Here is a 72,089-nt window from a genome sequence, read left to right as displayed (position 1 = left end):
TCATTCCAATGGGCCTCAGATCATGTATTGCTGGCTTAGGAGACTTAAAGCTGGCGAAGAATTGCAATGATTCTGGATGTGCGGTGAACGTCGTTCAACCATCCTCAGATTTCCAGCTGTGGGCGACACTGCGATCCAGCCAGTAATTAGAAGGTTCTTCTGTCTTCGAGACTTTCAGCCTAGCAGGAAGCTGAAAACTATTTTGGCACTTATTCCTATGAACCATAAGTTCATCCTAACCACTTACATTTGGTAGGTGTCAGGGATATCCGTTTCTACGAGTGTCAGAACACACATGAAAGAAGGTGACGCAAGTTACCATCTGTTTACCTACAAGCACTTGGAAATACATCAAAACTCTTTAGTGTAAAACCTTCTGAAATTGATGATTCCCATTCCAACAAGAGCTCATGTTTTGTTATATCATTGGGATCCTCAAATATCTTCCCCACTCCTTCTGATGCGTTTACGCTGCATACTAATTTTATTTTCTTGTAGCTCAGAAATGTAAGTAAATTCGCTGTCCTCGATTGTGTCTTGTACTTCACACCACGTGCTTTCTGTTCATCACGTACTTTCGTTTCTGCAAGCTCCCAGTAGGTTGACTGAAGAAACATGTTTAGCGCAGCGTTAGCGTGGTTTTAAGAAATAGGGGTAATTTTTGTACTTTTGGACTGCATTGACTATAAAAACTGCTTCCCGCGAAACCCACATTCTCAACGTATTGTCCCGCACTACATTCGTAGTGCCTCCGCCCATTATACTCATTACTCGCGGCGCGTTGGCGATTCCCGTAAGAGTTCGGGAACTGTTTGTGCATTCGCACAGAAGAAGATGGTCAAGTGTCCGAAAGAACAGATACCATCTTAGTATTTACACAGCTGTTCTACAATGGCTGCGTGGCCAGGAACGGGTTTCTATAGTCGAGAAAGTGAGCGACTGTTAAAACATTTCGAGTCTTGCTTACAGAGCTTTGATGACTGTGTTGCAAAACATTGTCATGTATCTGTGTTTGTTTGAATTTTAATGCAGCAATCAATATAATATACTTGGCGTGACATAACAACGTGCAACGTTCTTTCTGAAGGCTCTGGAGTGACCAATTTTCTGATAGTATTTTATGACATAATAATTAACTAACATTTTGCAGTACTTACGTAAAAATGTTTATATATTTCAGTTGTCAGATTACAAATAAAACATCTAAAGATAATCAGTGAAAATATGTCATTTTTAGGATGTAAAACGAGTTTGATGAATGATGTAGCATATATGAGTCTACTTGCCCTAATACTTTTATGATCATAAGAATTTTTTTAAAATTTGTTATTTTAGACTTATTTGGTCCCAGAACATTTAATTGACAACCAATACAAAATTTTCGGTCGCAAAACCCAAGCTCAGAACCGAGGAGAATAAATAAAGCTCCAGTTTAGAATTTTAGTCTTTCCTGGAGTAATCAGAATCGAAAGTCTCCTCAGATGCCTGTATATTACGAAGACCTGCAACCTTGGCATCAGTTTTCAACAGGTCTCAGCAGCAGGGGTTCTGATAAGGATGGGGAACAGCTGGATCGCCGAAATACTGAATGAAATTGATTTTATAATGCGGCAGCCAACCTTAGGTGCCATTCAAGAAAGCCCTTATTTGATTTACACGAAATAATAGTGTGGTTGTACGAAATATGGTTTGTTATCTATAAGTGAATGCTCTTGTTAATATCTGTGTGTATGCATTTCATTCTCTCTTGAATAGCACTTCGTGTTTTCTGACTACGTTTGATATGTGAAGATTCCTTAGCTCTAAGTATTGAACATATGTGAAACAGCAAATTAATTTAAAACCATTGTATACATTATTTGTACTATATTTTCTCTGCATATATGAGTTGACATTTGGACCACGCAGTTTGCAGTATGGCTCAGTAAACCTAAGCGAAATAATGTAGTAATAATAAAATTAATAAAAATGCAACAAAGTAAAGGCTGTGTGTGTGTGTGTGTGTGTGTGTGTGTGTGTGTGTGTTCGCTGTCCTACCTATGCCTTCTTCATATAACTCCATACTTTACTTCCTCTGCTCCCCAGTTGATTAAAGTCAAGTTGAGAGTTAATATGAGAGGACTAACAGGATTGTCGTTAGATTAACGACCCCAAGAGGGAATGGAAAGCGGCGCATCAAATGTATCTAATGCCTAGCAGCGCCTAGCAGCCTACATCTGATGTCTTAATGAGATACAAAGTATTCTTTGAGTTATGGCTAAGAAAGAAGTTTCATACATCTCGAGGTGCTGAGATCCTCATTCAACGTTTTCGCCTGAATTTCTTTCATTTTCTCAGTCCACTTCGAGCAGGTGCCGGAATGGTTCACCTGAAAAGGTTATGATCCGTTCATTGGTACACCTTTGTCCGATCCGAACGTCGACGAGACGTCAAAAGCAAATTTTCGTTTCTACTTATCTAGTAAATCACAAAGTAGGATAAAATTTGAGCGCGGTTCTAAAAATTCCTTTAATCAGTTGGCAACTTTTTGGATCCTTAATCGATAGCTTGGATATAGAATCAAGTTTGCATCATCTTAATTCCTCCGTTCAGCCTACCAAAAACATTCACTGTTTTATTTAGAGTTGAAAAGCAAAGAATAAAGGTAATGCCTCATAGGGTAAAACTGGTTATCATCGATATCCATCCAACTTTCCTGAGTTCATGTTGTCTCCCTGAGGTACTAGACGTACCCTAGCAGCAGTAACCCTAATCAGTTTCTTTCACCGAATAATTCAATTATGAATCCATCATCATCAAATATTTGAGACTCAAAAAATAAGTTCTAGCTGCGTTTACTGTATGTCCTTATCCGTGTTACACCAGTTCTCAATTTGCTCCCGTCGCAGAATGAGGAAATTCTGTGGTCTTTCAGCTCTTTTTGTGTGGGCATAGATCCTGTAATTTATATGCACATCACACTTAAGCACGTTTACATAACTATATTTCAGTTGCGCCTTTCTTGTTATTGATATATCACGGCATCCATAATAGCACACTGAAGATTGTAAACTCGGCAACACGCAAATACAAGTTAGAAAATCTAAATTGTGTCGTTATTGCTCATACTTACTCCCAAACCTCCGATATCAGACACTCAGATCGGTACCAAACGTTGTGTGTCAATAGAGTACCAACCAAAACACCGATTTAGGTCGTGCTGGGTAATGTCGTCCAATAGGACATTCATAAACGATAATCAAAAGGAACACCGGCACAATCGAGTATAGGAGAAGCGTATATGTGATAAAACGGCACAGAGAGCTGTTGTATGTGAGTGGGCAAGGCGTTAGCTTCTCGTGTTGAACTTCCCGAGTTCGAAGTCAGTTTGGAATATATGAGGGCGATTTTTTTTTAAAAAACGGTTTACACGTGAAATTGTTATAAGGGATAACATATTCCTGACATGTAAAAGGACGTTTCGGTGTTTGTAGCAATGTTATTTTTGCTGGCCACCATATACCGTTATCCAGGAACCAAGGAGAGCGTAGGGGGTGCAACGAACATAGTTTATTTATTTTCCTTTTCTCTCATTAATACCACAGAGAATAGCAGGTTGATACTCGATCGACACACAACGTTTGGTATTGATCAGTTTCACATCTGGAAGTTTGGGTGTTAGTGCTAAAATGCTATGAAAGGGGGGAGGATCATCTCATAGAGCCGACGACGATGTAGTTCGGCTACGCATGTTGCAAGGTATTGACTTCCAACGCCTAAAAAAACATATGTGACATATTTTCCTGAACCTGTAAACCACTATAACACGTTCCGAAATACTTCACGTTAATGATAATGCTAAGCCGAGAATCACAACCAGTATGAACGTTCTTACTGCGGACTATTTCACTTCTATCTCCCACTACGTATCGTCGTAAGTAGTGGAAAAGAAACTACTGATACTGTCAGCGAATAGTGATGATGTTGCAACAACTGTGTTTTTTTTATTTACTTATTCTTAACGTTCTTCTCACATGCATCTGACAACGTATTTGCATTCTTTTCCATCTTCTTGTGGAATGAACCCAATCACTTACGGTAATAAGGCAAGTTGGTTCGTAGATCCAGAGGAAACTGTTTATTTAACTACATAAGGCGATCTATTTGGATAGACGTAAGGCGAAGAACTTATCTACGATGGCGTTAGGTGGGAGAGTTCCGGATGAGACATTTAACTGACTTATTTGCTTGGTATGTATGTCTAATGCTGTTTGCAGAAACGTGCACACACATGAGATGGAGTTAAAATTTAGCAACGTGCATTCTCGATTACTGTATCTGCCCTGTGGACTTGTGGAAACAGTTTTACATGAACTAGCACAAACAGTACACATTGCTCGCATTGGCAGTTTGGTGGAACTCAACGGGCTCATACTGTGACTACTGCAAGCTGTACTCCATTGAAGATGCGTAAGTTGATTGCAAATCCGCTTAAATAATCGGAATATCAGTCACTTCGTTCGCCATACTGGCACAGAAATGCAAGACGATAAGAGAAGACCATATTACTGAATTCGATTTTCCGAAAATCACAAAAGATCGTAATTCGGATGCTACTTTCAGTCAACGCACAAACGTGGAAGTGTTAATTTTGAGACAAGTATTCAGGATATAGGAAATCAACTGAAATCCCTGGCCAGAGGAAACGCATCAAGGTCGAATGAGAAGGCTGGGACATTCTACAGAGTCACTCAAAGAAGTTGCACCCCTTCGATTACCAGTTTATTATAGGTCGCTGGGTAACTAGGTAGCTGGAGCAACTGACGGTACCAAGTGATGGAAAATGAAGCATAGGTCAATCCAGATTTTAGAAGAAGTCGTCGGGCAGATTCACATGATAATACGGCGCTACTGACAACGTCCGTCTGTTGTAGATCTGTGGAACAAGTTTTATGCTCACTCATTTGGAATTTTCAGCACAAAGAAAATCTGTAAAAGAGTCTTCTGCAGACAGAGATCTTTACCGACTTAACAAATAGTTCGGAAGCTGACTCAACCTGTAATTATATACCATCGGGATTTTTCTCATTACGTAGGCGTTAACTGATGCATGCTATTTTAAAAAGTTTCAGATATTCTTGCAGGATGTAGTATTATTCAAAACTGAAAGAAGAAAATAATGACGTGTTCGGAAACAAGAACATATTTAGATATGGATCGTTAAATATCCCCAGTTCACAGTCTCCGTATATTTACAAATAAGGCCGCATTCTTACGTGATAGCACAGTAAATTACGGCGGTACGGTCGTGAGGGCTGATGCCATTCCTGCTGCAAACGTGGCTTTGTGGGGTCATGATTGCTTCAGCATCAGTTAATGCACAGCAGTTGCAGGCGACAGACTCACTGAGCGAGACACTTATCCAAACAGGTGAACAAGTGCTTTGTATTACCGATTACCAGTCCTATTGCAGAACTGTGCACAGCGGGGCACCATACCGCACCGTTTCTTAGGCGATATCCTCGCCGAGTAGGTACGGTATCATGTCCCCATCATTCACCGGAGACGAATGTGCCGGATTTCTGGCTGCGGAGGCATTTAAGGTCATCGGTGTATGCCCAGTCCATCGACAAAGTGCGAACGTAACAGGAGCGTGTGACCAACGCATGTAACGCAATCGGGACAGAGGCAGGTGTATTTGAAAGAGAGTGTGCTTAACAGAGAAGGATGTCATGATCCGATAAAATCACATGCCGCCCTACTTATAGAGTCTAGCTCCATGTGTGACTACGGAAAATTTCCTTGCTGATTTGGACAATACTGCGTCAGTTTGGAATATATGACACTTGCTTTCGAACACCTGTTTTTATCCACAGGTAGTGTAGGTGATGATCGTATGTCGCAAAGACTGACCACAAAGAATAAAGATAATTAATGCCGTTAAATGAATGAAAAGTTATGAGGTGCTTTGATCACGAGATTGGTTATCCGTCACTGGAATCAGTCACAGTCTTCGAAAATCAGGAGCTTAAGTTCGGACCGGTTTAAGGTTGAACTATCCAACAAACCTGGCTCTTGTTATGGCGCAACGGACGCAAGTAGCCAAGAGGTCCACAATGTTCCACCTATTACGTACGACTGAAGTACATACGTATATGAAAGAAATGCTACTATAGTATGATGCAGGACTCTCGCATAGTCAGCTTAACAGCTGATGCATCCACATTGGTGATAAGAATAATACAGAGAAGAATGAGAGAGAATGATCTGGATCTGCTTCTGGATTTGCCTTTGATGCAGATGGACACGAGCAAGCAGTCCTGACATAGTGATTGATAATTGAAGCAAGATTTATGCAAAATTAAGACAAAAGACAACAGACTAACTGTTCGGCAATGTAAAATGGTACCACATGTTCAAAATTTACAGGAAATGTGTAGCCTGTAGGAAAATACGGATAATATAAAATATGTACAAGAAGCAAGAGGGAACGAAGCAAATAAGAACCAAATTCGGAGAGCTCTAATTAGACAGGACCCTATGGTTCAGCCTGTACGTCTTAGAAACTATCAGGGGTGTACAAGAGAAATTCATGAGTTGGATTTGAATTTAAAGTGGAAGATATCAATGAGAGGATTTTTTGATGACATTACTACCCTCATTGAAAGTTAGGTAGAATTGCAAGACCTGTTGAATGGAATCAATAGTCTAAAGAGCACACACAGTAGTTACAGAGTAAACCAGAGAGATTAGAAAGCAATTAGGAGTAGGAGAAAGGAGAGCACCGATAAGCTCAAAATAAAAATTGGGTCATGAATTAGAAGAATGAAGGCCTTCCTGGTCAAAAGAAGCCCAGTAGTATCGCACATTGGCCTTAACAACTAATGAAGAAATTTCTTTGAGTATGTGTCTGGCATACAGCATTGTATGGAAGTAGTCAAGGATTGTGGGGAATCCGCATAACATGATTATCGAAGCGTTTGCCATGTGCTGTTACAAAATGGCGCTGAGAATTACCTGGACTGTTGAGATAAGTAATAAAGAGTTGAAACGTCCTGGCGGATCATACCTGTGTGCCGGACCGAGACTCTAACTCAGACCTTTGCATTTCACGGGTAAGTGCTCTACAGTCTGAGCTACCCAAGTATGACCGAAGTTTGGAAGGTAGGAGACGAGATACTGGCGGAATTAAAGCTGTGATGACGGGTCGTGTGTCATGCTTGGGTACCTCAGATGGGTTTACTCCCACGTCTAGCAGTCGCCTCGATCGCTTTTACCTGTTCGACTCCTTGTGTGGGCAGCTTCTGGGTGTTACTGTGATACCAGCCTGTTTTACTGATCACTGAGCCGTAGCCGTCACGTTTAATTACGAGCGGCAACCGGTTAAATTGTTTCGTCCTCACTGGCTGCTCAGTATAACCTATTTGCAGGATACCTCTCTTGGTGTAGTCCTGGAGGACGTAGGGGTTCGTTGTTCTCGTACTATGGACCGGTACTCGTCTATTGGGGCATGGTGGAGACTGCATGTTAAACCACTACTCCGCAGGGCTCTCATGCGTTTTGGAGCTGCGAAGGTGGCAGACGATCGACGAACGCAAGAGTTTTACTACTCAGTCTTACGTCAACTGTACGATAGCGCTACGCATGCTCCTCTACGGGTTACTGATATACAGTGCATCAAGGCCAAATTTCTGCAGCTCAAACGCATTCACATGGAGAGACTGCGGATGAGGTCTCAACCACGTCCCCTTTTACAAGACGAATTGACGCGACTATACCTTCTAGTGCGTTTACTGGCGCGCCGGAAACGTGTATGCCTTGCCTCCCTCACGACCGCTGACGTCCGCATGTTCACCTCTCAACGTGACATTTCCGACTTTATTTACACCTATTTTACTGATCTGTACCAGACCCGTGTCCCGGCTGAAAACTTTCTCGACGACTTTACATCCTTGCTGCATCGCGTCGTCACTCCTCAATTAAATGACGCCTTTCTGCGTCCCTTTGACAAGGACCATATATATGATGTTGTTACCGGAACTCAGTCCGGCAAGTCGCCTGGATTAGGCGGTATTCCTAAGGAGTTTTATGTTCAGTTTTGGCCACTCATTGGTGACACCTTAACGTCAATGGCAAATGAAGTGTTACCGGGAATCTCACTTCCTGCTCCTTTTCAGAAAGGTAAGTTCTAGGCGCGCAGTCCGGAACCGTGACACTGCTACGGTTGCAGGTTCGAATCCTGCCTCGGGCATAGATGTGTGTGATGTCCTTCGGTTGGTTAGGTTTAAGTAGTTCTACGTTCTAGGGGACTGATGACCACAGCAGTTGAGTCCCATAGTGCTCAGAGCCATTTTATCAGAAAGGTAAACTGGTCCTCCTCCGAAAACCACAGGTTTTGATTCCCTCCGTCCTATTACTCTCCTGAACTCCATTTATAAAATCGTCACTCGAGCAATTAATATCCGTCTCTCTAAGCTGCTCGATACTATTATTGCCACCCACCAAAGCTATGTGCCTGGACGCACGATACTGACTTCTGTTCTCGAATGTCGCGATTTAATTTCGGTGGCCGCTCTCGCTAATATCCCATGAGCTTTGTTTTGTCTTAATTTCTAAAAAGCGCTTGATCGTGTCAGCCATGCTTTTCTAACGATAGTGCTCACCACTGTCGGCTTTAATAATGATCCTCGACATGTCTTAACTCGCCTTTTTACCGGTATCAGGGTCTCGGTGATTGTGAATGGTCATCCTACCCCCACGAATATCGATCAGACGGGCTTTACCCCAGGGAAGCCCCTTATCCATGTCCCTTTTTGTCTTGTTCTTACAGCCCTTACTTCGCCGCCTCGCCATGAAATTACGTGGCTGGACTATATTGGGGGAACTTTTTTCGGTCCGTGCATACGCCGATGACGTCATGGTTTTAGTACGACATGTCGAGGACACACCGAGGCTTAAAGATATCTTGGATTCATTTTGTCGTCTTGCTGGTGCTCGCAATAATGATCGTAAATGAGCGTTCCTACTGTTGAGAGGCTTCAATAATGTCGTCATTCCTTGGGCGAAAGTCGTCAATCGCCAAGACCTTAGGGATCTTAGTGGATCGCAATCCGATCAAAATGACGACACTAAATCGGCGTGAGGTTGCGAGTCGTGTTCATGGGGCGATCGCTGAACGTGAATGCCGTTCGCTTAGCCTCCTTCACAAGGTACGGGTTTTAGAAACCTATGTCTTCAGTAAACTGTATTAAGTTGCGCAGATCTTCCCGCTTCCCGCGATGATGGTCCGCAGACTGAAACAGGTGTCTGGTCGATTCCTGTGGCGCCGCCATATCTTTCGTGTCCGGTACGAAGTAGTGGCCAGGCCTCGAAAGCTTGGAGGATTCGCTCTTTCCGATATCAAAATGAAGACATCCCTCTTATTTGCCTGCCGCAATGTTCTAACCTGTACGCGGGGGGCTCTGCATTCTGTTACCTCTCGTTTACTTTTCCGCCTCCGGCCAGTCTGTCTGACCCCTCCTGTTGATGTTGGACGGATTAATACTAAATTACGGAACATTCGTGAATATTTTCTAATTATCGGTGCTGACATACTTTCTATGACGCATATTAATACGAGCATGCTGTCACTTTGTTGGGGTGCACCATTTTCCCTTTCTTTTGTTCTACTTGCTTCCCTATTAACGTGTTGGAAAACCATCTGCTCTCATCTTAGTCTTCCTGTATTTCGGATGGAGATGGCTTCAACGTGGTATAAGGCCATTCACAGTCTCATACCTACTGGTGATCGTCTTTTTGGTATTGGCCTTCGTCCGACTGATCAGTGCGAGGAATGTCATCAGACTGACGCCTTACTTCACAGGCTTGTTGCTTGCAGACGGGATCATTGGCTCTGCTTCCGCCGTCAATTAGCTTTCCCTTACTCGAGGGCCTGAAACTGCTTTCCCAGACGACATTCTCCTACATCCGGACATTTCCTTTTTTCCTTTCCTTCAGACGAAAACAAACATGATTGTCTGGCTCTTGGATTACTATGTTCACAATGTCGTTGAAGGTGGGAATGACCCAGATCCCCGCGTTTTTCACCATTGTCTGACAACAGCAGTTGCCGCGATTCCGAACGCTTTTTGCGAATATGCTTTTTCTCGCGATTAACCGTCCGGGTGTTGGTTAAGCTCCCCTGTGATCTCTGTTTCTCCCCTGAGCTTGAGTCCCCTCCCTTGTAGCTTTGTTTTGTCACTTTTTCTCTTCCACGTGTATATAAAAATCTGACAAGAAGGGTGTGATAATGGGCTAGTCTTCCCCTTTAGAATTTAATAATTGTTTGAGCTTGAACTAATTTGTTGATTTGCTTTTTGCAGCTGATATTAAATCATGATTAGACTATGGTTGTCTCATTTTCATGAAAATACCAAGTCAATCCGAAATTAAAAAAAAGATCGTAAGAACTTCCCGCGAAAGGCAAAGGTTCCGAGTTCGAATCTCGATCCGGCACACTGTTTTAATCTGACAGGAAGTTTCATATCAGCGCACACTCCGCTGAAAAGTGAAATTTTCGTTCTGGGATGAAGAGTTTCTCTGCAGAAGGCGTCCGGACAGGAATATGTGGAAAACAGAGGCCATAAGAAGAGACACATTGATAGAACGTGTGTTGAGGCACCAGGAAATAGTTTTCTTGACACTAGACGGATCTATAGAGGTTCAAAACTGTAGGGGAAGACAGAGCAAGGAATATTTACGACCGATAATTGAAGACGTTTCGTGGAAGTACCCCTCTGCTATGAAGAGCTTCGCAAAGAGAGAGGTAACTGGCGTTCCGCATAAACTCAAGCAGCAGACAAATGGCATAAAATAATAAAAACTAAAATTAATATTGCGTGCATATACAACAGTTTTGAAGAATCAGTTTCAAAATTCAACCAACCAAAAAATACCATCCGAAACAACAATCGCCAACCAAGGTGTAGTAGCAATAGATGTATTTGGGTATAACAATAAAGAGAGAGAATAATAAGCACACATTTGACTTCTTCAGAAAGCCAACAGCCACAGACATTTATACCTCCATCATACAACAACCCGCTGAATCAAAAATTAGCAGCCCTACGACACATGTTATACAGACTAAATAACAACCCACACAGCAAATAAAACTATGAAAAAGAATTACAAACAGTACAACTCATAGCCACAAACAATGATTACAGCACCCATATAACACAATAACGCTATCAAAAAATTAAAACACAGCTAAAGAGAAATCAAGACACGCAGGGAGCACAGAGACCCATGTACACTACATTACACACAGAGACACAAAACAATGACACCCATGACATTAATAACAAAAATCATGGTACACTCTTACATACAATCACAAAAGCAACACACAAGATACCAAATATACTACGGAAACAGGGATTACGAAGAGCTTACAGAACAAGAAACACACTCCAGTAACATTTACAAACAACAGACAAACCAGATAAATACCAAGGATCAGGTATATACCAGCTATAGTGCCAAGAATGTAAATCAATACATCTGGGGATGACAAGCAGGAACTTCAAAGCTAGATATAAAGAACACATAAGAAATTTAAAACATGAAGATAGCCATTCTACCTTCGCTAAATACCTTATAAAACATGGACAACAACCATCCAACGTAGAATGTGACATGACAGTTATCAGAGTGAATATCTACAACGCAAAGCTCCTGACATTGCAAGAAAACTATCACATAAAATGAGCCATTCCAATAGAAGAGACTGTACTTAGCGACCAAATCCATATAAACCATAACTCTCTCATCATGGTAGCCACCAAAACTATAACAAACAGAGATGTAACCAGGGTACATAATTAATGAATATCCTTCCCTCACCTCTCTCTCTCTCTCTTTCTCTCTCTCTCTCTCTCTCTCTCTCTCTCTCTCTCTCTCTCTCTCTCCCCCACACCCCACCCCACGCACACACACACACACACACACACACACACACACACACACACACACATACAGAAACATGTACTCATATTTATTAAGAATAATAATAATACATTTACACAACATGGACTGTGACATGACAGATATCAGAGTGAATAATCACAACAGAAAGCTACTGACATTGCAAGAAAACTATCACATACAATGAGCCATTGCAATGGAAGAGAAGGTATTCAACGACCAAATCCATATAAACCATAACACTATGATCATACTAGCCACCAAAACAATAACAAACCTAAATGTATTCAGGATAAATAATTAATGAATATCCTTCCCCTCACCTCACCTCCCCTCCCCCCCCCCCCCCAACCCACACACACATACAGAAACATGAACTCATACTTATTAAAAATAATAATAATACATTCACACACAGCAAACCACACACACACACATATATTTACTATAAAAAATTACAGTACACACAGAAAAGTACATACACACACGTAATCTCGTATCTATTTTAAAAAATTACATTTTCACACAGCAGAATACACACACACGCCCCCCATCCCCCGGGCGCGCACACACACACACACACACACACACACACACACACACACACAGAGAGAGAGAGAGAGAGAGAGAGAGAGAGAGAGAGAGAGAGAGACAGAGAGAGAGTGAGAGAGAGAGAGAGAACAAATGAAAACATGAAACCAAAGACAGACAAACACACAACAACAGTTGGCAACGCTACATAGTCGTACCATAAACCGCACATATGTTGATCTACAAATGCAAATTGAAAGTGAAACATGCGATGTGACAAATGTGGAACGCCAGAAATCGGCCAGCTGGAGTACGGAAACTAACAAATACATCTCCAGGGCCACACATATGTGTTAACACAGCTGGAAATCGTAAGTAACACCGAACGATACATTCACAATACGCATCTTATGCTACAGAAGTTATTTCTAGCCTAAAAAGCAAGAGAAAAACACGACAAAATGTAATATAGCAGCATATTATATCCATCATATAATATGTTTATTGTATGTGTACAAAAAATGTATTTCCTGCCACTGATGATGCTTCCCAAATAATAGGAGCGAAATGCGTGTGGCAATAAACAAACTGCCTTCATTTAGTTGCATATACCATACATACCTCCACGACCGTAGAGGTAAAATTAAAATAAGTAAGAGTAATTAAATCAGCAGCATGATTGTCTACAAATGTCTTTGAATAATACAATGATAAAATTCACTATTGCATCATCAAAACTAAGCACCTAGTATGGGTACATGAAGAACAAGCAAATTTTGATATATAGGAGAATGTATTAGGACCAATGGAAGAGAAAGAATGCTACCAGAATACGATTAACGAAGATGGACTAGGTAATCCACTTAACAAAACTCGTACATAGCAAAACATTGTCTACAAACCAAATGTTCAAAAACCCCCCACTACCAAAGATTGAGTTGGCCATAGTGCCGATATGCAACAGAAACACTGAGCTAAGAATCAATAAAGGAAAATAAAGAAATGAGGGAAATGGAAAGAAAGGGTGTTACAAAAAGTAAAAACATTTAAAGTAACATGTAATACAAAAGTATACAATTATGCAGAAATAATTATGGACTAAATTAGGAAAAGAAGACTAACGTTCTGTGGGTGCGTATAGAGAGTAAGCTTATAAGAACAACTGAACAGCTTCTTTCATTTTCTTATTTCCCCAGCATTTATTGCCATCTACTACGGAGTCCCCTATTCGACGACTTTTATTTTTTTAAATTATTTAACACTGTGGACGACTGCTCTTCCTGATGCCACAGTTGTCACAGTAACGTAAGGGAGGAAAGCAATGTGCGCCATTTGTCTGTGAATCGCGTAAACTTTGTTCTGTATGTTAGCGTATTTGAACAGCTTATGTGTTACGTCATGTGATACGGAATTTGGGTACCAGCATATCATTCGTCTAAACGAGCGTGGAAACCACCTAAAACACACCGTCAGGCTGATCCGTGTACCAGCCCAAGGTCGTTACTTTGCCGCGCGAATTCGATTAGAGTCTGGATCGGCTTCTTGTGGAGGAAGCTAGTGTGCTGCTTCTTATTCAATTTCTTTAGAGTACCTGTGATGTTTCAGATTTCAAATCTGTACTGTTCTGAGCATCATCTGTTTCTACGTCCGTCATCTTCAAATGTCATCTGCCACTCCTGTTCTCTTGCTACATCTTCCTCTAATTCCTTCCACTTTTCCCTGTGTAATTCTTTGTTGCAGGCAACTGCTATGCATTCTTTTCAGATTCCTTCAATAAATTTTCTTTCATCACCTATTTTCTGCAAAACTTCTTCATTCCAAAGTCGGTTTCACAATTCTTCTCCATAGCTACATTTCGAAAATTTCTAATATTTTTTCTTTCTTTTTAACCATCCATGCATGACTGCTGTATACACTACAATCCAGACACAAAATTGAGCAAATCCTTTCCTCAACTGCGTTGGAAGTCCTCTAGATGTTACTAACTGCTTCACTTTTCCTAACGCTCTCTTTCCTATAGATATTTTCCTCCTCATTTCGTCCGTGCAACATCAGTTCCGTGATAAATAAACTTTCACGTGTAGAAAGACTCTTACTCGTTCTCTCTTTTTTCTCTCTGAGAATACGTTTACTGGAGCTTCCTTCATGCCCGTTCTCTTTCCAGTATTTATCTTCATCCTATACTCTTTGCTCCTTCCTGCAATACTCTTCAACATTTTCTGTAGCTTCTCTTTTCATTCCGCCAGCACTGCTGGCCCATCCGCTTATTTTATAGTCATTCTCCTTTCTCTTCTAATTACAATGCCTTTTGTATCCTCTATGGCCCTATCTAACAGTTTTTCTCCACATATGTTAAATAGCTTCGGTGACAGTGAGCATCTTTGCCTTACAACTTTTTCAGTGCTCATTGAAAGGTGGCTACACTGAGCCACAGCGCCAGAGATTGCGCCAAAGAGTATTATTCAGCCGCTTCCACTGGCAGCTCTTATCGAGAAGTAGTGGTGGAGAGTGCTTGTTGAGATGTAGCATGGTGAGTCGTTGTTGAGAAGTTCCCATGGAGAGTGTTTGTTCAGAAACTGTAGTATTGTTTTAATGGGCTAGACACCAGATGTTGTTGGATTAAGGATGCTGTAATGTGCTTTTCGTCAATATATATGAAGGTAAAAAAAATCCTTTTTATTTTTTTTTCAAATGTCTTAAACAATAATGCCTCTTGGTCACAGGTTCAGTCAACAAAGCATCTGGCTCGTATTCTTGTATTAGACTGTATTTCTGGTTTCTATGTGCAATTATAGTATTTCTGTTTTTTTTTAAATTACTTCAGTATAAATGGTGTTTAAAATAGCTGGTCTTATTGAGGAAGAACCGTGCCAGATGTGTACGTTGAATCACACTTACACACACAGAACAGCTACACTTGTGTTTTGTTGCTTCGTAGGTTTTATAGTTACTGGGGACTTAATTAACTAATTGTGTTAACGGAAGTTTTCTTTCATTCGTTGTTGTTGTTCTATGCAGTCGGATTACGTACTATACCAGACAGGGCCAACCGGTTACAAGACTTCGTAATCGGACAGACAGCGACTAAAAAATTAAAAAGTATTTGCATGCATTATATTTAATTAAGCCCCCATGCACGTGGCGACCGCTGCTTCGGATCGTCCCTTGAAATTTTTCTGATTGTAAAAATAGCAGACAGTAGTATTGTTGTAGTAATTTGTAGTTTAGTAATTGTAGTCTATATTGCATGTGTAGATTTGGTAATTGTCATTCTTCTAATGGTATTTTTTTTTGCAGAATTTAATTTTTGTTGTCTTGTATACGGGTTTGACAATTTTGTGCAATTATGAAGATTTCAATTGTTCGTTAATCGTGTTTGAGGGAAGCATTTCGTATGAATGGTATTGTTGGTGATAAAGTGTCATTGTGTGTAATTTTCGTATAGTGATAAGTTTTGTATGTTTTGTAAATGACTACGCGATCGATGAAAAAGGCAAAAATGATGAATAGTGAGAATGACGAAGTTGTTAACATGGTGAACTCGCCGACACAGGAGAACAGTATGATGAATAATGAAGTGGAAAACAATTTAATAAGTCGGGAAAATAGTCCGGAACCATTTCAAAATTTTTCTCAATCAGAAAATTAACAGAATACGAGATTAACGATAGATTCTGAAATAGTATCGAACACAGATAGCTTTACAGCTATGACGAAAGAAGTTGGTTTTGCGGGAAATGTTAGGGGTGAAAAGACTTTCGAACCAATTAACATGGAGCAGTTGATGGGTGCTATATTAAATTTGGGATCACATATGGGAACAATGGGATCACGGTTAGACTCACTGGGATCACAAATAGGAACAATTAAAACAGAGATAGGAACAATTACAACTGGAATGGGAACAATGGAAACACGGTTAGACTCAGTGGGATCACAAATAGGAACAATTACAACTGGTATGGGAACAATGGAAACACGGTTAGACTGAGTGGGGTCACAAATAGGAACAATTAGAACCGAGATGGGAACAATGGGAACACTGTTAGACTCACGAATAGGGACATGTTTCAAAAACATGAAAGATGAAATAAAGAAAGAAATTAGAGAAGAAGTACAACCGATTTTGAATTCTCACAATAATAGATTATTTGCAGTAGAGATTAGACAAAAGGAACAGGATAGAGAGCAGGAAGAAAGAGATCACGTGACAGTACCAAAATTTTCAGAGTTAAATTTACAACGTGCACACGATAAGGAAGAAATATTTGAGAGAATCGAGGAATCCGTACCAAATGACAGAATAAATAACCTAACACAACAATATGAACAGTTAACTACTAAATGTGTCAATACTGAAACCCGAGTCGCGACACTTATGAAAGACGTAAATAAACAGAAAGAACAAATAGGTGACTTATCGGAAAGAGTTGAGGATATTGCAGATAAATTGACAAGTCTTAGTTTAAATGGAGACAGATATTCAGATGATACAGCTCCATTGCCATTTGCAGAAACCGAAGAGTACCAGAACATGAATAAGCATGTTGAAAATCAGGGAAAATTTAATGAACGAGTCAAAAGGGAATTTGAGGCATTACAAAAGCAAGTCAAACAAATTGAAGGCGAAATCATAGGAAAAGACAGCAGAAGAAATTTACAATCACAGATAGCAGAGCGGTTTGAAGAAAGTAATTTATTTCATTTACGAGAAGCAACAAGAGAGCGCTAGGCGCGCGAACTTGACAATAATCGACATTCGGACTGGGACAGATGCGGTAGGTCTTTGTCGCCACAAGGAGAAAACTTTGACTATAAACACTTCTTAACTGCTCGGAAATTTAAGATCTTTCGCAATTCTAAGAACGACATACATCCATGTTCATGGTTAGATCAATTTATGTACGCACTTCCACCAAATTGGCCACTAAGTCACAAACTGGAATTTATGTGTGGATATTTAGAAAACGAACCGGCGACGCAGATGCGCGCACTTATTAGAGATTGTAATAATCTAAATGATTTTTATCATGCATTTCTATCGGCATATTGGTCCGAAAACACGCAAGACAGAGTCAAACACAGTCTTATTATGCAGCGTAATTTTAAACAGTCTGATTTCCGCACGCCAGCAGAATTCTTTGAAGACATGATTCGAAAGAATCAGTTCCTTTCCAGCCCTTATAGCCCGACTGAATTAATTCGCATTTGTTTAACTAAGCTGCTACAATCCGTATAACAAATTGCTTTAGCCGGAAGATGTAAAGACGACATTGATACTTTTAAGACTTTGTTACAAGAACTTGAGTATGACAACGACGACGGGACTTCTTGTAATTTTCTCAGTAACGGTAATCACAATAGATTTTCAGAGAAAAGGGATAGTGATCGGAACGGACGTTATATGGGTAATTTTGAGAATGACAGACGAAACAGACAGGACAATAGATACCAGCCTTATGACAATAACAGGCGTTCTAACAGAAATTACACAGACAATTATAATAACGGTAATTCTTACTGGAATGATCAATCATATGGAAACAGTAATCGGTATCATCAAGACAGAAATTATTCATACAATACAGGGTAGTAGATACAACAATAATTGCAAAAGTGACAGTCGAAATTACACAAGAAGTAGTCGTGTAGATAGCCAGGAAAACAGAAATTTTAATAACAGACACAACCAAGAATTTACATGTAACAGACAGGAGGGACCTAATTGGTATCCTCCACGTGACAGAACTTCAGAGAGACAAGTGCAAATCGTAGAAATTGATCCGCGAAATGACGCGAATAATCTGTCCTCAGGGGATTCGCTACACTAAGTGAATATGTGCCGTAGCGTGCACAGGGCCCTGAGCTGTAGTAGTGCTATTTCCCATTTAGCTTTCTGCACTGCTGCCCACTCTTTTACTATTCTTTGTTTCTATCAAAATAACTCTTCAACTGTCAATCTATCTAGAGAGTAGGTAAAGAATAACCCGATATGACTATTTTACCCAAAAGTGATTTCAGAAACTACCATTTGGACTTACTGTATCTCTAGCAGCATTCATTCGTAGTTTAAACGAAATTTTACCTGTTTATCTTCGTGTCGATATTACTTCATATGTGGACGATATTCTAATTGCTGAACGTTCTTGGAGTGAGCACAACAAAATTTTGTATTCGTTATTACGTATTTTTTCAAGAGTTGGCATTACAGTGAACTTGGAAAAATCTGAATTTGGTCGTTCTCAGGTGAAATTTCTTGTTCATATTATTTCTACAGAAGGTACTCTTCTTGATCCAGAGAAGCCAGACGCTATTCGTAATTATGCTGTTCCTACTACAAAACGTGATGTTCGTAGTTTCCTTGGTGTCTGTAATTTCCTTAGATGCTTTGTTAGATTGGACAATTTGGCCACACCTCGTTTTTGCGAACTGTCTGGAAAGTTCTTTTTAAACGGAAATCGGTTGACAACTCTGTTTGGTTAGTTTGCATTCCTGATGAGTGGGTTAATAAATTGATTTGGTACACACATTTCAGTTATGCACACGTTAGTCCCAGAAAATGCTTTCATAAATTACGAGAAAATTGCTACTTCAGTAATACGGAAAAACGTATTCGATCTGTTCTTGCCAAATGCAAATTATGTCAAAAGGCTAAGCCGCCAACTATTTCTCACAGAGCACCGTTGTTTCCTATCATTCCAGCGAAATTAAAGGAGACAGCTGCAGTCGATTTGTTCGGTCCAGTGGTTCGTTCAACTAATGGTTTTGCGTACATTTTGGTAGCAGTGGAATTGACATCAAAATATGTGTGTTTTACACCTTTACGCAAAGCGACAGCTCGTTCAATATCTAATGCTTTCATCAAATATTTTCTTAAAGACGTGGGTCATGTTGATAAGGTTATATCAGATAATGGAGCACAGTTTCGCTCTAAAATTTGGCTTCGTACTCTACGGCGTCGTAAGATTAAACCAATTTTCATTTCACTCTTTCACCCTCAATCTAACGCTTCAGAGCGATGGATGAAGGAAATCAATAAATTGTGTCAACATTATTGTCATCAGAATCACAGAACTTGGGATCAGTATCTTCATATTTTTCAAAACATTCTGAATGAACTCCCTAATGATTCAACTTCTTTACCGCCTATATTGATATTAAAAAATAAAGCACCGACAAATCGCATTTCTGAAATCGTTCCTTTTCCACCTACACGGAAACTGTGGCATTCTGAAGTTGTCAACCTGGCTCTACGAAATATTGCGTCTGCGGCTGCTAGAAGAGGGAAATCAGCTAAGCATCCTGGTCGTTTGAAAACCTTGTCAGTTGGTCAAAAGGTGTTAATTAAATCTCATCGTTTGTCTCACAAAGGAAAAGGCTTGTGTCGCAAATTTTTTCTGCTTTATAACGGTCCATATAGAGTTCGCAAAATTATTCATGATAACACTGTCGAAGTAGAAACTCTTAAATGTCGACGCTCTAAAGGAATACATCATATATCAAACGTTAAAGTTTTTGTGGAATGACATACTTTCGAAAAACTAACAGTTATACGTAAACACACGGAGAGTACAAGCATAGCGCGTCGTGTTCTGGCGGCGGCACATACTCAAAGCAACAGTCAAGTCTGCGCGCCGCACAAGGCAGTCGTTGACCGTAAACAATTACTTCCTACGTCACGCTTACCTACAGCTGATCGAGCGCTCAGTCGAATGCACTGACAGCCGTAAAGAAATACGCAGTCTAATTTCTCTGATTAAATTCAGTATAAAGCTACAGTGACTTGATAAATTATGTTATTAACATTCAGTATTTTTCGGGATACGGTTGTATAAAATATTTAAGACCTTCAGGTAAATTCTGTGTGTGTCCGACGTTAAGAGGACTTGCTACCGAGAAAATTTTCAGGAAGAATATAATTTCGAAGAAGAAACTAATAAACTAAATAGGTAACTATTAATTGAGTTTATTTTTCAGGTAACATATTTCCACTTAGGTACGTACTTTAGACGTAATTTCCTGCTCCCGATTACGTGATTCATACTTTGTGCTAAATTTTTTAGTTCTATGAATTTACTTGTGAAGCGACGTGCTTGCGTACATTTGCTGATTTTGACAACTTTTTTATTAATGAACAGGGTTGTTACTTGTGTATATTATGCATCGCCTGGCTGCTCTGCTTTTTCACTGATGTTATATTTTTTTATTATGTGCCTGCGGTGCTTATTTATTTAAATTATAGTTGTCACCTGATTAATTGTGCTGATATGGTTATGTATGTAGGTTATACTTTGTGATTTATCTGTTTGCGCCTTCATGTTTACTTATTAAGATTAAATATGAACATTTATTTGCTTATGCTGATATGACGCTAATGACCTGTTTATTATGTAAGATATATATTACCTGCTTTGCGTATTGATTGCATATTTATACATTTCTGTTTGTTGTCATAACTACTCTTTAATTTGGTATATAGAAATGCTGATATACTGTGTACGAACATAGAGTTTAGGTCACACAATGGTATTAATTATAGATTGTTTGCTTGGCAGAACCTCGTTGTAGGAATTGTGCTGCATCCACTTGTTGACATTCTGTTCTCTACTGGTATATTTACTCGCAATTGCATGTTTTACTTACGCTCAGTGCCTTATATTTTTAAGATAAGAAAATGAACTGCTATAATTCGACGAACGACATTAGTACAAGAAACTTCATAGAAGTCACATGAGCTGGAGGTTTTATGGAAGCTGTATAAATTTATGCTAATAGGAAGGAAGCTAACGACATGACATAATAACACTAAGTTTAGACCATTGACAGTTATTACACTGCATTCTTCGTGAGCAATTGAAATAGCAAGTGACACTTGACACAAGAAATACTCCACATGTTGGCTTCTGTTTTGCCATGATTCTTAAAGTGGTGTACACACTGTGAAATATTATTATCATTCACACTCCGTAATCGTACTTACTTGCTGAAAGTTCTTCGAACTAAAGGCTGTTAGAGGTCATGTATGCATTTCTTCTATTTAATGATGGACAAGGTAACCAAAATGTATTTTATAATTCATAATGAGTAGAAGATTTGGGTCAGATGGATTACACAGAGGTTTTGTGTGGACGTTGCGTCTTCGGATTGTATGGGATGATGAATTGAAGTCTGCACTAGGATTTTGTCTGTACTTGTTCGCGGAGACTGACTAGAGGAAAGAGTTGTTATGGAAGTGGAATGATAGTGGCGGTAAGGTTTATATGTGTCGACGTATTGAAGAGGTATTATTAAGGTATTGAGAGCGTGTGAAGTTGATGATTATTGGAGATTTTGTGGACAAGAGGTAAGGTAAATGATATTGATGATAAGGTTTATATGTATCTACGAAAGAGGTATTATTGAAGTATTAAGATTATGTGATGATAATGATTATTGGAGTTTTGATGGATAAGAGGTAAAGTAAGTGAGGAGCATAGTTTTTTGTTGGTTTATATGCAACAAGGAGGATGAAGATGGCAGACTAGAACACTCAAGTGGAGAGAAGATTGTCTACACACACACTTTGTTAAATCACTAAGCAGTATATATATATATTTTTTTTTTTTTTTTTTTTTTTTTTGGAGAGAGGAAGTAATTGCATATCTTGGCACACTGACAGTTGCTCAGCAATCGTACGTTTGGCTTGGCAAACATTGGTCTTGACATGATGACTATGACGTTGACTAACTAATATTGACTGTTATACACTGCTGCCTGTACTACTTGATACACATGTCGAACATCAAATCTTTGACAGAATTGCATTTACACAGTTAACACTATTCAATTACACAGTAGCACTTAATGTGGATGAAAGATGAGTGAGTGTGTTTTGTGTGTTTTCCTTTCCTAATCCCAAATAATTCGTACCGACCTATCTCCTAAATATTATTTTACTTGTTTGTTGTGGATTGCACTGGCACCCATAAATATTATAGGTTTACTGATATTTGAGTATTTGTAATATTTAATATGACAATTATCTGATATCATTTGTGTGTTTATTATAATTTGTATGTTTAGTGTAAGAGCATTGATAATACTTTTGTAAAAGCAATTGTGTGTGCCTTCAAACTGTTGTTCGTGCTTGCACCTATTCAACATTGCTGGGTGCCACTGGTGGAACTGTTTCTACTCAAATGATGTCACTTGTTGGTGTCTGCACCTGTTCAACATTACTGGGTGCCACTGATGGACTGCTTCTACTGAGATAATATCACTTGTTGGTGTCTGCACCTCCTCAACATTACTGGGTGCCACTGATGGACTGCTTCTACTGAGATAATGTCACTTGTTGGTGTATGCACCTGCTCAACGTTACTGGGTGCCACTAATGGAATGCTTCTGCTGTAATGATGTCACTTGTTGGTGTCTGCACCTGTTCTACATTGCTGGGTGCTACTGTTGGAACTGCTTCTACTGAGATAATGTCACTTGTTGGTGTCTGCACCTGTTCAACAATGCTGGGTGCCACTGATGGAGTGCTTCTACTAAAATGGTGTCACTTGTTGGTGTCTGCACCTGCTCAACATTACTGGGTGCCACTGGTGGAACTTCTTCTACTGAGATAATATCACTTGTTGGTGTCTGCACCTGCTCAACATTACTGGGTGCCACTGATGGACTGCTTCTACTGAGATAATGTCACTTGTTGGAGTCTGCACCTGCTCAACGTTACTGGGTGCCACTGATGGACTGCTTCTGCTGAAATGATGTCACTTGTTGGTGTCTGCACCTGCTCAACATTACTGGGCACCACTAATGGACTGCTTCTACTGATATAATGTCACTTGTTGGTGTCTGCGCCTGCTCGCCATTTTTGGGTGCCACTGTTGAAGCTGTTTAAATACTGCTGATGAAATGTTATGAGACTGCTATTTGCACCTGTTGATCATTGCTGGGTGCTACTGCTGGAACTGTCAACTATTTGTTTATTGATACATTGACAAGATTTTATGTGAATATTTGTAAAAACTGATTTTTTGTGTGTTTACTGTTTATGATATGTTATGAGATTCTTATCTGCACCAGTTCATCATTTCTGGTGCCATTGACTGAATAATACTTATGTAAACTATTATGTAAAATTACATGTATGCAAGCATTTGTATTCCTTACTGTATTTTATATATTAGGTTATTGAAGGGTCAGTGCAAAGCCAAAATTTATTTAATTATGTGATATTTATTTATTAATATTACCTTTTAATTTTTGTCTGTATTTTTTGGACGAATTTGGTGGCATTTTCACCACCAATGCTGGCAAAAATACCATCAAATTCTGGCCCGTGGAGGAGGGGCATATGAAAGGTGGCTACACTGAGCCACAGCGCCAGAGATTGCGCCAAAGAGTATTATTCAGCCGCTTCCACTGGCAGTTCTTATCGAGAAGTCGTGGTGGAGAGTGCTTGTTGAGATGTAGCAGTGGTGAGTCGTTGTTGAGAAGTTCCCATGGAGAGTGCTTGTTCAGAACTTGTAGTATTGTTTTGATGGGCTAGACACCAGATGTTGTTGGATTAGGGATGCTGTAATGTGCTTTTCGTCAATATATATGAGGGTAGAAAAACTCCTTTTTTTATTTTTATTTCAAATGTCTTAAACAATAATGCCTCTTGGTCACAGGTTCAGTCAACAAAGCATCTGGCTCGTAATCTTGTATTAGACTGTATTTCTGGCTTCTATGTGCAATTATAGTATTTCTGGTTTTTTTTAAATACTTCAGTATAAATGGTGTTTAAAATAGCTGGTCTTATTGAGGAAGAACCGCGCCAGATGTGTACGTTGAATCACACTTCCATACACAGAACAGCTACACTTGTGCTTTGTTGCTTCGTAGGTTTTATAGTTGCTGGGGACTCAATTAATTAATTGTGTTAACGGAGGTTTTCTTTCATTCGTTATTGTTGTTCTATGCAGTCAGATTGCGTACTATACCAGACAGGGCCAACCGGTTACGAGACTTCGTAATCGGACAGACAGCGACTAAAATATTAAAAAGTATTTGCATGCATTATATTTAATTAAGCCCCCATGCAACATCTATTCCGACACCAGATTGCCTATACTATCACCTTTTGCTCTGTACACGTCTCCTATATTAACCTTCCATCCTTCCACCTTCCACTTCTTTCAAAAATATCAGCCGTGTACTCCAGCTGACAATACCGGAAGTCTTCTTCCTGTCGACAATGCAAATATACACCACCTTGTTCATTTCTGTCATTCTTTATCTTATCATCCTCATACAACCTATAGCACCTCTTGTTCTTTTACACTTGTTGAACCTAACCTGGTTGTCCCCATTATTTTCCTCAATTTTCCTTTCGATTCTCTGTAGGATGACTCTCGTTATAGCCTTTGTTACTGGACAGATAAAACTAATTGTCTTATGTTCTTTGTATTCTTTTGTATAGTACTTTTTTGGTAAATGTAGTAGAATAGACTTAAGTAAATCTTGATACTAAATTACGATGTCATAAATTCTGTTTACTACCACAGTCAATGTGGCTATCGAATTTACACCTAAGATTTTTAGTGTCTCAGATGGTATTTTGCTAGAGCCCAATGGTTTCTTTTCCCGGAGCTCCTGTTTCACTTTCTCCGAAACACATTTCAATATGTTAGGACTTCGTTTTCTTTTCGTTTTCTTCCCCTTCATCTTCCAAATTCAATCTGATGTTATCAGCTTGTACACCATACACCTCTTCCTCATAATCCACCTAAACGTCTATACACATCATACTCACGCGAAACTGAAAGTTGGCAAGATTTCTAAGACAAAACTGTTCGAAAAAGACAGGAGAGAAGAAAGAAAGCGTAACGCAGATTTAATTTGCTAAACATGGTCCTCAGCTCGTCTCTAACGAAAGAAGAGTGTGAAATTTAATATGCTCGAGTGAGCTTCATGTACGACATCTGAATATGGAAATAACTATGAAAGGTATGGCTAGCACATCGGAAATTCACTACGGGCTTCGTGTCTTTCCGTTTAGACAGCCATCATATGGCGAACAGGCGGTCAAACATGTCTGTGTGGAAGTTAACGGAAAGACATCAGGTGGTAAGTAATGCCGTAAATGACGGAAGAAACGTTGAGCTGGAAGTGTGAAGAGGATCATCTAGCAGAAACTGAGCACTGCTGAAAAGTTGCTTTTATTGGGACTCCTTTCTTACCGTGAGTTCGTATAAGCAATGAAATGACCAGAGATGTGTGCACGTGTCGTTCAATGGCAGAATTCACACAGTTCTCTCTGAGCTGACCAGTGGCTGGGCTACACAAAACTTTTTCAGGGTTTTTGGTGTGGTGGCAAACCAGGCCTTGGCAGAAACGTGATTTAAATATGCAGTTTCTGCTTTCTAACTCTTGTGGTGAAATTTAGGAGCTGACAGGACGAACGTCTAGGCAAGTCCACATGCTGCTTTAATCGAAGGGGTCGCATTGTGCCCTTGCAAGTATGGAACACAGTACTATTAAAATTTTCTGCGTAAACTTCAGTCTGCTTCCGACGTTTCTTTCACACGTGTTGAATTCAGTCACTTTATTGACGGCTCATATGAACCAGGATGCAGTTCCTTCGACGTGACATTCGGGTGGCGCCACGCAAGAAAGAACTTACGTACACTCACCAAAGCTCAGCTGCCTCAAGACCCAACGAAAAAAGATGATGATTTAAACTACCGTCCCAAATTTGATCGAAGATAAATGGCAATAGGACGGGTTAATGGAGATGTGTTTACGCTTTGACGAAGTGGGGTTTCCTCTAAACTGTTGGTGCCGAATGCGGAGCAAAGGTGGAAATTATGAAACTGTAGTTCATGAGTGAGCACTTGCGGTATTCCATGGTGATCTGATGACTCGGCACCAGGTGACTCCGAGTGTTCTGAGCTGGTTGTCAAGTTTAGACATTTGCATTTTAGAGTAGACACTTTTCGGAGCAAGGAAACCCACACACACACACACACACACACACACACACACACGTACACACACTTATGGGCATGCAGATGTGTGTGTGTGTGTGTGTGTGTGTGTGTGTGTGTGTGTGTGTGCTATCCATATGACAGTAATTTAATGATAATTTCTGTCCAGAAGTCATTCATTAGTTGCTGTGAAGCTAAGTAATTTAATCACATGTAATTTTTAAATTCTCAGTGTAATTAGACGAGCAGCGCACCTAGTGACCACATACAGTACATTTCCTTGGTACAGAATGAAATAACCTGTCCTTTTGGGCAGAGTTACTCCATATACACTCCTGGAAATTGAAATAAGAACACCGTGAATTCATTGTCCCAGGAAGGGGAAACTTTATTGACACATTCCTGGGGTCAGATACATCACATGATCACACTGACAGAACCACAGGCACATAGACACAGGCAACAGAGCATGCACAATGTCGGCACTAGTACAGTGTATATCCACCTTTCGCAGCAATGCAGGCTGCTATTCTCCCATGGAGACGATCGTAGAGATGCTGGATGTAGTCCTGTCGAACGGCTTGCCATGCCATTTCCACCTGGCGCCTCAGTTGGACCAGCGTTCGTGCTGGACGTGCAGACCGCGTGAGACGACGCTTCATCCAGTCCCAAACATGCTCAATGGGGGACAGATCCGGAGATCTTGCTGGCCAGGGTAGTTGACTTACACCTCCTAGAGCACGTTGGGTGGCATGGGATACATGCGGACGTGCATTGTCTTGTTGGAACAGCAAGTTCCCTTGCCGGTCTAGGAATGGTAGAACGATGGGTTCGATGACGGTTTGGATGTACCGTGCACTATTCAGTGTCCCCTCGACGATCACCAGTGGTGTACGGCCAGTGTAGGAGATCGCTCCCCACACCATGATGCCGGGTGTTGGCCCTGTGTGCCTCGGTCGTATGCAGTCCTGGTTGTGGCGCTCACCTGCACGGCGCCAAACACGCATACGACCATCATTGGCACCAAGGCAGAAGCGACACTCAACGCTGAAGACGACACGTCTCCATTCGTCCCTCCATTCACGCCTGTCGCGACACCACTGGAGGCGGGCTGCACGATGTTGGGGCGTGAGCGGAAGACGGCCTAACGGTGTGCGGGACCGTAGCCCAGCTTCATGGAGACGGTTGCGAATGGTCCTCGCCGATACCCCAGGAGCAACAGTGTCCCTAATTTGCTGGGAAGTGGCGGTGCGGTCCCCTACGGCACTGCGTAGGATCCTACGGTCTTGGCGTGCATCCGTGCGTCGCTGCGGTCCGGTCCCAGGTCGACGGGCACGTGCACCTTCCGCCGACCACTGGCGACAACATCGATGTACTGTGGAGACCTCACGCCCCACGTGTTGAGCAATTCGGCGGTACGTCCACCCGGCCTCCCGCATGCCCACTATACGCCCTCGCTCAAAGTCCGTCAACTGCACATACGGTTCACGTCCACGCTGTCGCGGCATGCTACCAGTGTTAAAGACTGCGATGGAGCTCCGTATGCCACGGCAAACTGGCTGACACTGACGGCGGCGGTGCACAAATGCTGCGCAGCTAGCGCCATTCGACGGCCAACACCGCGGTTCCTGGTGTGTCCGCTGTGCCGTGCGTGTGATCATTGCTTGTACAGCCCTCTCGCAGTGTCCGGAGCAAGTATGGTGGGTCTGACACACCGGTGTCAATGTGTTCTTTTTTCCATTTCCAGGAGTGTATTTTATAAAAACGGATAACTGTATCGTTGCCTATATTCCACATCCGCTATTAAACCACTGGATCGATTTGATTCAAACTTCGCACTGTCTGAAAAGAAGCGCTGTGGTGTGTAAGAACCACCTACCAATCAGAGAGGTGGGGGTGCAGGTGAAAAAGTAGCGTAGCCCACGACTGACAAATATCTGGAATTTATTCATTCAACATTTCAGAGTGAGAGCACTTAATCAGTTGGAACAAACTCTATACGTAATTTCAATGTTTATTCCTTACTGGATTTTCACGTAGTGCAGTAAAACAGCTGCATCGAGAATTACATTTCAATTTATGGCTTTTTTGATAGCAACTCCATTCGTGACACATATCACGTACAGTATTCACATACCACCGACTGCACTTGCAAAATATACCACTGTACGGCACATAGTTTGGAAATATGACGTCATATACACTGACGTGCGTGAAAAGCATGACGTTTTAGTTTATTGCTACTATAGAACCAACTCTACTCCCAACACACTTTGCGGACAGTGCGCACAAATACCGTTGAATGAATCTGGAACATTATATCATAGTACGACTCATTGTTCAGAAGATAAGACGTCAAAACATTGAACTTCGTGAAAAGGAAACTGCGGGGTAAAATTCAGTAGGGGTACAAGTCAAATACGGGTACCAATTTGTATCAAATATGTTAAATATTTTTGAAATGTATGTGACACAAGCTGCAAGTAAAAACTGCTCCTAAATCCAATGTCAACCAAACTTGGTACACATGTTACTTATGTATTATCTCGAAAAAATATTGTGGACCTAGGAATCACCTACTATTTTTAAGGGGTGCTCACGGAGAGAGAAGGATGGAGAAAGAGGAGATGGAGAAACAGTCAGGGGTAAGGAGTAAAAGGACATAGTTAGAGGACGAGAAGGGCAGACAAACGGAGAGGATGAGATTGAGGGCGTGGGAGATGGGTGAAAAGGGAAGCGGGAGGAAACGGAGAGAGTGAGGGGGTGAATAATGTGAGGAGTAAGAGGGGGAAGGAGGAGATGCGTAGAAAAAGGGGGGAGAGGAGGAATCTGAGATGTACGGAGATAGGTGCAGAGAAAGTGGACGCAGAAGTGGAGGAGGAGTGGTCTAACAGAACACTAGAATAAATACATAGCCAGGCATTTCGAAGTGTTCAGTTTGTATGATTAAAATTCGCTATCATTGGCGTATCTTGTTTTGTTTGATCTTCAGTATATTAATATTGGACTGATTGCTAAACAGACTACAGACACATATGCACTGCACATGTGATTCCTATAAGGACCATTATTCACAGATGCAACGTTGTTCTTTTCCATGTCAGTGACCTTTCAGTTGGCCTATCCTGCTAACATTAATCGTATCACGTAACATAATATCTAATGCTGCCTTACAGTTGGCTGACCATGCCCGGATATTTTAACTAGCAATTCAGTACAAGTGAATAATAATCTCACTGTGTGTACTAGAAGAAAAGTGATATTTATAAATAAATAAGCTCCATTCACTACATGTATGCCTCATACTGCATAGGAGCTATCAAAGCTGGATGAACTGCTTGAATGAACATGGGCCGGTAGAATGTCGCGGGTAAAATGAGAAGACCTGACAGTTTATAGATTTAGCTGTAACGACAAAGGGGATCTGGTATCTAGAAGTGGTTAACATGTAATGGTTAACATGTAAAGGACATTGGAATATTGAAGGGAGAGCGAGTACAAGTTACTTTCAGGTAGTTTACAGGTTGAGTGCGTTGTGAGACGTGGATAGAACGGTCTAAGAAGTTCCGCAGAGGAAATCGCCACTGCCGACCCTTGAAACAGCACAGTGGCTCCTGGCAGCCACCTGTTGCTAGCTAATACCACACGTCAGGAATAGATCGCTTCTGCTGATCGTTTGACTCACCACACAGCTCATTAATTTACAAAACTCGTGTGCCTTTTGTGTAGCCAGCTAGAAAAATGAGTCGACACGTGTAATGTCTCAATGTCGTACTTTCACAGGCATTCTTTGAAGCAGGGAATTAAATGCTTTACTCCGTGCGATCCATTAATGGTTTCTGAACTGAAGAAAAACCGGCAGTAACGCATTGTACGTAAGTTGAGACACGGACTCATTGTGCCTAGCTCATCTGACGCAATCGCGACTAGTAACGTAACTTCGCTGGCCATTAGAATTGCAACAGCAAGATGATTAGCAATTATCGAGACCTTACTACTTGTGCGGAATGATTAATTAATTAATTGGAGTGTTTCTGTTGATCTTGTAAGTCAGCATTATTCAAGAAAAGGATAACAAGGGTTCACACACTCGTCCGACCACCCTCGTTATGCTCCTCTGTTTGGTACCTTACAACGACTGAGGTCAATGCCTGGCGGGGCCCACTGAAGAGGTTCACAGTTCACTCCGTTAACCAACATTGTTCAATTCGTGCTTGTGATATTTCTCCGAAGATATGGTCATCTACTCGACGTTTTAACCTGGTCTTTAATTTTTCTATGAGGAAATGTTGCAGAAATACTGATAGATGTGTACGTATATTACGAGACAAGTGTATTACGAGAAATTAAATGCTCATTGATAAGCGTTCCTCTGACATTAGAAGATACAGTCTTAAGAACACATAACACGAATGATAAAACCAACACTTTTCATCTAGAGGTTACAGAGTTTAGAGCTATCTTTCTAATTCCTGCTATAGTGTATCCTTTTAATGGTAAGTCAACCACCCAGAAAAGGTGTACTTCTGGCCATTAAAATCGTAACACTAGGAAGATTAATCAGTAACGAAGCTGTACTCATTGCGTGTATATGCAAGAGCAACATGAATACACGTTTAAATTTGCATGTGATCTGGGGGTGTACAGAGTGTGACATACACACAACTGCCTCCTCACTCAGGGATATTAATTTTAATTCGGACGTCCATCGTGCCGAACTGAGCCTAGAGGGGAGATACGGACACATCATCCAGAGCTGCTTCAACTCACTGCCACAGTCCAACCACGGTAGTGACTGGCAAGTGCTAGCGTGCTAGCCGTTCGACAAAGCACTACCAGACGTTTTCAATCTCGAGAACGCGTTGGCCAAGGCAACAATCTAACACCCTCAATCACATATCATGTATTAATTGAGAGGACACAACATGTCGTATCTACTGCTTTATTTTCGTCTCCTTTCAAACATATAAGTATTACAGAGATGAATAGCAAATACAGAATTTATTTAATCCTCAACAGTCTCACCACCTGGTCATTATCAAGTGGGATGACCCGTTGCACCAGCCGACTAATATTTCTTCCTTCTGGGGTATGAAGCTTTAAGGTCCTGCGCGTCGAATACGTAACATACGGATACAACACAAACAAAGCAACTGGGGCAGTGTTCCTGGACATCGAAAAGGCCTTTGACCGTCTGTGGAACAACGGCCTCATACGCAAACTCAGCGACGGAGGGTTCCCCGACCGGCTCGTACTTCTCATACACTCATATCTCGCGTACAGGAATTTCAACACCGACGTGCAGGGCAAACAATCAACACGACACGGTATCCAGGCTGGAGTACCCCAAGGAAGCATCCTAGAGCCCATACTGCCTAACCTATACGGTAATGACCTTCCAGCTACACGCAACACGATGGTGGCAATCTACGCGGATGACACTGCCATCCTCGAGCAAGACTGGAAACCGTCCAACATTAACTCACGACTACAGACTGCACTTGGTTGGTAAAATGGGGTGTTAGAATAAACGTCGACAAGTGCGAAGCCGTTCTGTTGACTAGAAGATCGAAACTACTGCGAAAACATCAACGCTGCAATCCAGTAACACTAAATGTAATCCCAAAACGTTCCTGTGAGACTGGTCAAATACCTTGGTGGCTAGCTGGACCGGAAACTACTCTGGGGGGACCAACAAAGCAAACCCGAGGCTCAAACTATCCTGTGCTTAACAGGCGTAGCACTCTGAATAGGAGGGTGTCCAGGTCCATGTACATCACACTTATTAGACCTCTGATGACGTATGCTGCTCCCATCTGGGGATACGCTCCGCCCACATACCTGCGCCGTCTGCAGCTCATACAAAACAAAGTACTCAGAATCATAAGCAATGCACCGCGTTACACACGCGCCGCGGATCTTCACCGGGAATATCGGCTAGATACAGTCTTGCAGGTATTCCAAAAACTCTCCACACGACTTTACAGAAACCCGAGACACTCGCGTAACCCGTTTATTCTTTCCCTGGGGAACTACGACCGCAACAATAGATGGAAACATATTAGACCAAAGACACTATTGGCAAGGAATAAAACATCTATGGGCAATAGCACGCTAACGCAACAGTACTGGCGAGCCCCTGCAACATAGCTACTACTGGCCACCCCAGATGCTCGACCCGCCGAAAAACAGGCAATCGTAGGGAAGCCGTACTGTACACAACACGCAAACCAGCCACACACACACACACACCCTACACTGTGAGCTGATCTATGGCCGATCGCCCACTAATGTGCGACGACCTCGAACTGTTACAGGGACGCAGCCGCTGCAGCAGGCCCTACAACGAGCACCCGCAACGACAAAGGTAACAATGCACGATACCTCGCACTAACATAACCTCACCTTGCATGCACTCTCGCAGATAGCAAGCCGCTACTGGCCTTACTACCAGTCCTACTGTCGCAGAGGCTTTTTTCTCTTGGTGCTTGCCTTGGCACTTTCTTCCCCTCTGCCCTTACAAACCGCTACCCTCCGATCGCTTTCGTCCTTTCTGTCTCCTGATGGACCATGTCAGTGAGAAGCATTGACAACATCACAGCCCGCATCCTGTGACTCCTGATTCGAAAACTAACATGTATATGGTGCTGTCAGTAGAACTTTTTGGTTGGTCATCACGTCGGTGTGGGCGGGGAGGGGCACCATCCTATAGGAAAAAAAGGCGGAGAAACTGACTGAAAGGGAAGGAAATATTGATGTCAGCTGCATCCGGGAATTTATACTGAGTCAGCGATGACGAGTGAAGATGTGTGCCGGACAGGTATTCGAGACCGGGATCTCCTGCTTGCTAGGCAGTTACGTTAACGACTTGCGCTGACAATCTTGGCGCTCTTCCCAGCAGGGTGTCGTGCGGTTTCCTACCGTGGGGTTTCCTACCGTGGGGTTTCCTACCGTGGGGTTTCCTACTGTGGGTTTTCCTACCAGGTGGTTTCCTACGAGCAGTGGCACACTAAACCTGTCAGAGGCCCGGGCCAGCAAAACAAATCGAGGCTCCCCTTGCTGCCCTCTCCCATCCTCCTCACAGGATTTCTCCGAGAGTTTCAAACGCAAACGGAAGGAAGTCCCACATTGCTTATCACCTTCATTTTGTGTCGTGATAATTTACAAGGTATAACGTTATTTTACGTAACACTGAAAGCATAGAGCGAGCGGTGTGTATAAAAATGAATTCCTATTTCCCAAACCAAGAGGAAGGTCACTGTCTACATAAAACTTCGTTCAGTGCATGGTGGAGGGTGCTTTGCTTATGGATTTCAACAAAAGCCACAGTGTCGCTCCAATCTTGATGGAATTTTGTACATTTTATCTTCAAAACAAGAGGAACCTCACTGTCTACGTGAAATTTCATACGGTGTTTGGCGGAGGGTACCTTACAACAGAATTACACACCATTTGACTGATCAGTTTGGGAATTGGCTCATGTATGTATGTTTTCGTGGTGAAGGCATTTACACAAACCAACGTATGGCGGATGGTTGGTCTAGCTTTAAATAAATTCAAGATCGTCTCGTCAGTCAGCATGAAAGTTGGCAGATATACGTATTTTTTCATAGACAGGGAAAGAGGAGATGGCATGACGGAGGCGGAGGACGAGATATACGGAGAGAGGAGAACGTGATGGGGGCAGGGAGGGGGGTAGGAGGTGCATCCAGAGAAGTGAAAGAAACAGATTAAAAGAGAGAGGGAGCTGCAGGTAAACACAGAAAGGGGGTAGGTGATGAGTGGCTAATGGAACACTGTAATAAATACATAAATTAGGGGTGTTATTGTGAATTTGATGTACTATTAGAAAAAGCGGAGGAGGAGGTGAACAGAGATGGGAAGATGGATGGATAGGAGGATGAAGTGTTGTGAGAGAGGGGGGCAGATGTAGGAGATGGAAAGAGAGACGAGATAGGACTAAATGGACAAGAGAGATGAGGGAAGAGGGGATGAACTGACATAAAACTGGGATGAATAATTATCCTGGCAACGCCCGGTTTACAGTTAGTAATTAGATAAAGATTTACGCGACAATGGGCGTGTTGGCTCAAATGGTTCAAATGGCTCTGAGCACTATGGGACTTAACAGCTGTGGTCATCAGTCCCCTAGAACTTAGAACTACTTAAACCTAACTAACCTAAGGACATCACACACATCCATGCCCGAGGCAGGATTCGAACCTGCGACCTTACCAGTCGCACGGTTCCGGACTGCGCGCCTAGAACCGCGAGACCACCGCGGCCGGCAATGGGTGTGTTCATCTGAAAGAAATTAGATAATATTTCCCTATGGTTAGCTGCGGCGCATAAAGTCTCGATAACTAGAGTGTTGTTCTTGATGTCTACAGATGATAAAATTTAGTTGTTTAATATAGATGACTCCACCAATGTTACTCTAGTTGGAATTTCATATTTATAAAATGAACTGCATAATAATCAGCTGAAAAATGCGCCTGTTGGAGCACAATAAAGGCAAATATGATCGTGTTTAAAAGTCTCTGGCAGAAAAGTGGACAACCAGCTGTCTGAGTCCTCATTATGCCTTCCGCACCAAAAATTCTGGAAGCTTCACAGTACGAGTGACCATTTTATGTAAGAAATTTACCAAGTAAAGTTTCAGTTATGTTGAGATAAAAATTCAGTAAATAGCAGATTGTGTATTAGAACTTTAAAAATACCGTTAAAAGCGTACTTTTGTGAATGAGATCCCACAAATACAAATAATTAGTTTCGTTTGACATATATGACGAACCTCCAGAATCAGCAAGTTAACTTTGCGAAATTATTGATGCTGATCGACGACGACACTGTCTAAGAAACGGTGACAACACCTGCACTGAGGGTGAGGGACTGGGGTAGACAAGCAATGGGGGAGGCTCAAATCCCAAACACCTCGTTAGGGAACCGGTTGCTCTGGACAGCTTCGCTACCTGCTGCACCCTTGTAGGAAACCCCACGATAGGAAACCCCACGTAGCCCCCAGCAGTACCACATTCCTGTCTGGCGTCACCTAACTGCAGTCCCCTCCCATGTCCTTCATGCTGGCGACTTCGAGATTCCAGCTGGGAGTCGAACGTGTTTGTGCATCCGCGCTGAAGCAAGTGCTGACGGATGCGAACAATACCGAACTATCAGTTTAATTACACGTGGTTGCAAAATACTAACGCGAATTCTTTACAGAAGAATGGAAATGCTTGTAGAAATCATCCTCTGGTAGGATTAGTTAGGATTCCTTAGAAAGATATAACAGGCAACCCAATACTGACTCCACGACCACTCTTAGAAGATACATTAAGGAAAGACAAACCTATGTTTACAATTTTTGTAGAGGTAGGGAAAACTTGCAGAAAAGCTGACTGGAACACACTGTTGGAAAATTTCAAGGTAACAGGAGTAAAATAATGGGAGTAGTAGGCTATTGACAACTTGTACAAAAGACAAGACGGCGGTTATAAGAGTCGAGGGGCGGGAATGGGAAGCAATGGCTGAGAAGGCAGTGAGACAGAGTTGTAGCTTATCCCCGATGTTATTCAGTCTGTACACAGAGCAGGCAGTATATAAAACTAAAGAAAATTTTCCAGTAGGAAATAATGTGCAGAGAAAAGAAATCAAGACTATCGGGTTTCTGCCGGTTGTTCGCCGCTCTCTTGTACCGATATTTCAACTGCGTGGCTCGCAGTCTTCTTCAGATGTTACCTGATACTGATTGCAGTGTGGAACGAGTCCGGTATTTATGACTGTGTTGTGCTAGGCGCTCCGTCTGCGGCCCGCCCCGCGTCATGCACCGACCAATAGCAGCGGCTGTACTGCTCTCCTGTGGCAGCGGCAGTTCCGAACGCGGTGCTCAATACCCGTTGTCAATCTCGCTGTTGCAGTTCTGAACGACGTCCAAGTCGTGCTAGACATTTTATCTTCTGGTTGTCGTCACCTGTGATCTTGGTAGGACGTTCTGTAACCGTTGCGTGCCGTGTCAGGCGTTCCGTGCGAGGTCCGTGCCCACCAGGGGCGGCTGCAGTGTTGTTTTCAGGCCGTTGTTGCTCAAACTGTCGCTCGAGACCCGGTAGAGCGTCCTCAGGTATTGATCTGTTGTCTGAGGTACCATTCCGTGTGCGTCCTATGCTATATGCACCAAACAGTTTTCTCTAATTCCGTCTTCATATTTCTGTCCCATGCGGTCCTCATGTTGTTCCCGCTGAGATTTCATGAGACCGAGTCCCGAATTCGAGGCAGAACTCAACTGGAAACTGGTGTCGCGGTTAATAATACTCTCCGTGACCTTAATCTCAATAGATTCTTTGCTAATGCTGCCCCAATATCTCGAAGTATGTGTTAGAATCTTGGCATCGTTATAGTTCACAGAACGATTGAATTTTAAACAATGCACGACAATCTCTGACTTGGTTTCCTGTGTCAATATAGTGTGCCTGTGATGTTCTTTGCACCTATGGCAACGGTACTAGTCGCCTGGCCGATATATTCCATCCCACATTCAAAATGTATGTGGTAAAAGCCTGGTTTCTGCAGATCCACGTAAACCTTCACACTCCCTGGTAGAGGCTTAAGCTTGGTGGGTGGATGGAATACGCTCTTGATGTTATGTTCGAGGAGATTTCTACTGATTTTTGCAGATATCGGCCCGACATATGGCAAATATCCAACTTTCTTCATTTCATCTTTTACCTCTTAACGAACCTCTGATGGATAAACAGACCGCGGTGCCTTTTGAACATATCTAGAACACAGATTACAACTGTTCTGTCTCCGTCGCCAAATTATTCGTGTCTGTTCAACCAGTTCTGAGTAAACTATTTTTCTATGTCGGATAGTGGTAACCGCTGGCGTGCAGTTACAAGCCGGAGTGTGTTTGGGGTAGGCCTACGCACTGTGATTGAAGATACCATCTGCCTTCCTCTTGACTAGTACACCTAGGATTGGGATAGCCCATCCATCCCCAGTTCCTTGATAAATTTAATGTTAGGATGGCGTGACCTCCTAAGAGATCCAAGAAAACGTGGAGATTTTCCCTCCCGTGATGCCATATAACAAAGGCGTCTCCCATGTACCTAAAAAAGCATTGCAGTTGATCTGGGGCCGATGTAAGTGCCTCATCTTCAAATCTCTCCATAAGGAGATTGGTCATCATCGGTGAGAGAAGGCTACCCATTACCACCCCTTTCATTTGCACGTACAATTGAGCCCCGTATAGGAGGTAAGTCGAGGTAAATATGTGTCTCAATAAGTGTAGCAGAGAACCGTTGAACGTTTCCCTATCAGATCAAGTGAATCATTCAGTGCTACGCGGGTGAACAGGGGCACCATGTCGAAACTGACCGTGATGTCAGATACCTTGACCTGTAACTGCCTCAGCCGTGATACGAACACTTTCCCACATATGGGGAGAGCATCCTCTGGAGGTGTTGAGCAGTGAGGTAGGTGGCTGCGCCCGTGTTGCTGACTACTGGACGTAGAGGAACGCATGTTTTTTAAACCTTAGGCAGACCATAAGGTCTTGGCGTCACTGGCGCTTTTGCTCTTAGTTGCTTAACGATCTTTTCTGGAAGGCCGATTTCCTTTAGAAGAGCCCAGATCTTCTTATACACCTTGTCTTGTGAAGTCGCTGTCCACTGGTCTTTATACCGGGTCGTCCAAAAGTTGTCCCACCTCACTGTCATAATCTGCCTTCTGTAGGACGACGGTAGCATTTCCCTTCAGCTGCTGGTATCACCGCAACTCTATCATCTTCTACATCTAAATCTACATCTACATCTACATCCATACTCCGCAAGCCACCTGACGGTGTGTGGCGGAGGGTACCCTGAGTACCTCTATCGGTTCTTCCTTCTATTCCAGTCTCGTATTGTTCGTGGAAAGAAGGATTGTCGGTATGCTTCTGTGTGGGCTCTAATCTCTCTAATTTTATCCTCATGGTCTCTTCGCGAGATATACGTAGGAGGGAGCAATATACTGCTTGACTCTTCGGCGAAGGTATGTTCTCTACACTTTAACAAAATCCCGTACCGAGCTACTGAGCGTCTCTCCTGCAGAGTCTTCCACTGGATTTTATCTCCGTAACGCTTTCGCGATTACTAAACGAAGCGCGCTGCTCCCCGTTGGATCTTCTCTATCTCTTCCATCAACCCTATCTGGTACGGATCCCACACTGCTGAGTAGTATTCAAGCAGTGAGCGAACAAGCGTACTGTATCCCCTACTTCCTTTGTTTTCGGATTGCATTTTCTTAGGATTCTTCCAATGAATCTCAGTCTGGCATCTGCTTTACCGACGATCAACTTTATATGATCATTCCATTTTAAATCGCTCCTAATGCGTACTCCCAGATAATTTATTGAATTAACTGCTTCCAGTTGCTGACATGCTATTTTGTAGCTAAATGATTAGGGAACTATCCTTCTATGTATTCGCAGCACATTACACTTGTCTACATTGAGATTCAATTGCCATTCCCTGCACCATGCGTCAATTCGCTGCAGGTCCTCCTGCATTTCAGTACAATTTTCCATTGTTACAACCTCTCGATACACCACAGCATCATCTGCAAAAAGCCTCAGTGAACTTCCGATGTCATCCACAAGGTCATTTATTTATATTGTGAATAGCAACGGTCCTATGACACTCCCCTGCGGCACACCTGAAATCACTCTTACTTCGGGAGACTTCTCTCCATTGAGAATGACATGCTGCGTTCTGTTATCTAGGAACTCTTCAATCCAATCACAAAATTAATCTGATAGTCCATATGCTATTACTTTGCTCATTAAACGACTGTGGGGAACTGTATCGAACGCATTGCGGAAGTCCATAAACACGGCATCTACCTGTGAACCCGTGTCTATGGCCCTCTGAGTCTCGTGGACGAATAGCGCGAGCTGGGTTTCATACGACCGTCTTTTTCGAAACCCATTCTGATTCCTACAGAGTAGATTTCTAGTCTCCAGAAAAGTCATTATACTCGAACATAATACGTGTTCCAAAATTCTACAACTGATCGACGTTAGAGATATAGGTCTATAGTTCTGCACATCTGTTCGACGTCCCTTCTTGAAAACGGGTATGACCTGTGCCCTCTTCCAATCCTTTGGAACACTACGGTCTTCTAGAGACCTACGGTACACCGCTGCAAGAAGGGGGCCAGTTCCTTCGCGTACTCTGTGTAAAATCGAACTGGTATCCCATCAGGTCCAGCGGCCTTTCCTCTTTTGAGCGATTGTAATTGTTTCTGTATCCCTCTGTCGTCTATTTTGATATGTACCATTTTGTCATCTGTGCGACGATCTAGAGAAGGAACTAAAGTGCAGTCTTCCTCTGTGAAACAGCTTTGGAAAAAGACATTTAGTATTTCGGCCTTTAGTCTGTCATCTTCTGTTTCAGTACCATTTTGGTCACAGAGTGTCTGGACATTTTGTTTTGATCCACCTACCGCTTTGACATAAGACCAAAATTTCTTAGGATTTTCTGCCAAGTCAGTACACAGAACTTTACTATCGAATTCATTGAACGCCTCTCGCATAGCCCTCCTCACACTACGTTTCGCTTCGCGTAGTTTTTGTTTGTCTGCAAGGCTTTGGCTATGTTTATGTTTGCTGTGGAGTTCCCTTTGCTTCCGCAGCAGTTTCCTAACTCGGTTGTTGTGCCACGGTGGCTCTTTCCGATCTCATACAATATTGCTTGGCACATTCTCATCCAACGCATATTGTACGATGGTTTTGCACTTTGTCCACTGATCCTCAACACTATCTGTACTTGAAACAAAATTTATGTGTTGAGCCGTCAGGTACTCTGTAATCTGCTTTTTGTCCCTTTTGATAAACAGAAAAATCTTCCTACCTTTTTTAATATTTCTATTTACGGCTGAAATCATCGATGCAGTTACCGCTTTATGATCGCTGATTCCCTGTTCTGCGTCAACTGTTTCAAATAGTTCGGTCTGTTTGTCACCAGAAGGTCTAGTACGTTATCGCCACGAGTCGGTTCTCTGTTTAACTGCTCAAGGTAGTTTTCAGATAAAGCACTTTAAAAAAATTTACTGGATTCTTTGTCCCTGCCACCCGTCATGAACGTTTGAGTCTCCCAGTCTATATCCGGCAAATTAAAATCTCCACCCAGAACTATAACATGGTGGGGAAATCTACTCGAAATATTTTCCAAATTATCCTTCAGGTGCTCAGCCACAACACCTGCTGAGCCAGGAGGCCTATAGAGACATCCAATTACCATGTCTGAGCCTGCTTGAACCGTGACCTTCACCCAAATTATTTCACATTTTGGATCTCCGTCAGTTTCCTTCGATACTATTGCACTTCTTATCGCTATAAACACGCCTCCCCCTTTACTGTCCAGCCTGTCTCTGCGGTATACATTCCAAACTGAGTTTAGGATTTCATTACTGTTTACGTCTGGTTTCAGCCAACTTTCTGTCCCTAGTACTATATGGGCGTTGTGACCGTTTATTAATGAGAGCAGTTCTGGGACCTTTCTATAGACGCTCCTGCAGTTTACTATTAGCACATTAATATTGTTATTCCCTGTTGCATTTTGCCTATTCCTACCTTGCCGCGTCTCAGGAGGCGTCTTTTCGGGTCTAGGGAGGGAATTCTCTAACCTAAAAAACCCACATGTGCACTCCACACGTACTCCGCTACCCTTGTAGCCGCTTCCGGCGCGTTGTGCACGCCTGACGTATCCAGAGGGACCCTACATTTCTCCACCCGATAGCGGAGGTCGAGAAATTAGCACCCCAGATCTCCGCAGAATCGTCTGAGCCTCTGGTTTAAGCCTTCCACTCGGCTCCAAACCTGAGGACCGCAATCGGTTCTGGGAACGATACTACAAATAGTTAGCTCTGATTCCACCCCGCGAGCGAGGCTTTCCGCCTTCACCAGTTCCGCCAACCGCCTGTACGAACTGAGGATGACCTCTGAACCCAGACGGCAGGAGTCATTGGTGCCGACATGAGCAACAATTTGCAGGCGGGTGCACCCAGTGCTCTCTATCACCGCCGGCAGGGCCTCCTCCACATCACGGATGAGACCCCCCGGCAAGCAGACAGAGTGAACACTGGCCTTCTTCCCCGACCTTTCCGCTATTTTCCTAAGGGGCGCCATCACCAGCCTAACGTTCGAGCTCCCAATAACTAATAAACCCCTCCCCCCGTGTGCCTGCTCGGACCTTGCTGAAGGAGCAGCCACATGTCCACTCACAGGCAGAGTGGGCAATGCCACACGGCCAGCCTCCACATTTACCCTCCGCCTCGTGCGCCGCGAACGCCGCTGAACCCGCCACTCTCCTTGGGGAGAGGGTGGCCCAACCGCGCCCAGTACACGCGAAGATGTCTCGACAGCAGGGACAGTGGGTGAAGCATGTAACACCTTGGGTGTACCATGCAACGCACCAGACTCCCCACTGCCGCTACACTCCGAGGCAGCAGCCTGAAGACGGCTGACCGCGGCCATCAACACGTTCAGCTGTTCGCGAACAGTGGCCAGCTCCTCCTGCGTCCGTACACAGCAGTCACATATCCTATCCATCCTAAGAAATCAGTTTACTGTAGGGAGTTAATCAACTTTTAACTAGACTGCTAATTCACTAAAGGCGGCTGATTGTTGACTAAACTTTGGTTGCTAGCCACTTCTTGTAGAAAACAATGAAAATAGCACTACCAGTCTCTGGACTGTATTGAAAACAAACACTAGCACTACTGGCACTGTGGCTGACTAAAGGGACTCTCTCTGACTGTATTCAAACAAACACGAAATCTATGGAACTCTATTACTAGCACTCGAAAATTAAAGCTTCCTAAAAGCAAAATCACACGGAAGAAGAAGAAGTGACAACTAAGAAAAATACAGTTAATACTTAAATCAAGGTAGCTCGCTGCACGGCAGACGTGAAGCAGACGGCAGTTACGACGACACTGACACTTCCCTGAATTGTTTAAGGGAAAACATCCCATCTCCAGAGATGTTTCGTGAGTGCTCTGCGAATCTCCCCTCGCACTTCTTCAGCATCATTGGCTGTAAATTTCAGGGCCACCTGCTCCATTGCACTAACGAAGGACGCCGCAGGAACATTTATGGGGGTAACTGAGAAATTAAGACCCTTGCTGAGCACTTTCAATGTGGTTGCGTCGAATCCCTTCTCACTCAGGTTGACGACCGTGTGAGCGTCCTCGTTCGGCTGCGCCTTGTTGTTAAGACGTTCAAAGTTGGCTAGTTGACAGGACGCTGATTTCCTCCTTGTGCACTCCGCTAGTGACCAAAAGATGCCATCAAATCGGTCAAAGACTTGTCTGGTTAGAAGGTTTGGTATAAAATAGTGTAGAGACAGCAACACTCTGGATGTCACATCACGTCGGTCACACATGTCACGTACTCTCTCCCTGACCAATGCTGAGCTCGCTCGATGGTTAATTCTGTTGATCAGCCTAGAACTGACCTTATGTTTAATTTTAGCAAACACTGGAACCACGTGCTCTTCTCGGTGTCTAGGCCGGAAACAGAGAGAACAGAGCTTTTTCACCTTCCCTTGTCAAAACTTATCCAGCGTTCTAATTATGACATAGAGGGAGAAGTACCCACATCTTGTCGAGCAAGAAGAGATATTCAGAATGCAAGGATACTCATTCAGTATGCTCATACGGCAGGATGTGCCACCCACAGTGTCTAAAAACCGAGGCCGGAACTCCTTAGAACAGTGTCGGAGCATCTGAAAACGCTTACCAGGTAAGAAAACCAGGACCAATGAAGTCGTTAAAGATAGGTGCTCCAGCGTCTTATGATTTCTGAGCTGACCTACTGCTGTAGGGATAACGTCGTGGAACGTTTGAGGGTGAGGGTCTAAATTAGGACCCTCACTTTCAAACTTTCGTTGTATACATCTACATCTACATCTTCATGGATACTCTGCAAATCACACTTAAATCCCTTGCAGAGGCTTCATCGAACCACCTTTACAATAATCCCCTGTTATTCCACTCTGGAGCAATACGCAGAAAAATCAAACAAATATACCTTTCCGTACGAACTCTAATTTTCCTTATTTTATAAACATGATCTTTTCTCCCGATGTATGCCGGCGTCAACAAAATATTTTTTTCACTCGGAGGAGCAAACTGGTGACTGAAATGTCGTGATAAGGTCCCGCCGCAACGAGAAACGCTTGTGATTTAATGATGCCCATCCCAAATCCCGCATCATGTGCGTGAAACTCTGCCCCCTATATAGGGAAGGATGGGGAACGAAATCATCCATGCCCTTTCAAAGGAATCATCCCGGCATTTGCCTGAGACGATTGAGGGAAATTACAGAAAATCTAAATATGGATGGCCGAACGCGAGTTTGAACTGTCGTCCTCCCGAATGTGAGTCCAGTGTGCTAACCACTGCACAGTCTCGCTCGGTCTACTACTAACTGTGACTTCTCTGACAGAAAAACAAGTATCCACTTGCATAAGTGAGGCCATATCAAGTAAGCACGCTATTTGATTACAAGCCACCTGTGAAGTACGGTGTCAAAAGCCTTCTTGTTGAGTGGTACTTAAGATAGGTAAATAAATTAGTGAAATCAATGTGAAGTGAAGTAGAAATTAGAAAATAAATGAAAAACTTAGTTTAGTTTAGAAGAGTTACACACTGGCAAACAGCGCGCTTTGCAGCAGAGGCAATGACCGTGAAGTCGACACGTTCAGGAGAAGCCATCGCCCTCCCCACATAAGCGGAAGCTGTAGATTCAGCCGTCAGGGCATCACCCGACCGGCTCACGTGTTTCTCAATTGTCACATGTGATCAAAGGCCCTCGCCTACATTCCAAGAGCCAATGACCGACGTTAAGAAGATTCTTCGAGAAGCTTTTCAAGAAGAGGCAATGACCGTGAAGTCATTCACCTCTAGTGAACTGAAGTGAATAAATATGCGAGACGCAGTGGGCCAGACAGTAGTAGTTTGCAGTTCAGTTTCGGTTCGAGTTCAGTTCCAGTACAGTTCAGTCGGTGCTGAAGACCGTCATGCAGGAAGAGACTACATCGTACACAGAAGCACCAATTCCGCCGCTGTAATGGAATAGCAAGCAGCAGCCTCGCCGCCAGAAGACAGAAGTCAGAAGGTATTTGAAGACTGATTTTTACGTACCCGGGTGACTCGTGAGGACGGGAAGGAGACGGCCTCGCATCAGCAGCCACCTGTGAGCTGGTGATGAAGATCTGACAGCCGAAGACTGGCAAGCTGGAGTCTGTTGTTCGAGTCCAGGACGCTGGCCCTCGCACAACACTGACACACGCGGCCGCATACAGAAGAGGAACACTGGGACGCCACATCCGAGGTATCACCATCCAATTCACGACTTCGTTCTCAATAATTAAACGGGTCACCTCACGATGCGTGTCTCCAGTCAACTGGGCGAAACAGCGACACGAGATACACACCGCCAGGCATAATCAGACGCCGCCGCTCACACAGCAGAGGCTTCGCAAACGACACAGCTGCCGCTCTCCCAGCCAGAACAATCCAGTAAGGAAACCATTGTACAAATCTTCAATAAAAGTTATCTTATGTAAAATGCTGTTTCATTCTACCTCATACCCGAGCCAAGGAAGAACCCACCATACCCACGTGCTGTTAAGTGAAGAAAAGTAATTTATATAGTGTTTTTCATCCTGAAATAATGTTTTGGAATCAAATGCCCTTTGCAGTAATGCTCATCCTGACAATTGACTAGCATCAAAAGACATCACCCAGTTACATTCTGGAAATCTAGAAAAACGGAATCAATATGAAATCCTTTGTAGATTCCACTCAACACATCTTTGAGTATACAGCTACTTCTGTTTCATAAGAACGATGTTTTTAAATCTTCGAGGTAAAAGTTTGATCACAATATATGTTCCAAAATCCGACTGCATATCGACGTTAATGCTAGGGTTCTGTAATTTAGTGGATTACTCCTATTGCCTTTCTAGAGTATTAGTGTGACCTGTGAAATTTTCCTGTCCTTGTGTACGGATCTTTCGACGAGCGAGCTGCTGTTTATATTGTTAATTGTGAAGCTATTGCATCAGCGTACTCTCATAGGAACTTAATTCACATACATTCCGGACCGTAAAACTTGCTTTTATTAAATGATTTGAGTTGCTTCACTACTCCGAGGGCATTTAATGCAAAATTATTCTTGTTGGCAGCTGTTCTTGATTCAAATTATGAAATATTTGATACGTCTTCTTTGTTGAAGGAATTTCGGAGAGCCTTGTTTAGCAAATCTGCATTCCTAGTACTGTCATCGATATTATTTCCTTTGTTATCGCGCAAGAAAGCGCAGATTGTGCCTTCTCGCTACATATATAACATACGAGGAAAATCTCTTTGGATTTTCTACCAGGTTTCGAGACAAAGGTCCTTTATGGTAAGTAATAAAAGCATTTCATGTTGATATCCGCACTAAATTTCGAGCTTTTGTAAAAGATCGGCAATTTTGGGTGTTTTGCGTCCCATTAAGTTTGACATGCTTTTTCGTTTTTTCTGCAGCGGTGTTACGATCTGGTTTGTGTAGTCGTTTTTTAATTTGTTTGGTATAAATCTTTCAATTGCTGTCGATACTATTTGTTTGAATTCAAGCTATATCAGGTTACATAGTTAATTAAGGAGGAATGGAAATTGTCTCTCAGGAAACAATGAAGCAAATTTTTATCTGGTTTTTTGAATAGAAGTATTTTTAGTGGATTTTGGAGTTACGGTACTTACGCTCGCTACAACAACCCTGTGTTGCTGTATCCGTTTTGATGCTCGTTACTCGCTCAGGATAATTTGCTCCTAAGAGATCAACAGTGTTTTTACAATCATTTAGGATTCTAATAGGTTGGTCAACTAATTACTTGAAATAATTTTCAGAGAATGTGTTTAGCACAATTTCGCATGATGTTTCATGGATACCTTCGGATTTAAACACGTACTTTCACCAACATATCGAGGGAAAGTTAAAGTCACCACCAACTATAACAGTATGAGTCGGGTACGTGTTTGAAATTAGACTGAAGTTTTGTTTCAACCTTTCAGCAAGTGTATTATTTCAGCTGGGAGGTCAGTAAAACGATCCAGTTATTATTTTATCCGGTTGTCAAGAGTGACATGTACCCATACTAACTCACAGGAACTATCTACTTCCATTTCGGTACAAAATAAACTGCTTCTAACAGCAACAAACACGCGACTGCCAGCTGTATTTAGCCTATCCTTTCTGAACACCGTTAGGTTCTTCGCAAAAAATGTCGCCCAAGCATAATTTTAAGTACCTATAACGATTAGAACATCAGTACTTTCTATTAGCCACCTACAGTTGGCTCCACCCTGTGCTCTTCATGGCAGCCGGAAGGACCCGTTCCACATCAGGATTGGCCCCACCGGGTATGCACACGGGCTTTCTTCCCTTCCTTGGCAGCCATATCCCTAAGGGTCTCCATAACGCGCCTGACATTGGACCTCCCAGCTACCAATGATCCAACCCTTTGTGAGTGCCCGGATCTTGTAGGCCGAGAGGTTTCCTTTGAAATAGGGCAAGCGACTGCATCTGGCTGAGGAACATTGTCTGTTGTGGATTGGCAGGAGCCAATCCACGGGGTTTGGAGGAAGCCGAAAAGCACGCGTTTAGCTCACGCAGGCTGGCGTGAGGTCTGGAACAGGTAAAGTAATTATACTATCAAGAAAAGTACGTAGCTGCTGGAATACTTAACTTTAATCCATAATTAATGAACATCGCTCTGACGGTACATGCATCACAAGATAAATAGCAATTGATAATGGCGCCTTGCTAGGTCGTAGCAAATGACGTAGCTGAAGGCTATGCTAACTATCGTCTCGGCAAATGAGAGCGTATTTTATCAGTGAACCATCGCTAGCAAAGTCGGCTGTACAACTGGGGCGAGTGCTAAGAAGTTTCTCTAGACCTGCCGTGTGACGGCGCTCGGTCTGCAATCACTGATAGTGGCGACACGCGGGTCCGACGTATACTAACGGACCGCAGCCGATTTAAAGGCTACCACGTAGCAAGTGTGGTGTCTGGCGGTGACACCACATTGATATATCGTTGTATCCGAATAAGAATACTGAAGATAGTAGTTTCAGAAACATGCAAACAAGTTGTTAAAATATAAATTGTCATCTTATATCTCGTACTTAGATGCAAAATCCTGCGGAATGGAGGAAGATTAATAGGTGCATCCCATGGCGACATGCACGGTGCAGTGTCTTTACCTTCAAATGCTTAAGGAAACTTATGTAATACATACTTTACTGAACATGTAAACTTCAATAAAATGTTAAGATAAACTTCAATGGTAAAGTTAATCCTAAGATGATAATGACATTCAGTATGAACGCTGTCCTACGAAACACTTCAATTCCGTACCACATAATGAATGGTTCTAAGTAGTGGAACAGTAACTTGCGATAATGAGAGGCAATAGCGAAAATAATTCCGTATCTGGGATTATTTTTTAACTATTTATTCCTAAAATTCTTTTCAGATGTATCTAACCACATATTTTAATTCACTTCCACCTTCATGTGTACTGAGCATAAAGGACTTAATGGTAATCAGACAAATAGGTTCGTACGTAGTGACAAAACACGTTATTTAATTGGGATGCTTGTTTTACTACTGCAGTTTTACATTCACACTACGAACGCAAAACAAATAGAAATCGATCTCTCTTGATTCTCTAAAAAATTTAATTCGATTGACAACGGATATAAGGCGATCTGTTTTGCTTAGCATATATCCCGAAGAATTAATCTAAGATGGCGAAGGGTCGGAGGGTTGCAGATGAACAGTTTAACAGACCTGTTTCCTTGGACCGTATATTTACTGCTTGTAGGAACATGCACACACCTGAACTGGAGTTAAAACTTAGCAGCGTGCACTCTCGATTACAGCATCTACGCTAGTTTCACGTGGTTTAGCGGAGAGGTATCCGCTGCTCGTTTTGTCAGTCTCATGAGGCTCATGGTGAGAGCATCGTTAAGTGTAGATCCACTGAATGTGTGTGTGTTCATCGCAAGTCCTGTTAAAGGATCGAAGTTTTCTAATTAGTTGCTGCGTTTGCCCTACTGGCCCAAAAATAGAATACAATAAAGGTCGAATTGCTGTATTTGACTGTCCCAAAATATTACGCCACGAAGCTTAACAATTATTGCTCCTTTGAATCATCGCACAAATTCCGAAGAGCTAGTTTTGAAACAAGCGACCACGAAATAGGAAATCAACAGAAATCGTTCATCAGAGGAAGCACGTTGTTGATGCATGAGACAGTGCGACATTCTACACAGATTACCCGTATCAAGCGATTGGAAAAGAAGTGTAAGGCATTACCGTATTCAAGAGGGGTCGTCGGCTACATGCACATAATTGCAGGCCAGTATTACTGTAATTCATTCACGAGAGAAGTGGCTTACAAAAATTTTGTTCGACGGATTTTTAAGAATTGCTGATCACTCTGGAGCTTTTGTCTGGTTTGAGTAATATAAGTGAGTGAGAAGATTCAACTAAAGTCGGTACGTTTCGTCGAAGGATTCTCGAGTTGTCGCGAGAACGTTACGGTATGCTCAAAATACGTACTCTAGTCGCAGACGCCGCAAGATGTTGTACATCACGAAGAAGGTACTGCAGAAATTTCAAGAGCATACATGTCGAAGAACGATGGGCAACATATTCTCATGAAATGCTAAATACTGGGAAATCAGAGCAACTGGATTCGTTACGATGATTTGTTTACAGGAGACCTTCCCTGTACCACGTGCGAATACAAAAGGGAAGGCAGAAGTGCTGAAACACTCTGTGCCACACACCGTAAAGCGGTTTGCGGAGCATATGTGTCGAAGCTGAGTGATGCACGATTCACAGGAGACTCCCAAGCTAAAATACTAAGGAAATACGCGTATAAACTTTGGAAGTAGTTTTGACAATGCTCGGATTCACGCTGTATCTTACTCTCATTAGCACACACACCATTCAGTAGTAGCAGCTTTTGAAATTGTTGCCTACAGTATCAGATTTCAGCGTGGACTTGTTATGATGGCTGAATATGGATTGGTCACTTACCTCCATTGTTTTTCGTCACAAGTCTGCTTCTCTTCAACAGTTAACCTTCTTTCAAAACCTTATTTAACTTCTAAGTGCTAAGAACGACAGCAAACTCTGTAATCACTGTATTCCTCTCGAAGAACTCCGACACACGCCCGGATGACTTGAGCTCTCAAAAAAGACAGGTGCTAAGCAACGGCAGAGTCACGTCGCGCGATTTTCTCATTGTTGTGAGTCTGCTCTGGAAATAATATTGGTGATGATGACAAGCACCCGCATTATTGGGTTTTGTAAGACTGATTTTAGCGTTACTACTAATTAGTAGCTCATTTGCCACAAATTCCGTACGGTCTAGAATCGGTATGCCGATCAGGAAAAATCGCCGTGGGCATTCAGGAAATCATCCCACCGACGCATCAGACTGGAGATAACTGTTAGCTAAAACAACAAGTCTGCTGGTTGACGAAATCCGTAACTACCTGATACACATCCTCCGACAGGTACAGCTGATTTGTCAAGGTCTTATTTTAAGAGAGCGCTGGCGTGATAATCCATCGGGATGAGATCAGTACTACAGGCCGGGTGTTCAAGTGGCTCCCACTTACCTTGGCGTGACTTGTACATTACGACATTTTCGATGTGGGGACGTGCGTTATCATGAATCAGCAGCTCCGTATGAAACTTCCTGGCAGATTAAAACTGTGTGCCGGACCGAGACTCGAACTCGGGACCTTTGCCTTTCGCGGGCAAGTGCTCTACCAACTGAGCTACCCAAGCACGACTCTCGCCCCGTCCTCACAGCTGTACTTCTGCCAGTAGCTCGTCTCCTGCCTTCCAAACTTTACAGAAGCTCTTTGGCGAATTTTTTCGTAATATTGGATCAGAAATTCTATTTAAAAATCATGTTTTGTAGCAACAAGTCCTTTTAGTCCCCACTTTTTCTGTGTCAGTTCAATGTCGCTCCCTTTTAGACCTTTAAGAAAGATTTAACCGTTTTGCAGTATGTTGCACAGTGGAATAGTAAGTTGTGTACGGATAATATTTTGTTAAGAACCGACAGAGACGGCTAACTGGGCCGCAACTGCTACTGGCTTCGTAACAGTGTTGTAACTGAATGTCAACGTTGGAGGCCAAAAGTACAAACAATCTACGAGCGCATTTAGAATTTCGACAACAGTGCGGAACAGACAGAACGTGCTACATTAACGAGGCTACGTGTAGTAACTTCACTTAGAGGTGTCATAAGAATACATTTTGGGATGCAAAGTTCACATAAAGAAACTCTCTGAAACCCTGAAGTCAAACACTAGAGCGGACGAGAGCGTTTACAGGCTTGGAAAAGAGAGGATATTCAATCATCTCAGTCACCAGTGTGCGCGAGGGGGAGGGGGGAGGGTGATAGTTCCACTTCATCCCCAATTTACAGGATGCTCTGGTGAATTCAACTACCGTCTACGAACTTCCGGCAACTTGGAGTCCACTGCTGCAAATCTACAGCCGTCCGCCTCAAAGGGGACTTCTGATAGACGATCCACATTCCTGCCGACCACAACAGTGGCTGACTGGGGGTGGTAGGGGGGGAGGGGGGGAAGCCTGTCTTTCGTCGATGAAGAACCGATCTACCTGTCTTCAGGCTGTTCCGCTTAGGCTGGGCGCCTGTGTCACCGCCACTGGGGCAGTACAAGTACAGCAATACCGGCTGTGTGTTGCTGCTGAGTCTCCTGCGTAAACAACACCTCGACAACCGACAACAGGCACGAGCAGATTCCTGGGACCGAGCCTCGGTGGGGCTCCAATCGTCGAGAACGGTGAGCCTATGACGGACGTCCACGGCCACGCCGGGCTGCGAGGACGCAGTCTCCTGCGACGTAGCCGCAGCGCTAACAACGGGGAACACGGGACCTGTGTTCGGCAAGTTCCTCCTTGCCTGGCACTGACGCGCTACCTCTCGCGCTTTCAAGCAGCTCGGACTCGGCACATTCGCTGCTAGACAGCACAGGGAAGAAGACTGAGTGACTGTAAAATTCCCGCCGAGGAATGATTTTAATTTAATACGTTTCGCTAGCGCCTTGGCGATCTGCAGGATCACTCAATCTCGCTCTCCGCTCGACCTCCTGATAACAACAATACAATTGCTCAGATCATAATGGGGTGAATATGGATAAGACCTTTAAATCAGGACCCTAGGAACGATAATTCAAAATTGATTTTCGTAATCTGTTCAAGGGGAGCCGGAGGTGCCTATGCTGCCCATGTTAAAATCACTAACTTTGAGGAACATTTATGAATAAACTACCAAATAGAAAAATTTGATTTTTTTTTTTTTTTACATATAGAGTGGTTTAGTATTGCAGTTATGACAGAGGGATTTTGGAGTATCTTTTCTAGTTTCCTTCCAAATATTTTTTTATTAATGACCCAAATTTTTTTACAAATAATTGCTTTATAATTGAACTGAAATGAAACTACTGAACATATTGCCAAATGGCTCTGTTACAATGTAAGTTTGACCACTAGGAGTGATGTATAAAAATTTCATCTCTCTAGCGTGAGTGGATTTTGAGAAAATGTTCCTTATATTCGAAAAATTCTAATTTACGGGAAATGGCTATCAAAGTTTCGCAATATATTCCTGCACTATAGGATGGAGTATCAGGGTCTTCTTCTTCATCCTCCAAAAGCTTCCTCTTCTGTCTTCTTTTCTGGCCTGTTGTTCCATCATACTTCATATGACTATCTCTTCTTTCTGCTCCTCTTATCCTTTCTCTGTCAATATTTCTTAGTGCTCGTACAGTGTTCACCCCAGCTGTAAATCCTAATGCCTTCAGAACTTCGCCGGCAGCGGTGGTCTAGCGGTTCTAGGCGCTCAGTCTGGAACCGCGAGACTGCTACGGTCGCAGGCTCGAATCCTGCCTCGGGCATGGATGTGTGTGATGTCCTTAGGTTAGTTAGGTATAAGTAGTTCTAAGTTCTAGGGGACTGATGACCACAGATGTTAAGTCCCATAGTGCTCAGAGCCTTCAGAACTTCACACCTCACACTGTTCCCTTGGTTGTAGGTTGCTATTGCATCATGAATGCCAAAGTGCAGTGTTTTTATGCTTACAAACACCCTTTTAGGAATCACTTTCCAAATCAAATTGTTTACACTCTCATCAGGATTCTGCGTCTTTCCGTGTAGACATTTGTGTAACAATTCTGGCTGTGCTAAGTCACGAAAAATTGGTTTTATTGCATTTATCACAGCTGTTGGCAAACCATGTTTGTGATCATAGTCCATTTTTGCATTATATTTGCACCAGGAATCTTTTGGGCACAGGCTGTGTTGAGGGTATTCATTGGAAGAGGCAGTATGAAGGAACAATGCCCACACTGCTTTTCGCATGTCACTAACATTACTAGTATTTTGCCTTATAGCATACCCATAGTATCTCTGTAGACGTTCAATCACCTCATCAGTAAGCCTGCCTCTCCCTCCTATTGTCTTGCCACCACTGAGCTTACTTGAACCAAAAGTTTGTTTGAGCCTTTGAAGCCGTGCACCCATACGCTTTTGCACATGCCCAATGCATTCCAACTTTTCAACTGCAAATTCATTTCCATATGGTTTCGGTTCCTCTATGGTCTTGAAACCTTTGGAGTTACCATCCCCAAGGTAGTATTTGTACCTAACGTTGTATCTGGGAACTGAACGTTCAAAAATTTGTTTCACTCCATCCACTTCCATTGCTCCACTTGACCCACTAAAATTTGCCTCACAGGTTCCACTGTGCTGTCCTTTGATTTTGTTTTTGCACCTACAATGTTTTGATAATATTGCAACATCTATCACTTTTGAACTATCACCACAAGTAGCAGTTACAACCCCATTCAGGGATTTATGACCCCTCTTTTGCCAGGAACCATCTAATGCCACTACCAAATCCCTAGAACCACCGTTCATTTCTACAGATTCCTCCACAGCTTCCTTCATGGTTTTCAAAGCCACATCTTCAACAGAAGATCCTACCAGTTCACAGTAGTACCCAAATTTGCTTGGAGGCGATGGCAAGTTCATAATACCACAAAACAGTTTACCAGCAGCAGACCCTTTTCCAATGGATCGAAGACCATACACAAGTCGAACATTCACATCAAACACTATAGATCGTCCATTTTCACCAAAGAGACTGGCATGTGAAATGTAGAAAGCCACTTGATACTTGCAACATGCACAGATTATCTTCATCTCACAAGCTAAACCAAAGTGCTTTGTTATCTCTAGTCCCACACTTACACTTGAACACATTTTGCACAGAACACTTTCTTTCAGCACAGAAGATAATAATCCAATATTCAGTACTTCGTTAATATCATCACTGTCACTAACATATTCACGAAATCTCTCACTTCCACCAGTCAGCTTCTTGCTAGAAGATGTCACAGGGCTATGGCCGGCCATGTGTAGCTTAGCAGAAGAACGCACTGTTTCAGTAATTGTAGTATCGCAACTTGGTATTAGTGTTAATTTTCTTTTCCCTACGTTCTTCCTCTTCTTATATACACGGTTACTAAAACGTGGCATCGTAACCAGAACAACACTTTACACAAGAAGTACAATACTACCAACAACAGGCGCAACACTGAACTAATTCGAAACGGTAAACAGCAAAGAGACGATGTTCCGCGCTCTTAGCGCTTCATTTGGCACAGAAAACAATGTAGCCAACCCTTGCACACTCGCTGTATGCGTAACATAAGGCGCTGTATGCGTAACAGACCGAGAAAATCCCAAGCAGTTCGCCAGGAAGTCACGAGAGGGTGTTAGATGCATTCAGCGGCCGCCCATTTCCTCTGCAGGCGTGGGGGAAAATGGTAATAACTCCACTTCTAGGGCGTGTAGAACAATAATTCAAAGTTTACATTAAAGAGGAATGTTCCAATTAATTTTCCGTAGCAAAAAAAGAAAATCATAATTTTTTGGATTTGACCACCTCCGGCTCCCCTTAACTCGATTGCGGGTGTTCATTATAATAATGGTGTTAGAAAGGAAAATAACGTTATCGAATCATAGGGTTATAAAAATTGTAGTTCCAGTTTCAAAACGCTGTAAACACCTAACCACTTCTCAGAACTATTTATAACTTGAACGGATTATTATCGAAAAAGGGGGAAACGCTATAGTAAAAGAAATACGACAGATTTGCCATCAGATGGCGCAGTAAGGGGAAAAATATGCAAAATATAAGACACATGGTAAACGGCTGTTTTTCAGTTTGCGTCTGAGTTACTCAGAGTAACTATCTCAATGCAGGATCGCAAGCTGCTTGTAAAAGCTCTTTTACAAGAACGGTGACTGTGCGTCAGTATCTCTGCAGAAGTTCTGGACACTCAGGGGTATGGAAAAGATTGTTGGTCCGATATCTGCCAAGGGTTTGGAGTAAATGATAACGATATTCCTGAAGAAATATTCTGCATTGCCAGGGGGCTCGAGCAGAGGTGTGTAAAGATGGAGTGCACTGGGAATTACCTGAACTTTGGACATGCCTGTGAAAGCGGTGCATAAATTGTACGAAACATCATGTATCCATACCCGTACAAAGTTACTCATTTTCAGGAGATAAAGGTTTGCTCTAGGATTCCTTACTCGCCTGGCAGTGTACGATGAGCGACCATGGAACATTCTGTAGACGAACCCCGTTTCTACGAGTATTCCAAGGATCTGTTAACCTGTGGAACAATGCTTCTATGGGAGTACAAAAAATTCGAATAAGTTCCTGTTTATTTAAAGGACTCTGACTGAAAAGCAGGTTATCAGCTCCCTCATTTTACCTTTTTCAGTACCTTTAAAAACTATCCCAAAAATTGCGGCTTGCGAACGTACTCGGGCTTTTCTTAACATGCAACTCACCTCAGAGCCCCACCAGCTCCCCTAACCAAACCCACTAGTCCATCGCTGTAAGTCACTCAAACCCATCCATTTCTGCTGAGTGATATTTTTCCGGAAGTCACACTATAAATCACTACTCTCATTTATTCTACACACCAACGTGGATAGTCGTTTTGTTGCCACACCCCCGAATAATTTTAGAAATTCTGACTGAATGTTATCTATCCCCTCTCCATTATGTGACCGCAACTCATCGAAAACTCTCTTAAATTCTTACTCTAATGCTGGTTCTCCTTGCCCTTCCCTGTCGACTTCCGTTACTTAATTTTCCCATGATGTCGTCAGGCAAGTCCTCCCTCTCACAGAGGCCTTCAATGTACTCTTTCCACGCATACGTTCTCCCGTATTCATTTAGTAGAGGAATTTCCATTTCACTCTCAATGTTAACGCCTTCGTTTTACTTTTCTATATGCTGTGTCAGTCCTTTCGACAGTAATTTATTGTCCGATTGCTTCATATTTTTCATGTAGTCATTTCGCCTTTGCTTCCCTGGATATCCTATTTAGTTCCTAAGTGTTTTGCACTTCTATATTCCTGAACTTGCCTGAACATTTTTGTAGTTCCTTCTTTCGTCGGCCAGCTGAAGTATTTCCTCTGTTAGACACGGTTTTTTCGCAGTTACCTTTCGTGTACTTACGTTTTTCTTTCGAACGTGTATGACTGCCACTTCTAGAGACGCTCATTTCTCTTCATCTGAACTGCCTATGGACTAATATATTCTTCGCAGTGTCTATAGCTTCAGAGAACTCAAAGCCTATCTTTTCATTCCTTAGTACTACCGTAACCCACTATCTTACGCACTGAATCTTTCTAAATAGTCTCTTGATCTTCAGCCAACTCTCCATCAATACCAAATTGCGGTTTGAATCTATATCTGCTCATGGGTAAGACCTACAATTCAGTATCTGATTTCGGAACTTATGCCTTACAAAAATGTAATTCAGCTGAATTCGCCCTCTATTTCTGGCCTATTACAGGTATGCCTCCTCCTCTTGTGAGTTTTGAAGACAATATTCGCTATTAGCACCTAAAAATTTATTGCAAAACTCCGTTAGTCTTTCTCCTCTGTTATTCCTAGTACCTAGCTCGTATTCTCTCCTAAACCCATCTTCAAATCCATCCCCCACAGTATCATTGCAATCTCTGCCTGTGAAAGATGTTGTGTTCAGGGCTCCCATTACGAATGTAGCTCAACTGAAGGCACAAATTGCCCAGCGCATTCTCAACGTGACCCCTGACATACTCCGATCTGTTGTGGAACATGTTTTTTCTCAATCTCGACTTGTGCAGAAAACGTTGGGCAGCATGTTGAACATACCTTGGAACAGTCTCGCGACAAGTAAAAGCCAATTGGTTGTTGCTTTTCATGGAATTTCTGGGCTCACAACAATGAAAAACATATTTTTCCTCTTCTGATGATGTCCACAGTTCCTGGTCTAGTGGCTAGCGTTTCTGCCTCTGGATCACGGGGTCCCGGTTTCGATTACCGGTCCCCAAGGTTTACTCTCTCCCACATTCCAAACGTCGCAGCAGTTACCCAGCACTGTCACTCCTGGAAGATGGGATATTTCAGAGAAAGGCGCTAACTAAAGCTAGATACTGACAACATTAACAAACAGATGCCTCAAAAGTTATGTAACTGCAAGAAGGTCGTGAAAATGTGTAAAATAAAACATTGTGTAGAAAGCAAAAATTCAAAATTTCATCATTACAAAATATTAATTGGGACAGAACGCACATACGCAACAGAGGCATTGAATTGAGGAGTAATAAAGGAAAATGAATGTATCACTAAAATGGTATGAAGGAGTATGATAGACAGTAAAAACATTTAAAGTAACAAGCAATAGAGATGAATTGTTACAGCGTAGAAAAGGCCACGCACGGAATTGTTTTTTGCGGGCTCTTGGTATTAGGTTCCTATTTGACCTAAGAACATAGGGTAGAAATATTTTTCTTTATCCCGGATCTGCGGCCATTTTTATAGACGTTCTGACATCGGTTTTGCTGTGGCTTTTTTACATTATAATAAGCAACGTTTGATCGACGACCCGGAGCTGGCGCTCAGGAAAAATGGATGAATCGATTAGTTCCATTCGCAAAAGATTGTAATTGGGCTGAAATTAAAGCTCAGTTAATGATACCATTTGTAGGTGAACCACCCGGATTCTATGAGGAAAAACAGTCGCCCTTAAATAACTGCTGACTGGAGTGAGACTGATGGTTCAAATTTGGTCCACTCATGTGTCGGACCTTTATCTATGATAAGTTTCAACAGTTTTAAAACAATCTTGCTTCGTTTGGATTTTATGTACAAGAAACACCTTTTCTTGTGAGGTTTCCGAAGCGCGACACTTCTATACTTGAAACTGACACAAAACGGCCCAAACACAGCACGAATGTAGATAAATACGGCTCAAACACTGCACGAATGTAGATAAATAGAGTCAAAACAATTTTGTTTTAATCGAAGAATGTTGATCCGTTATCGAGATAAGATGGTTTAGATTCGAGTTTATTGCAGTACATAAAATTCGTACTTACTTGAATCGAATGCGCGTAAACTCTTTCAAGTAAATCAAACAAATACAAAACGCCTTAGTACGGTAAAATTGAAAACTCGGTTTCAAAAATTTAGATAGAGTGGGATTTTATGTGGAAAATACACGTTTCTGTGAGCCTTTCTAAGCACGCCACGCCACTTCTATGTTCCCAAATTGCGCGAATCGGCTCAAATGTCGTAAGAAGTTAGACAAAATCGTGTAATTAATGGCTATCCTATTGTTTTGTGAAAGCTTTATCCCTTGCCACGATATAGCGGTCTAAGTTTGCACACAAATGCAAGTAAAATCCGGTTTTCTGTCAATAGCACAATCTGAGACCGTTTAAAGTGACAGAGGTGATAATAATAAATTCAGTCCTACTGTAAATGTAAGAAACGTTTGCCAAAATCTTTTATCATTCGTCTTTTACTTGCACAAAATCATGCGTTTTCACGTGAAATTGTGTTTCTTAGAAATGAATTTCATTTTTAGCTGTGTATTTGGACATAATTAAAATAACGTTTATTACATTTGACTATCATTTCCTTGTTAATGCGTTTACATTTTATTCGCCAGTGTCTTATAACTCTCGAAAAATCTTTGGACATCAAAATAATGCATGTAACAAACCATAATTATGCCCAGCCCTGTATAAAATGATATACTGTTTGCTAGAGCATTGAAAGCTCTGTCGACGACCACTCAGACAGTTAAACTAACCTACGAATTGGTACAAAAATAAGTGTCAGAAAAGAGGTCACCTTACTTCTAAGCAGTAGATAAGGTTTCTCTGTGTTTTCTTAAACACTAACGTGCTGTCTTGCAGAAAATTTATTTTCGGACACAACACGCTTAATTTCGTCATTTTTCGTACAGGATTGAACAGTTGATAGTATTTTGTCATGCATAGGACGCTTCCCTGTTCGTCTGTTTATTTCAGCCAATCATACTCACTCGTAATTCGGTGTGGTTGTTGCAAAATTTCGTGCCAAAATTAATTATGTGAAATTTTCTGGCGATGGATTTTTAATGTTCAATTTTTGTTATTATTGCAAGATCCGGGCAATCACAGAGTGTCGGATTATTGGTAATTTGGAACTCCAATCTTAGACGTGTAATGGGGCTTATTAGAGACACGACTGGCAAGAAGGGGAAGAAAGCCAGTGTGCACTCCGTATGCATACTGGGTGGAGTCATTCCAGAAATGGATCGGGTCCTTCCGGATGCCGTGAAGAAAGAGGTTAAAGCGAACTGCAGGTGGTAGCTCAAGTCGGTAGCATTGATGTGTGTCGCTTTGGATCGAAAGAAATTGTGGTGTCACCGCCAGACACCACACATGCTAGGTGGTAGCCTTTAAATCGGCCGCGGTCCGTTAGTATACGTCGGACCCGCGTGTCACCACTATCAGTGATTGCAGACCGAGCGCCGCCACACGGCAGGTCTAGAGAGACGTCCTAGCACTCGCCCCAGTTGTATAGCCGACTTTGCTAGCGATGGTTCACTGACAAAATACGCTCTCAATTGCCGAGACGATAGTTAGCATAGCCTTCAGCTACGTCATTTGCTACGACCTAGCTAGGCGTCATTATCATTTGCTATTTATCTTGTGATGAATGTACCGTCAGACCGATGTTCACCAATAATGGATTAAAGTTAAGTATTCCAGAAGCTACGTACTTTATTTGCTAGTATCCATTACTTGACCTGTTCCAGACCTCACGCCAGCCTGCGTGAGCTTAAACGCGTGCCGTTCGGCTTCCTCCAAACCCCGTGGATTGGCTCCTGCCAATCCACAACAGAAATGCTCTCTGGTTTCGAGCGGCTAACAGAGTGGCAAAAGCTGCTAGTCCTGGTGGCGAGATGAAAGGAGAACCCAGCGTCTGCAGTATAGTCAACAGGACCGATCGCGGAGCTCTGGTAGAGAACCGAGTGGAGGGTCTAAATTAGAGGCTCAGACGGTACTGTGAGTGTAGGCTGGAGATTCCTCGATTTGCGCCATAGGGTGCTTGGGTTTCGTGCTTCGCTGAATAGGTCAGGAGCCCACTACACACATGATGCGGCATTACCGGGTAGGAGGTGCCGTGTGGCGTGGACTGGGCGGTTTTTAGGGTTACAGAGTCCCGGGGAAAGACAAAAAGGGGTTCTGTCTCAAAATGTGCGAGATCAACGTAGGTCTAGGAATCATCGGTTTAACAGTTGTAAATTGTTGTAACTGTGTTGGGAAAGTACCAGAGCTTCACGTGGTAATAGAAAACACTGATGCTCAAATCGTCATAGGCACTGAAAGCTGGCTGAAGACGGAGATAAGTTCAGCCGTAATATTTGCAAAAAATCTAACGGCATTCCGAAAGGATAAGGTAAACACAGTCAGCGTTGTCTTCTTTGTTGCTGTTAGAAGTAGTTCTACTTGTAGCGAAATTTAAGTAGGTAGTTCCTGCGAGTTAGTATGGGTGGATGTCATTCGTAGCAACTGTAATAAAGTAATAACTAGATCGTTTTATAGACCTCCCAACTGAAATAATACAATTGCTGAAAGGTTCAAAGAAAACTTCAGTCTAATTTTAAACCCGTACCCGACTCATACAGTTGTAGTTGGTGATGACTTTAATCTACAATGGATATGTTGTCGAAAATACATGTTTAAATCCGGAGGTATGTATAAAACATCATCGGAAGCTGTGATAAACGCATTCGCTGAAAATTATATCGAGCACTTAATTCATGAGCCCATGCCAATAGTAAACGGATTCGAAAATACTGTTGACCTCTTAGCAACAAATAGTCCTGCGCTAATAACGATCATCAAAGCGGATACAAGGATTAAGTTTACACAGGGTTGTCGTAGCGAGACTAAATACCTTAACTTAAAAATCCACCAAAAATAAACTAAAAAATCCTCTAGTCATGAAAGCTCATAAAAATTCGCTTGACGCATTCCTAAGGAGCAATTTCCACTCATTCCAAATTTACAATGCAAGTGTAGACCGGTGTTCAAAGAAATAGTATCGTCAGCAATTGAGAGATTTATGATGTGTTGGCCGAAGAGCCAACACCGTGTTGCTAGAGGAGGCCGAATTGCACGCGTTTAAGGTCACGCAGACTGGCGTGAGGTCTGGAACAAAGTAAAGTAGTTGAGTCTAGTAAGAAAAGATCGTAGTTGCTGGAATACTTAACTTTAATCCATAATTGGAGAACATCGCTCTTGTTGATACATTAATTGCAATCTCAATATAAACTGGTAATGGCGCCTTGTTAGGACGTAGCAAATGACGTAGCTGAAGGCTATGCTAACTATCGTCTCGGCAATTGAGAGCGTATTTGTCAGTGTAGCATCGCTAGCAAAGTCGTCTGTACAACTGTGCGAGTGCTAGGACGTCTCTCTAGACCTGCCGTGTGGCGGCGCTCGGTCTGCAATCACTGACAGTGGCGACACGCGGGTCCGACGTATACTAATGGACCGCGGCCGATTTAAAGGCTACCACCTAGCAAGTGTGGTGTCTGGCGGTGACACCACATTCCTCCCCCGCAAATCGGCGTACGGTTGTGTTATAAGGCTTCCGCCCGCCGTGGGGAGGACCCCATGTTGACGTATGCGACGAGGTGGGGAGCCTAACAACAGGCGAGGCTGTGCCACCCGCACCCTGCCAATCGATCCGAGGGGAGCTAGGAAACGCCTGAAAACCTAGTCCAGGGTGCACGCCAACATGCGGTGTATGCGCCCGCAGAGAGACAGGAGGGGGCGAATGGTCGACCTCCATCAGAACGGGGCACCCGACGGGCGAAGACGACATCTGGTCCGGAGCGGGCAAGAGTTCCATGTCGGAGGACAGCGGGTCACGGGAAGCGATCGGCGACGCGTGACCCAGGGAGGCGCTTGGCGTCTGCAGCGGGGCGTCCACTGCGGGCGTCGCCGGCGGAAGAACAGGCGGCGGCGGCTGCGCGTCGCCAAGGGGCAAAATGGAAGGCATCGTCGGTAACACCTGGGGATGAGCCGAGCCAGTAGATGGGTCCTCAGGGCGCAGACCGGACGGCACCGTCGCTGAAAGCAGACGGGGAGCGGCAGAACCCGTGCAACGACAGAGGCGCAGCTGATTGAGGTGCCGACGCACCTCACCAGAGGCCCCCAAAACCAGATACATAGCGCGGCCGAGGCAGTGAAGAATGCGCCCTGCGAGCCAACGCCGTGAACCTCGATAGTTGCGATGGGATACAACGTCGCCTGGAGCAAAAGCAGGTGGCTGTCGCTGCACAGGAACCTGATGCGGCGGATGTAGCAAAGACATCAAGGTTCGATGAGAACGACCGTGGAGCAACTCAGCCGGCGAGCGACCATCTCTGGGCTGAGAGCGATACGAGGACAAGAAGAGCAATAACGCGTCCTCCCGAGAATGCGACTCTTTCAGCTTCAACATCTGTGACTTGAAAGTGCGGACCAATCGTTCAGCGGCACCGTTTGACTGAGGCGAAAACGACGCGGACGTCAGATGTTGAATACCATTGGCCTTGCAGAATGACTGACATTCTGCGGACATGAATTGTGGGCACATTGTCGGAAACAATAGTCTGTGGAAGACCTTCAATACAAAAGATAGCGGATAAAGCTTGGATGGTGGCAGATGACGTCGTGAAAGACATCCGGACAACAAAAGGAAAATTACTGAATGAATGTACCACAACCAACCAGCGAGCATTCCAGAATGGACCAGCAAAATCGATGTGTAAGCGTTGCCAAGGGGAAGTGGCTTTCGGCCATGCAAAGAATTTCCGCGGTGGTGCGGATTGGCGTTCGGCACACGCTATGCAAGAAGAGCACATATTCGTAATCGCTGCATCGATTCCGAACCAAGTACAGTGCTGACGAGCAAGTTGTTTCGTTCTCACTATACCCCATTGTCCTTGGTGGAGAAGCCATAAGACAGAGGACTGCAACGAACGTGGGACCACGACCCTGGACTGATCATTATCAGAACGCAACAGCAAAACACCACGTCGTACAAAAAGTCTCCCCTTGTGAGCAAAAAATCGGCGAACCAACGGATCCTCGATCCGTGACTTTGACAAGGGCCATTGCGTAGCAACAAAACGCAAAACGGTAGCAAGGACAGGGTCAGCAGCTGTGGCTGGAGCTACACGACGAAAATCAATCGGAAACGATTCGACCACGTCATCGGTTTCCGCATCAATGAACATGCAAGCAAGTGCGGAAGAATTGAATGCTCTATCCTCAGCAACAGGCAAACGGGACAACGCATCAGCGTTTCCGTGCTTAGCAGTGGACCGATACAAGATATCGTAGCGGTACTGCGAGAGGAAAATAGACCAGCAAATGAATTTCTGCGCTGTACGTGGAGGTACAGCCTTGTTCGGATGAAAAAGCGATGTCAAAGGTTTGTGGTCTGTGATGATGGTAAAGTGACGACCATACAAGAAATCATGAAACTTAGTAATGTTCTTGAGACCTTATCACGCAATGCGTTGGGAACGTTGCGTGCTCTGAATAATTTTGGTTGCGCGTTTACTTTCAGTTCCAAATGTGCTTCATAGTTCTTAGCGCAACCAAGGCCCGGTGCAAAAATGTCTGCAAACTCTTCACAGAGACGAGAAACACTGACTGGAGGCACAGTCTGGTTCACTGATAGGACCAGATTGACTATAGACAAGTTAAACAATTGAAATAAATCTAAACCAAACAAGTTCACTGCAGAAGAAGAACGAAGGACGTAAAATGACACACGTTTTGTTTGTCCCTTGTATGTTGCAAGAAGGCTGCACTGTCCTAACACAGGGATATTCTGACCGGAATAGCTATTTAACTTAACATTTGCGGCACACAACGGAGGTGTGCCCAGTTGTTTGTACGTGTCTTTATTGATCAATGAAACTGCAGCTCCGGTATCGAGCTGGAATGGTATCATGTTGCCATTAATGTCCAAGTCTACAAAAAGTTTACTGTCCTGCTGACGACAAGAGCGACTGTCTTGTGCAACGTGAACTGACACTGGTACTGAATCACTTGCGACTTGACGGGATTTCCGTCGATGTCGACGCACACTATTTGTGGGACGAACACAGTCACTGTTAGAGAGAGTGGCACTGGGCGGAGTGGATTGAACTACATGAATATCCATGGGCAAAGGTTCACAAGACTGAGTATTTGTGGTTCGACTCCAATTCCGGCGCGAAGCAAAGGGCCTGGAATGGTTTGGAATGGTCGATCTGAGCTTTTTCTGGCAAACACTGAACATGTCCTTTTTTATTACAGAAAAAGCAAATAGCTTGGCGGGATAGGCAATTCTCACGCGAATGTCTAGTAGCACACCACGGGCATGATTTTAGCACTGCATTTGCTTGCTTGCGCGGCACACGTAGCGTAGAGCTTAGCGGCAGCTGCATGCACGGGCGCGAGGGCTGTTTACTGTTTTGTGCAGCACGCCCGGTGGGCCGGTTAATGTGACACATGGCTGGCGAAGTTTCAAATGATTCCTAAGCAAAGTTAAGTGTGTCTTGCCTATCCAATATGTCCATCACTTGTTGAAGGGGGGGATTGACTAGTTTCAAATCTGTTCCTGCATACGAACATCAGAAACGTTCTGTGCAATTGCATCACGTACCATAGTATCTGAATAAGGGAGGCCACATTCACGTCAAAAGCACAATCCCTAATAAGGCCTTGCAAAGTTGCAACCCGCTCCCCATTAGTCTGACCGGCCGTACGTTTGGTACGAAAGAAAGTATACCTTTTTGCAACTACATTGACTGATTCTTTGAAATATGCATCTAATGAAGACAAAATTTCGTCGTAGGACAGCGTTGCCACGTCGTGTCGGGGAAATAATTTCACTATCACATGGTAAGTGGACACGCCGACACAAGAAAACAAATAAGGCTGCCGTCCGTTACCCTGAATACTTTAGGCGGCGAGATGGAATCCAAATTGGCGTGACCACTCCATCCAGCTTTCCAGTGCAGCATCAAAAGGACGAAAAGGTGGTGCAAGGTTGTGGCTGTGGTAGCGATGGAGCGGCGGCCGCCGCATCGTTGTGCATTGCACGTTGACCCTGGACGAGCTGTCCAAGGGCATCCAATAAGGCCTGCGTCTGCTGATTCTGCAAGCGGTAAATTCGAACAGTACATCTGGAGATTGTGCCGAAGCCATGACACAAGTAATTTAAGCAAGTATAAAGAAGACCGTTTTTACACTCGTCGCCATATGATGTGTTGGCCGAAGAGCCAACACCGTGTTGCTAGAGGAGGCCGAAATGCACGCGTTTAAGGTCACGCAGACTGGCGTGAGGTCTGGAACAAGGTAAAGTAGTTGAGTCTAGTATGAAAAGATCGTAGTTGCTGGAATACTTAACTTTAATCCATGATTGGAGAACATCGCTCTTGTTTATACATTAATTACAATCTCAGTGTAAGCTGGTAATGGCGCCTTGCTAGGTCGTAGCAAATGACGTAGCTGAAGGCTATGCTAACTATCGTCTCGGCAATTGAGAGCGTATTTGTCAGTGTAGCATCGCTAGCAAAGTCGTCTGTACAACTGGGCGAGTGCTTGGACGTCTCTCTAGACCTGCCGTGTGGCGGCGCTCGGTCTGCAATCACTGACAGTGGCGACACGCGGGTCCGACGTATACTAATGGACCGCGGCCTCTTTCCGAGTAGTGCTGCGCGGTCTGGGATCCTTACCAGATAGGATTAACGGAGTACATCGAGAAAGTTCAAGAAGCGCAATACGTTTTTATCATCGCGAAGTAGGGGAGAGAGTGACACTGCCATGATAAAGAATTTACGATGGACATCATTAAAACAAAGGCGTTCTTAGATGCGGCAGAATCTTCTCAAGGAATTTCAATCATCAACTTTCTGCTCCGAATGCAAAATTATTTTGTTGACGTTGACGTATGTACGGAGAAACGGTAATAATAATAAAATAAAGGAAACCAGAGCTCGCACGGAAAGGAATATGTGTTCGTTTTCTCCACGCCCTGCTCGAGATTGGAATAACTAAGAATTATGGAGGCGGTTCCATGCACCCTCTACTAGGCATTTAAATGTGATTTGCAGAGTATCAATGTAGATGTAGATGTTATTGCTTTGTTCAAACAAACAATGACAAGAACTTTAAGATACGACATAACAGCAACGTATGCTTTTCGGTAATTTATTATTTGTTGCTCAAAACTTTCAGCGTTCGTATGATTCATTACAGAGTCACTTTTTTCTTGTTGTGATTGAGATGAAACATTTCATTTACAAGATCATTCGGAAATTTTCTAAATTTTGAAACAACACATACGCTTAGCTGACAAGCAGGTTCCATTTGATCACAGATCTGTACCATTCCCAATAAGATGGGTGTATGTTGGTCAGCCTATCCTAGGACGTGGTTACCTGCGTGTCATGATACATTATGAAGATACTTTGACATTTTATAGTGGTCGATTGTAACTTTGTCTGTGAACTGTTTCATAACGTGTTTGGTCACTTGGCTCTTGTTGGCTACTTTGCAGCTACTTTTATGAAGCGAAATGATGTAACGTCTCTTGTAGCTGTTGAAATAGGCGAAAGCCATTTGCCGTCCAGAAAGCCTTTGAAAAGTAACCCTTTTGAACAGTAGTATGTGCGACTGGAGAGATTTACACATTTTCCTGAGCTTCGATGCTGCTACTTCACACGAACCATGTTCACACGTCATTTTTTGTACAGCCATTCACATTTTTGTTCGCATCCTAAGTTTATCTATATATTACGGCTGTATCGTTAGTTTAACTAGGCAGCATAAACTATTTGTATAAATATTATCAAAAACTTCGAACAGTATTCAATGTCTTGTATGTATCTTATTTTTGTTTGCTGTTATTTTTTACACTGTGTTGAGCATTTATCTTTACAATGCGTATACAGCCTCATGCGTATATGAATAAGTGGTGTGACTACAAAACAAAAAATTAAGAATAACAAATAAAAAGGATATGCAGAATTAGGAAATACAAATTATAAAACAAAAAAGAAAAATAGTAAAAAATAAAAACATATGAAAAAATAAAAGCAAAAACCGTCGTACAAGCATGTGACCTTGGAATGGTGGTCATGCTTGCATGCTCTGAGGACACAGCATGCGATACTGGACAAGTTCAACCATCCCATATTGGTAATCGTAGAGGAGAATAACTAACGGTGTCCAACTCAAAAAACATGGTAGAAAAGACAATAAGAAAACCTATACCGGCTCGGTCGTCGTCCGAGTCAACAAAAATATACATCGGTTGGCCAGGTGTGGCGGTCTAATGTCAGAATTGCGATACAGTAAAAGTTGGGACACACGAATGAAAAATGCTCTTACTGTAGCATAGAAAAGGTGAGTACCTCCTGGGAAGAGTAGAGATGCAGAAGAAGGAAAATTATCTTCCAACTTCAAAGAAATTTAAATGGAAACGTCTTGACATACTAAACAATATATAGTCCCATAAGCCTGAAGAGCATACGTGTAATTTCTGAGAAAGTTTTTCTACAGCGACAAAATTTCTGGGGATGGATTTGCTACTGTTGGGATGAAAAAACATTTTATTCTTTATTTTTTTGGGTGGGGGTGTTGATTTTTTTTCCTCAAAAGGACAATTTCTCCCCAAGCCCACCACCTGTTACTTGTACGGTAAGAGACGTAAGAACAAACTTATGTGCTTCTAGGGAGTGGGATGTATCTACAATAGGAAGTATCCAAGATACGTGTTTCCTTGTACGAGTATATAGGATGTATCCCCTAGTGGGGATGCATGCATCCTAAACTTCAATGACCAGTTGTATCATACCGCATGACAAGGCAAATGTCATTCAGGTAGATATGATGACATGTTTCATGTTATATGATATCTCGTACGATGTTACTTGACTTGGCGTGACACATTATATTACATGGCATGTGTACTAATACTAACAAGTAAAAAATTGCGGGTATGTCAAGATATTTTGATTTAAATGTCTCTGAATATGCCAGACAAGTAGAAAAGGTAGTTCCCTTCTTTTACATCCTTAAGTCTGCACAGGCCTTCCTTGCCTTTTTTGTACTATGATAGCATTTTTCATTCTGGCATTGTTATGTAAGATATCGTTCAGTCTTCCGTCATTCCTCCTTGTATAATGTTTACGAAGCCCCTCTCGGATGCAAGCAACTAAAGTCAACATGCAAAAATAACAGGTACACGTATTTTCTTAACCCGTAAAGTACTGTTTCATGAATAATGTATGCTGTTACATCTTAATATCCCCATTGCTAGTCTATTTTGTAATTCACTTGATGGGTTTTGTAGATTTTTAGTTTATAAGTCTACAATCTGGATGACTGAGGGATCTCGCTTTATAACATCAACCAAAACGATATTGCAGTGCTCGTACTGCTAAAGGCTGAAAGCAAGGGTACGGAGCTTTACTGTATTGTTTAATGATGATGGCGTCCCCTTGGGTAGAAAAACCAGTAAATAAAATAGTCCCCCATTCGAATTCTCAGGAGAGGAGTATTCAAGAGGATGACGACATCAGGAAATATAAAACTGGCGTTCTACGGATCGGAACGTGGTACGTTAGATCCCTTAGTAGGGGGAGGTAGGTTAGAAAACCTAAAAAGGGAAATGGAGCGACTACAGTTAGATATTGTGAGAACAAGAGAAGATTATTGGCAAGTGGAACAGGACTTTCGGAAAATTGAATACATGGTTATAGATACAAAATCAAGCAGGGGTAATGGAGGAGTCAGCTTAATAATAAATGAGAAAATAGGAACGCTGGTAGGCAACTGTGGACAGTGCAGTGAACGCATTATTGTAACCAAGATACCAAGATAGACACGAAGCCCACACCCACCCCAGTAGTACAAATTTATATGCCATCTAGCTCCGCAGATGGTGAAGAAATCGCAGAAATATACGATGAGATAAAAGAAATTATTCAGATACATTAGGGAAACAAAAATTTCGTCATTGGAATTCGACAGCAGGAAAAGAAAGGGAACGAAAACTTGTAGCGGAATATGGACTAGGCTAAAGGAACGAAAGATGAAGCCGCCTGGTAGAATATTGTGCATAGCACAATTCATTTATCACCAAGACCTGGTTAGAGAATTTCTGGGTGAAAAGTTAATAATAGTAAAGGGGACATTTGTCTGTGCTAAAACTAGCCACTCCTAACCACCTCTCGTGTTTGTGAGGATTCTAGTTTATATTTTCAAATGAGAAGCCCCCCCCCCCCCATTTTTATTTCCTATTCGGATTCTAAACCAAAAAATTCTTGCGGTTTTTTTGAAGCCATTGTTTCCCATTCGTGGTAGACGGCGCTGTAATCGACAAATATAAAGTGTGCTTTTTGGCTATTACTTGGTCATACATTTCATTTACGGTGTAAATGAAAACCTTTGTGTTCTAACAGTTCGTATTTATGTCCGAAATTTACTGTTGTGTTCCATGTTTGTTTGTGCGGTACAATACGGTTAGCCGTTTCAAAGTCTTCCTAGAAGCTAAGTTTAGCATGATCGCGGAACAAAAAAGTGAATGTAATAGTTCTCTGTTCCCCTAGGAATGCTTGATTTCGGCGAATCCCCATGCCTCTTACCATTGGGTTGCCTCATTTCGTTGAGTATCCATGGCACATGGGCATGTCACGTTCACTTCACGGACATTTTACGTTATTTCAGAGGTTGTGGTTCGTATTCCATCGATAGCAGCACAGCTGCCAGGGCGAGAGTTACGGGGATTGGATGGAAACGCACCGGTATCAGCCACTCTGGTGGTGGGGTTCGCAGGCGGTCTCCCAAATCAATCATTCCGATGGTATCGGGACTCACCAAAAGCAACCCTATACGAACATAAAACCACGTCACTATACAAGTAGCTTATCTGTCAGAAATGTCAAGGCCTAACCATACTATTTGTGCTGTACAATCATACATACAACTCTCAAGTAACATTGAACATAAGCATCAACAAATAGAACATACAGGTTTACATTTACATCGTAAACGAAATGTCGAATCAAATGCATCGGTTCCTAATTGCAAAAACGAGCACGTATTTTTTGGCGTATAATCCGAATGTCCTAAAAAATGGGATTTCCCATTTGAAAATACATTACAAAAACAAACTTTTAACCTAGAATACTTTTCGTGCGATGATTCGTTTCCAAGATAGTTTTCTCAAGTTAAATTAAAACCGAAAACATAGCAATACCAAGAAGGAATTTGCGACATAAACGAAAGTTCGTAGGCGTGTTTCTACATCTGAAAGATGATATTTACTCTAAATTTCGCGCCAGTCGCTTAGGAGTGGCGCTACTAACGCCACTGTAAGGATGCAAATCAGTTCTAGCTGCTGGTAAACCTTTCGGGGCGTGGGGTCGTGGTCCCAGAAGCTCTTCTGTTCCTGAAGTTTCGTCCAGGACTGCGTTTGGTTTGCTCAGGTTTGCTTTGAATACACGCTGTAACGGTCTTGGGCGTTAGTTACCTTTAAGATTGTACGTGGTGACTCGATGTTTATCAGTGATGCCTTTAAGGTGACTAAGATTCCATTGTCATCTTCTAGGCGCTCAGTCTGGAGCCGCGCGACTGCTACGGTCGCAGGTTCGAATCCTGCCTCGGGCATGGATGTGTGTCATGTCCTTAGGTTAGTGAGTATTAAGTAGTTCTAGGGGACTGATGACCATAGATGTTAAGTCCCATAGTGCTCAGAGCCATTTGAACTTTTTTTTTGTCATCACTTCTTCGTTTTTGAACGAGGGTGTGACATAGGGCTACGAGAAGCTGGATGTTCATCGGTGATGCTCAGGAAGGCTTGGCAAGAATGTGGCCACTGCACATGATAGCTGACTGCGGTGGTCATGGGAAGACCGGGTGCTGGATGGCCGCGTGGCGCTATCGAGAGGGAAGACAACCGTGTTCGGCTTATGGCGCGCACCATGCTACATCTGCAGCAGCAATTTCAGCAGCAGTAGGCACCAAAGTGACGCAACGAACTGTTACTTATCGGTTCCTTCAAAGACGCCTCTGAGCCACTCAGCCTGTTCCAGTTATTGATTACACTGAATGTACCCTGAAAGGTCTTTCTCAGGAAAGCTCAAGGTACCTGTAACTGGTCATGGATGCCTGTGTTCTTCGCATCTGTGGTGTTCGACTCCTTGATCATATTTCACTATCATATACATACCTATCCTGACTGCGTGCAGACTAGTACAGATTTTTTCCATATCCTTCGGATTCTCTACTGTCTTAGCAACGTACGCAGACCTTTATATCTCTCCTGTGCCTTAACGTTCTTGTCTCAACAACATTTCAGAAATACCCACTCCTATCAGAGAAAAATCCTTTCTACACCACTCCATGGATGAACCACTTTCACGAAGTCGTTCTCAGAGGAACTCGACTCTGGCATAACCTCCTGCAGTATACTAAATAACTGAATAACATTTACAACTTCAGAATAGAGCTGGTGACATATCTGCTGAAGCATAAATAGCGGATACAAATGTTCCTGAACGCACTCGTTAGCGACAAACATACTTAAATTTCCTTTCCCCAGAACTCGCTGTATCGAAAAACATCTATTTTGCGCACCTACACATTCCTTTTACATCTGCCACTATCAGCATTGTCATCACTGTCTTGATTACCATTTTTTATTGTTATTAACGTTTTAGTGGCGGCGGCAGCGGTAGTAGAAGTACTGCCGGTATTAACCTCTCGACTCATAGTATTACTCACATTATTCGTATTGATACTATAACCATTTTGATACTATTTATCATATTAAAACTTCTATTTTGTAGGTAAATATGCCGTAAAGGTTGTATACATGGAAGAACCCTGGAGATACTAAAAGGTATCAGATACATTATATAATGGTAAGACAGAGATTTAGGAACCAGGTTTTAAATTGTAAGACATTTCCAGGGGCAGATGTGGACTCTGATCACAATCTATTGGTTATGACCTGTAGATTAAAACTGAAGAAACTGCAAAAAGGTGGGAATTTAAGGAGATGGGACCTGGATAAACTGAAAGAACCAGAGGCTGTACAAAGT

This window comes from Schistocerca americana, chromosome 3 (genome assembly GCF_021461395.2).
Source record: "Schistocerca americana isolate TAMUIC-IGC-003095 chromosome 3, iqSchAmer2.1, whole genome shotgun sequence".
Taxonomy (NCBI): Eukaryota; Metazoa; Arthropoda; class Insecta; order Orthoptera; family Acrididae; genus Schistocerca; species Schistocerca americana.
This window is presented reverse-complemented; position numbering follows the sequence as displayed.